The sequence below is a fragment of the Notolepis coatsorum genome (assembly GCF_963971535.1).
Source record: "Notolepis coatsorum genome assembly, chromosome: 4".
Taxonomy (NCBI): Eukaryota; Metazoa; Chordata; class Actinopteri; order Aulopiformes; family Paralepididae; genus Notolepis; species Notolepis coatsorum.
In genome coordinates, this window is record NC_140168.1 from 144,449,455 (window position 1) to 144,521,543 (window position 72,089).

Consider the following 72,089-nt stretch of genomic DNA (forward strand, 5'->3'; position numbering starts at 1 on the left):
TTCCTAGAGGCGGGCTCGAGTGATGATCCTCACGGGGGTAAATCCCAAACGATAGTGGAATCCACGGTACTATTCTCCAGCGGCACGGTTCCAAAGCAATATAATCCAACCAGAAAGGGTTCTGCATTCGCCGGTGTAGATTCTCCTGTGCACTGTACTTCACATTAAACTAGGTTGAACTTGACGTTACTTCACTAAACTCTGACACTTTTACTATCCTATTCGCACATGTTCTAAGTGCTCTATTTAGACGCAAGGTTGCTCACTTCACTTGGTCGTTGACTCGTGGTGAAGGCTTTACTAGTAATGAACGAACTGCTGCTGTTTTCACCTGCGCCGTATTTATACGTAAGTGACAATCTAGTGCCAACCTGGTCACTTTGGTCCTGAATCACTGCACTGCCAAAGACATGTTGTAACATGCCCCAAACTCGCCCACTGCACCTGTCTGAGTACGAGACTGCCTGGAGCCTGGGGGGGGGGGGTGTCCAATAGGAGAGCGCATATTACTCTGGTTTGTACACAGGTAAAGGGATATTCCGTGTATATATACAAATAATATACAAGGGATATCAAACGATATACAAATATTATACAAGGGATATCAAGCAATAAATATATATATTCGGTTTAATCTGACCCTTTGTAACAGCCGCCTCCTAATTAGTCCGCACCTAATTAGTTAAAGCAAAGACAGATTAATAGTCCTGTCAACTACTCAATGTCTGTTGTGGGGAGTAGGGCAATCTACAAAGTCAGTGGGTCATGATCGTCATCAAGGGAGTCAGGGAGCCTTGGCAACTCTATCAGCCTCGCCACGGGTCGGGTATAGGTCCGTCCCTGGACAATAACTTCTGCCGCTCTGACCTTTCCGTCGGCACCAGTGATCACTTTGCTTACGCGGCCGGCCGGCCACGCAGCTCGGGGTAGTGACTGGTCTATGATCATAACGATTGTGTCCACTTTTAAGTTGTCCCTGTCCTTGACCCGCTTCTGACGGGCTGGATGGGATGGTAGGGAGCTTAGGAGGAAGCGGGCCTGAGACTGGTTGATCTGTGCTTGGCTGTGTCTCCACATCCTCTGTCTGTTCCTCTTGTTTGGTCTGTACCCCATCTGAGGAGGGGCCGGTTCCGGCCGCCCCATCAAGGAGTCGCTTGGGGTGCTGGGTTCGAGGTCAGCTACGTCGCTTGGAGCGCAGCTGAGGGTGGTGGAGTTCGGAACTCCCTCTTCTTGGGCCCACGGTTCTCTCACAGGCCTCTCGTCTAATGTCAATAGCCTCTCAACGGGCTGTACGAGAGAGTGGCCTGTGTCGCTCACCTTTGTGTGCAGGCAGCGTGTAAACGTGGGTTGACTGTCAAGTCCGTAGAGGGGGCCCTGGAGCGTCCACCCCAGTCGGGTCTGAACCGCGACTGGGCATCCTTTGGGTCCGATGTGGGCCGCCTCAATTGGGAGAATGAGGTCCGCGTGGTCGGAGCCTATGAGCAGGGTCGGTGTGGCGCCGTCGATAAGCGGTATAGGTAGTTGACGTAGGTGCACGTACTTCGCCATCAGCTGTGGGATGGGGTAGGTGTACTGTGACAGGCCTATGTCGTGGCTGGTGAAGACGTTAGTGATACTATACTGCTTCTCGGGCTGCTCGACCGCTGCTATCGTGAAGGAGACATTTTCACCCTTTATGGTCTTCTGGTCTCTTCTAATGGTACGGATTGTCATTGTTCCTTTGGCACCCCGCAGGCCCAACTGGGCTGCGACGGAAGCGAGGAGGAGAGTCTTTTCAGACCCATCGTCTAGGACGGCGTAAGTGTCCAGGACCTTGTCCTCGTAACTCAGGAGCACTCTGACCACTTTGATGAGCACTCGGGGGGTCCCGCTATGCTGGTCTATGTGGAGCACTCCTGTTGGTGGGTTGCCTCGTCGGGCTATTCTTCTCTGGTGGGCCCCGCGCAGTGATGCGCGGTGAGCGGCGCCCGCCTGGGCCGCCTCACGCCACTGATCAACTTGGACGGGGTTCAGTGTCTTGTATTCGGCGCACTGTGCCAGCCAGTGTCCGCCGTCGCAGTAGGTACAGACGATCTCCCGTTCCTCTCTGGCGGGGGAGTTGTGACTCGACGGTGGTGGCGCCGACTCGGGGTAGTACGGGTGGCACTGTCGGTCCCCGTGTCTGCTGCGACAGTCGGACACCAGGGGGTGGTTTCAGGCCTGGTCTGTGGTGACACCGCCTCGGCCTGATACATCACCATGACGGGCCTACTTGGTTGTCCTGGCGGACGCTTGTTGATGTCGTGCAGGACCTCCAGGTGGGCGCCGTCGCACTTGCTGCATTTCTTCTTTAAACGGCACTCAGCTGCCATATGGCTGCGCGCGCAGCGGAAGCAGCGGCGGTTGGCTTTGATCCACTGACTCACCTCGTCAGTGGTCAGCTTCTTGAAAGTGTCACATTGATACAGCCGATGTTCCCCTTCACAGTACTGGCATTCAATCTTCCACTCCCCATTGGTCGGGGGGTTGCTGTGGTTCTCGTGCTGCGGCACTGACTCGGCCTGGTGCATAACGGTCACCGACCGGCGGTTATCATTAGATCTCCGAGGTCCATCTCTTGGGCTTGGTCCACTCCACACGAACGTATCCAGTCGTAGGCTGCTGACTTCCCTCGCGAGGAAGGCGGCCAGGTCTAGGAGGGATGGCTCGGGACCGTCGGGATCACGGTGGTCTCTCTGCCGCCGAAAGCGCTCTTGGCGGGCTGGAGGGAGCTTCTCTAGTATTCGTTCCACATTAGAGTTAGCATATAGTTCATATCTCCCTTTCTCCTTTTGGGACCCCAGCATCCCTACCAGGGATTGTACCTTGATAGAGAGGTCATCCAATGCTCTATTGTCTTTGGCTGGGGGGAGGCGGTCGATATCTCTTATTTCTTGTATCACGTAGTCCCATATGCGTCCATAACGCTGGTCGAGGGCCACTAGAGCCGCGGAGTATGGGGTACTTGAGTTGGAATATGCCAGCGCTATATTATGCGCTCTGGGCACCTTGAGGTGCTTGAGGAGGATGGCATATTTGTACGACTCATCGGGGACGTCGGACATCATAGTCTCCAAGCACATCCGTAATTCCGTGTACTGTGCTCTGTCCTTGTTCGTAAAGTCTGGGAACGTCGGTGTGCCAAGGTACGATACCATGGATGGCTGGCACATTGGTGAGCGTAGGGGAATAGGCCTCCTGGGCGAGTCTCCCTGTACGTGTTGTCGTGGGTTGGTACCTGGTGGGCACCAGAGGCCGGGCACCCAGGTGCTGTTCCTCGGTGCTGACTGTACGTCAAACTCACCCGTGAGTTGGGTCGGGGGTTTGCAGTGCAGTGACTCGGGCTGCCGTCTGGGCTGTACTGGGCCTCCTGGTCCAGAGTACGTTGCTGCTGGACGGGGCTGTACTGGGCCTCCTGGTCCAGAGTACGTTGCTGCTGGTGGGCTTGACATTCCTCCTCTTCCTCTTCCTCTTCTAGGTCCTAGAGTCTTCTAGTCAGTCTCTCTGCGACGTAGGCCGGTTCTTCCCGGTGGCTGGGTCTCGTATGGACCGGTCGGGGAGGGGGGTCGGAGACGTAGACAGGATCCTCTTGTTGGCCGGGTCCCGGGTCGCTTCGTCGGGTAGGGGAATGTGCCCTAGACCCTTGTCGTGATGATCTCCGGGAGCTCCGTGCGGAGAGAGGGGGTGTCGCCATGGCAATAAATTGTTCTATCATCTGCGCCTGCAGCCGGTCGCGCTCTGCTTCGCGCTGGGCATGGGCGGCGTCGCGCTCTGCTTCGCGCTGGGCATTGGCGGCGTCGCGCTGTGCATTGGCGGCGTCGCGCTGTGCTTCGCGCTGGGTATTGGCGGCGTCGCGCTGTGCATTGGCGGCGTCGCGCTGTGCATTGGCGCTGGCATGGGCGGCGTCGTGCTGTGCATTGGCGGCGGCGCGCTGTGCATCGGCGCTGGCATGGGCGGCGGCGCGCTGTGCATTGGCGGCGGCGCGCTGTGCATCGGCGCGGCCTCTTTCAATGTTCTCTTCCGTCTGAAGGCATCTGGTCTCCAGTCTTATGCGGTCGTCTTCACTCCTTTGTTGCGCCTGGAAGCGCTCTCGCTCGGTTGCAGAGTGTTCACGTTCACTAAGGGCTTGCGCTTGGAGTTGCGCGTGAAGGCGCTCTCGTTGGTCTGCAGATTGTTCGCGCTCGCTCGTCTGTTGAGCCTGGAGGCGCTCTCTTTCCATGGTAGAGTGTTCGCGCTCACTAAGCGTCTTTGCTTGAAGTCGATCGCGTTCGGTGGAGGCTGTCAGAGTGGCGATGAAGGCCTGCGCCAGCATCTGGTCCGCCTCGCTGGGGGATGACACTGACGGAGGTGATCGGCTTCTGACAGGGCTTGTTGGAGATCTGTTCTCCTGGCGCGCTCCGAGGTCCATCTCCTTGGCGCGCTTCTCTTCTCTTGGTTGTGTGTCGGGTTCTGTCCCCGGAGCGCTTTCTTTATCCTGGAGCTCTCCGGGGACTCTCCCGGTGACGTTGTCTGGAGGTATAGTCTGGTCATGTCCCACCTGGTCCCCCCCGTGAGCTGAGTCAGTTTGGTCTGAATCCACTGGGGTCTCTACTGGTCGGGTCGCTTGGTCGATAGGATTTGACATGCTTTGACTATCCGCTTTATCCGCATTTAACGTGTTTAAAGCTAGGTATTAGACCGACAGCGTATTCCTCCAGATAGGGAGGTGGCTGACGTTTGCGCTGCGGGCGTTCTAGCTTGGGAAAGCCGCTTGGGGAGTGTTCACCGCTGGCCATGGTTAATATCAATATTATATAAAATATTACACTGATACCCTCCGGCTCGAAGGACCAATTGTAACTGAGGGGTACAATTCCCTGACTGTATTGAGAGTATGGTATATTAAACCACTACTTAGTTATGTACTTTAATTACTGGCCATACAGTACATGAATATATATGGTGAACACCCACACAAGAATACGGCAATGACACATAAAGTTCTATTTGGAGGGTATTTATTATTATCAGAGCAAGCAACGTTAGGTTACAGATTGAGAATTATACTCGCGCTGGTAAGGCGAAGAACACACGTAAAGTAGGTCAAGAGCGTAAGTCAATGAGAATAGTAAGATGGGTCTAAACTGACGCCACCTGTGGCATAGCAATTACATAAGGCACACTAGTACCAGCTGGAGACACTGGGGGGTTCCCTCCGGGTGTAAGGCCGGCAGGGTAGAGGAATGTTCGGGTACAAAGTCTGGGTCAACGAGGAATAAAGAGGCTCCAGCTACGGGAGTCGGTACATGTACTCCCTTGATCGGCAGACAAAGCAGCAGTTGTAATCCAAGTATGCTCGACAGCATGGACGACAGCCAGCCAGCCTCTTCCTAGAGGCGGGCTCGAGTGATGATCCTCACAGGGGTAAATCCCAAACGATAGTGGAATCCACGGTACTATTCTCCAGCGGCACGGTTCCAAAGCAATATAATCCAACCAGAAAGGGTTCTGCATTCGCCGGTGTAGATTCTCCTGTGCACTGTACTTCACATTAAACTAGGTTGAACTTGACGTTACTTCACTAAACTCTGACACTTTTACTATCCTAATCGCACATGTTCTAAGTGCTCTATTTAGACGCAAGGTTGCTCACTTCACTTGGTCGTTGACTCGTGGTGAAGGCTTTACTAGTAATGAACGAACTGCTGCTGTTTTCACCTGCGCCGTATTTATACAGTGACAATCTAGTGCCAACCTGGTCACTTTGGTCCTGAATCACTGCACTGCCAAAGACATGTTGTAACATGCCCCAAACTCGCCCACTGCACCTGTCTGAGTACGAGACTGCCTGGAGCCTGGGGGGGGTGTCCAATAGGAGAGCGCATATTACTCTGGTTTGTACACAGGTAAAGGGATATTCCGTGTATATATACAAATAATATACAAGGGATATCAAAAGATATACAAATATTATACAAGGGATATCAAGCAATAAATATATATATTCGGTTTAATCTGACCCTTTGTAACAGTAAGTGTTGAACCCCCCCCCCCCCCCCCCCCCCTAAAATATGTGCCCATCGGTCTGAATTCATATAAATCCAGTAATATTGAAAAAGGATAGACTCTGGCAAAAAACTAACAGTGCTTGCTACTCACAGGACCACGTGGCCTAATGGATAAGGCGTCTGACTTCGAATCAGAAGATTGAGGGTTCAAGTCCCTTCGTGGTTGATGTTCGATTTGGCTGATTCTTGGTCAAGTCCCAAAGTTTCTGTCTGTCATTGACTCATACACCGAAGAGCCCAATCTCAGCTTCCAATAGTTTGAAAGTTAGAAAAGAAACTGCATGCATGTTTTGAGAACCATGATGTAATTTCAGTTTCCATACAGGTGAAACAGTTCCTTATGTGCATGAAAGGCATCTTTCCAAAAGCCAGGAAATAGGTGATAGTAAGTGTTGAACCCCCCCCCCCCCCCCCCCCCCCCCCAAACATGTGCCCATCGGTCCGAATTCATATAAATCCAGTAATATTGAAAAAGGATAGACTCTGGCAAAAAACAAACAGCATTTCGCTGCTGTCGGGACAAAACCTCATAACTCCAACTTTTCAGCAGATGAAAAAAACTAACACAGATTTGAGGGTGAATAGAGTTAGGAGGTTTAGACAGATGATCGGATTAATGCTTTCCCATTGTTTAAACTTTGTAAAACCCACACACACATATGGAGGATGATCTACGGAGTTGATTTATATAAAAAGAAGTATATTTAAAAAATGGAGTTATGAGGTTTTGTCCCGACAGCAGCGATTTGCTACTCACAGGACCACGTGGCCTAATGGATAAGGCGTCTGACTTTGAATCAGAAGATTGAGGGTTTGAGTCCCTTCGTGGTTGATGTTCGATTTGGCTGATTCTTGGTCATGTCCCAAAGTTTCTGTCTGTCATTGACTCATACACCGAAGAGCCCAATCTCAGCTTCCAATAGTTTGAAAGTTAGAAAAGAAACTGCATGCATGTTTTGAGAACCATGATGTAATTTCAGTTTCCATACAGGAGCAACAGTTCCTCTTCCACAGAAATTTGCATGAAAGGCATCTTTCCAAAAGCCGGGGTAATAGTTGATAGTAAGTGTTGAACCCCCCCCCCCCAAAACATGTGCCCACCGGTCTGAATTCATATAAATCCAGTAATATTAAAAAAGGATAGACTCTGGCAAAAAACAAACATCATTTGCTACTCACAGGACCACGTGGCCTAATGGATAAGGCGTCTGACTTAAAATCAGAAGATTGAGGGTTCGAGTCCCTTCGTGGTTGATGTTCGATTTGGCTGATTCTTGGTCAAGTCCCAAAGTTTCTGTCTGTCATTGACTCATACACCAAAGGGCCCAATCTCAGCCTCCAATAGTTTGAAAGTTAGAAAAGAAACTCCATGCATGCTTTGAGAACTATGATGTAATTTCAGTTTCCATACAGGGGCAACAGTTCCTCTTCCACAGAAATGTGCATGAAAGGCATCTTTCCAAAAGCCAGGAAATAGGTGATAGTAAGTGTTGAAACCCCCCCCCCCCCCCCCCCCCCCCAAACCATGTGCCCATCGGTCCGAATTCATATAAATCCGGTAATATTGAAAAAGGATAGACTCTGGCAAAAAAAAAACAGCATTTGCTACTCACAGGACCACATGGCCTAATGGATAAGGCGTCTGACTTCAAATCAGAAGATTGAGGGTTCGAGTCCCTTTGTGGTTGATGTTAGATTTGGCTGATTCTTGGTCAAGTCCCAAAGTTTCTGTCTGTCATTGACTCATACACAGAGCCCAATCTCAGCCTCCAATAGTTTGAAAGTTAGAAAAGAAACTGCATGCATGTCTTGAGAACCATGATGTAATTTAAGTTTCCATACAGGAGCAACAGTTCCTCTTCCACAGAAATGTGCATGAAAAGCATCTTTCTAAAAGCCGGGAAATAGGTGATAGTAAGTGTTGAACCCCCCCCCTAAAACATGTGCCCATCGGTCTGAATTCATATAAATCCAGTAATATTGAAAAAGGATAGACTCTGGCAAAAAACTAACAGCGTTTGCTACTCACAGGACCACGTGGCCTAATGGATAAGGCGTCTGACTTTGAATCAGAAGATTGAGGGTTCGAGTCCCTTCGTGGTTGATGTTCGATTTGGCTGATTCTTGGTCAAGTCCCAAAGCTTCTGTCTGTCATTGACTCATACACCGAAGAGCCGAATCTCAGCTTCCAATAGTTTGAAAGTTAGAAAAGAAAACCATGATGTAATTTCAGTTTCCATACAGGAGCAACAGTTCCTCTTCCACAGAAATGTGCATGAAAAGCATCTTTCTAAAAGCCGGGAAATAGGTGATAGTAAGTGTTGAACCCCCCCCCTAAAACATGTGCCCATCGGTCTCAATTCATATAAATCCAGTAATATTGAAAAAGGATAGACTCTGGCAAAAAACTAACAGCGTTTGCTACTCACAGGACCACGTGGCCTAATGGATAAGGCGTCTGACTTTGAATCAGAAGATTGAGGGTTCGAGTCCCTTCGTGGTTGATGTTCGATTTGGCTGATTCTTGGTCAAGTCCCAAAGCTTCTGTCTGTCATTGACTCATACACCGAAGAGCCGAATCTCAGCTTCCAATAGTTTGAAAGTTAGAAAAGAAAACCATGATGTAATTTCAGTTTCCATACAGGAGCAACAGTTCCTCTTCTACAGAAATGTGCATGAAAGGCATCTTTCCAAAAGCCGGGGTAATAGTTGATAGTAAGTGTTGAACCCCCCCCCCCCCCCCCAAAACATGTGCCCACCGGTCTCAATTCATATAAATCCAGTAATATTGAAAAAGGATAGACTCAGGCAAAAAACAAACAGCATTTGCTACTCACACGACCACATGGCCTAATGGATTAGGTGTCTGACTTAGAATCAGAAGATTGAGGGTTCGAGTCCCTTTGTGGTTGATGTTCGATTTGGCTGATTCTTGGTCAAGTCCCAAAGTTTCTGTCTGTCATTGACTCATACACCGAAGAGCCCAATCTCAGCTTCCAATAGTTTGAAAGTTAGAAAAGAAACTGCATGCATGTTTTGAGAACCATGATGTAATTTCAGTTTCCATACAGGTGAAACAGTTCCTTATGTGCATGAAAGGCATCTTTCCAAAAGCCAGGAAATAGGTGATAGTAAGTGTTGAACCCCCCCCCCCCCCAAACATGTGCCCATCGGTCCGAATTCATATAAATCCGGTAATATTGAAAAAGGATAGACTCTGGCAAAAAACGAACAGCATTTGCTACTCACAGGATCATGTGGCCTATTGGATAAGGCGACTGACTTTGAATCAGAAGATTGAGGGTTCGAGTCCCTTTGTGGTTGATGTTCGATTTGGCTGATTCTTGGTCATGTCTCAAAGTTCTGTATCGTTAGTGGCTTAGCTTGGCATCACTACTGCACTATCTCGCGTACGTGCACGCGTACTGAATAAACCACAAATGTACCTCTAATACCAGTATTAGTCTGACCACACCCCTCATCAGCTTACCTTCATAAGCAGGTGTGTGGTCACCTGCTCTCCTCCTTCTCGCTTTCACCACAAGGAAGAAGTGCCTCGGTAGATCCCCACACTTGACACCATGATGGAAGAAATTGGATTAGGAACAGCTTTGGGAAACAAGGATACGTTGACATCATATCTTTATTTTCTCTCTCACTATTTTCGAGAAAATACGGCGATATTGTCTTCGTACTGGAGTGTCTGGAAGATGATGATCATTCTAAAAACCCTCCACCGGTTTTTCGTATTGGGAGCACGCCGCTGCATGCTTCTCAACTGCAGTTCCTTGCTGTGTTTGTTGGGGTGAAACCTGTCAGGCCACAGCTGAACTGTCGGACATGCCGCTGTTGTGAGGAGCGGTGCGTTCCAGGTTGGGTGAGTAGTGTTTGCTGGCGGGCTCCACTTGTCTGTTAGTGCTATGGGGGCTACTTGACAAAGTTTATGGAAACCGGCCCCAGACTAGGGTCCTTTGTTCAGCCACCTAGGCGACAGAAGGCCTTGGTCTGGCGACCATTATAGTTTTAACTAGTGGGCCGCGACCATTGACACTGGTGATCCCTGTGTGTTCTGGACGAGTGGATTCTCTCTGTCACCGTGTTAAGACCCCATCTTTCATATCCAAATGAGAGTATTCCTTCACGAGGGGATATGTGCATGTAATGTGCGATAGCGGCAGATTCATGTTCAATGTCGGCTACACAGGCCAGTTGGTACTGTGCTGATCCGTCGGATGTGGTAATGTCACAGTTGTGAAGCGGTGTTGGCATCTTGTTCCTCTTTTCTCTTAAAAAGTGAGGGGAGGTTCAGAACGGCGGCCTGTCTGGGTGAGTGTTATGTCATTGTTTACATGTTCATAGCTTACGGTTAGCCGGTCAGTGGCCTGGCGCGGGGTAGCTTAGCTTCTCGCGCGCCGCCGGGAGCTCGCTTCTGATCGCGTGCGTCGTTAGATCGGCGTCTCGCGAGCGGAAGCAATAGCACCCGAACGGTTGGAGCAGCCGTTAGCTTGATGCTATTCTGTTGAACGTGCTTTGATTTTAACATGTTTTACACTCTTGACCACGACGTCATCCTTGACAGGGGATGTTCGTCGACCCTGCCCTGAGCCTGGACGGGGATTGCGTCAACAAAGAGGACTGTAGCAACTGGTTGGAGCGGCGACGCTGCCCGGATCGAACAACACAGGACGGCTGTGTTCTACGGTGTCTTGTGACTGCACTTCGCTGATCTGCGTTCCGGGTAGGTACGGGGTTGGCCAGACCTCATAACACGTCTTCTGGTTTTACTTTGCTAAGTGTATTGTGAATAACGTTTTTTTCCCCAAAACGTGTGTTGTTGCAATGCATTTGGGATACGTTGCGGGTTATGTGTGAGCTGTTTTTGTCACTAGCAGTTAGCTTCTCCGTGCAGATCGTGATGTATTGATCTGGTTGTTGTGTGAGAAACATCATGGTGTTTATGTGTACCGTGTACTCACTACTAAGGCAACTAACCTATGAAGCTATGCTTGGTGACAAGTGAGTAAAAGAATGTTCTTTCTCAGACTGTAATGACAATGAACAGTGTGTTCACACATTAACAGGTTTTCCTGTTTTAACTGGCCGTATTGAGGGTAAAATAGGAGGATTGTGTTTTCCCCCCCGGTTCCCTGGGGACTTTATCACCTCCTATCAGACATGTTGTGTATTAATTGTGTCTTTTGTGTGGTAGGGATACGATGTAACTCTTAGCTTAATTGCTGAGGTTGTGCTAAATCTGCTGGAGAAACTTATTTCCTAAAGGGAAATTGGTTTGGTTGCTGTCATGTGTGCTTAGCAAGGCCTGTGGTCGATACTAATCAAGAATGATGTATTCTCTCATTGTGAAAAAAACGGCGTTCCTCTGTTGAGTGTTTTTGCCATTTTTTGTAGGTGATGATGGGTTGTGTGTGTCATGTGACCTACAACTGGGTTGTACTGGCCACAGAAGCACATGTGTATGTTGGACCGGGGTTCTTAGAGCCCTCTCTATTCTGTGTTTTTCCTTAGTAAAAATCAGATAGCAGGTTAGCTCATGCGCTGTGTGGAGCTGTGAAACGCTTCATAGAGCTGACTATGACTGTGTCATATTCTCTTTTTGTCGTTACGTCGTATCATGGGTGTGGGGTCGTAAAGGGGTGAACTGGTAACCTTTCCTCTCCCCATTGTTCTGTCGGTCAGGGGTACACCCCCTGTCCTTCAAGGTTCCCGTCACGTGGCGGTTCGGCACGTTACGGGGGGGGGGGGGGGGGGGGGGGGGGGGAGGGAGTTCCTGGTCCCACGGCCTGGTATATTGGGCGTGTGCACCGTAGGAATTCCCCCGCCATAGAGTACGTCACCGTGCGCGTCTCTGTTGGTAGGACTTCCGTGTGCTGTTCGGGTCCATGTGATGGATCTGTTTTCAGGGGGGGTGGTCAGGGCTCCTCCTCACCAAGCGCCTATTCAGGCCTTCTGTGAGTTCGGACTCCTTCTTCCATGTGAGGAAGCCTCCATCAGAGTACAGAGCCTTCCTCCTCAGATTGTCAAAGTGAGTGGACCCTCTAGAAGGGTCCTTTTCTATTGTATGTATATTCGATTCAATTCGTTTATTGAGTGTGTATGGGTTCGGTGCCTCTTCCCCGGAGGCCCTAAAACCAGTTTTTTACATGGCTCAAGGTGCAATATATTCTTTTCAATCTGTACAGCTCGCGTGGGAAGTCTCTCTGGGGATCCCTGTCTCTTTCCTATGGGAGGGTGGTGGGATGTAAAAATGTGAACATTTTTTACCCCGGCTGTGTAGACTGGGATACATACTGTTGATGCTTCCTTCTTTCTATTCCAGAAGTGTTGGAGTTAGGGAGTGTCACACCCCTCTTGTCGTTCCCCTGGGCGCCTTGGGGATTCAATGACAGGTCTAAATAGCCTGTTCATTGATGGGGGTGTGTCCCGACGCACGTATAGTGCTAGCTCGCTGTAAACAGGCGATTGACTGGCACGCCTTGGTTGCTTGTGGTTGAAACAGCGTTTTTATAAAGCAACTGAGATGGGGGTTTTTCCTCTTCCGACGACCACATCCCATGACCTGGGTGGGTTGTCGACGGATTCTCGTTCATGTCTGGGGGATGATGACGGGATGGATCTGAACATATGTGGTGGGGTCTCACGCCCTTGGGGTGGGCCACCAGGCGCGGTTCGTCCGGACGTCTGGGTGGCGCCTTCTTTTCATGTTAAGATCGGCACGCATATCTGCCCTTCTCCTGGAGTAGGCATGTCGGCGTGGTTAGGGCACGGGACTGGTTCTGGTCACGCTGGTCCAGATCAGTTGAACCCGTTGTCCGCCGGGGATGCAGATCTGCTGTTCTGGTACCCTGAGGGACTTGGGCTTTTTTCAGGGGGAAAAATGCCAGGTCGGTCTGGGTGTCACAGGGTTAAGCGCTATGGAGACCCTGGTTGGGTATGTTTTTACTCAGCACTGTCGTCATGGCTTACAGCCATGCCATTCTGTACGCGCTCGATCTCGTCGGATCTCGGCCGCTACACAGGTTGGTCCTGGTTAGTACTTGGTTGGGAGACCGCCGGGGAATACCAGGTACGGTGTGCTTAGGGGCTGGTTCTCCATTATTTTTCGCTCCTCTCTCACGCATGGCGAGGAGGGGCCTGTGGGGGTGGTTTTTTGACCTCCTCTGGTGACCCTGTGCTTCCCGTACCGCCAGGCCCGGTCCGAAGTGATGTTTGCGACCCGTAGGCCTGGGTTAACCCTTTTTGGAAACTGAAACACTTGTACTGCGGTATAGCCGGTGTATACCCGCAGGTGTGTTTTGGAGTTTTTTCTTGAGGGGTTATAGGAACAACCACCGCATTGGGTAACACCGGGGTGGTTGATTCCCTGGTGTGTTGGAGCAGTGTCAACTCCCGGGTTCACCGTTTGAGGGTGCCCCTGCATGTTCATGACGTCTGCCAATCGTGTCAGCCTTCTCTGCCTCGACCCCTCTGGGTGGGGGTTGTTAAATGGAGGCTTGGTCATGCAACACCGCCAGCTTACGCTCCTTCCGCCGGGGCGGCTGTGTTCAGCTGTCCCCTCTGGCGCCTGTCTCGTCCGCAGTCTCCAGGCTAGGGTTAACAGCCTGTTGCCTGGTTTTTCCCCGGTGCGCTGCCTGCTTCCGTTGGTTAACCTTTTTTGTGTGCTTACGGCCATGCTGACTGCCTGTTCTGCAGGGTCAGTGTGCCAGGCGGTGTACTATTGGGGGGACGGGGCCCGCTCGGCTTACGGCCATACCGACCTGAACACGCCCGATCTCGTCCGATCTCGGAAGCTGGGCAGGTTCTGGCCTGGTTGGTTCCGCCTCCAGGTGCAGTAACTGAGGGGCCTTTGTCCGAATACGCTGGCGATGTGGGGGGCGGGGCACTACGTGCCCACCTGGTGGGGTCTTGATGCTGGCATCATGGACTTCTCCGGGCCCCCATTCTAGGGAGTCCAGTCCTTTTGGTGGGTCTGGGTCTTCCTTCGTGCTCCGCTGCTACGGCCTTGCCACGGGGTTGGGTTTGCCCTTGACCCCGTGATTCTGGGGGCAGTAACGAGGTTGTTCCTCCGTTCGTTCCCGGGTGGCATGCGGGTTGTGCGTGTGTGTAGTCGTGGGGTCAAGCCACGGTCTGCTCACCCTGTGCGTTGAGTTGCTTGAGTGCCTCTTCGCACGGTCGGGTCCGTCGCCCTCCCGTGACGTCCCTAATAGGGGGGCTACCCTCCATTAGGGGGGGTCGGGGGGGCTCGGCCCTCCCTGTTCTGATGGTTTTGGGGGGCTGTCAGCGGGGTGTATTTGTCAGCCAAGTGGCTCCGCTTGGCCTCCCTTGTGCAGTAGTGATGCCAAGCTAAGCCACTAACGATACAGAACGTTAGGTTATGACTATAACCAAGTTCTGTTAGTTAGGGGCGATGCTTGGCATCAGACGACCGCTGCAGCCCTTGTCCTCACCTTGTGGTGAAAGCTTGGGAAGGAGGAGAGCAGGTGACCACACACCTGCTTATGAAGGTAAGCTGATGAGGGGTGTGGTCAGACTAATACTGGTATTAGAGGTACATTTGTGGTTTATTCAGTACGCGTGCACGTACGCGAGATAGTGCAGTAGTGATGCCAAGCATCGCCCCTAACTAACAGAACTTGGTTATAGTCATAACCTAACGTTCCTGTCTGTCATTGACTCATACACGGAAGAGCCCAATCTCAGCTTCCAATAGTTTGAAAGTTAGAAAAGAAACTGCATGCATGTTTTGAGAACCATGATGTAATTTCAGTTTCCATACAGGAGCAACAGTTCCTCTTCCACAGAAATGTGCATGAAAGGCATCTTTCCAAAAGCCGGGGGTAATAGTTGATAGTAAGTGTTGAACCCCCCCCCAAAACATGTGCCCACCGGTCTGAATTCATATAAATCCAGTAATATTAAAATAGGATAGACTCTGGCAAAAAAAAAAAAAGCATTTTGTACTCACAGGACCACATTGCCTAATGGATAAGGCGTCTGACTTCGAATCAGAAGATTGAGGGTTCGAGTCCTTTCGTGGTTGATGTTAGATTTGGCTGATTCTTGGTCAAGTCCCAAAGCTTCTGTCTGTCATTGACTCATACACCGAAGAGCCGAATCTCAGCTTCCAATAGTTTGAAAGTTAGAAAAGAAACTGCATGCATATTTTGAGAACCACGATGTAATTTCAGTTTCCATACAGGAGCAACAGTTCCTCTTCTACAGAAATGTGCATGAAAGGCATCTTTTCAAAAGCCGGGGTAATAGTTGATAGTAAGTGTTGAACCCCCCCCCCCCCCCAAAACATGTGCCCACCGGTCTGAATTCATATAAATCCAGTAATATTGAAAAAGGATAGACTCTGGCAAAAAACAAACAGCATTTGCTACTCACAGGACCACGTGGCCTAATGGATAAGGCGTCTGACTTCGAATCAGAAGATTGAGGGTTTGAGTCCCTTCGTGGTTGATGTTCGATTTGGCTTATTCTTGGTCATGTCCCAAAGTTTATGTCTGTTGTGACGACCCCCACTCTACCTGCTAAATGGAGAGTCTGACTCACCAGGAAGCATGGTGGAGTGGGTGGCTCGTTAACTGTATGAGACTCACCTGTGCAGAGCAGAGCTGCCTGCACCTCAATATATGTGTCTCTGTCTAATTCCCTCTCTGTCTGCTTTCTCCACTCCCAGGCACAGGTTGTACCAACACCCAAGCTGCATCCTTTAACATATTGTAACACTGATACTTACACCAAACACACACCACAGCATATCTACTCACTCATCCACACACTGCACTCACCACTGATTCTAATACAAAACATTCCAGTGTTCATGTGCTTATGTTTTTGTGTGGTTAGATAGGTTTAAATAAATCATTCTTTGTTAAATTGTTATCACGTGTGGACTCCCTATTTGTCATAAATTACCTGTTTGTGACAAATTGGGGGCTCAGTCCGTTTGTAGGGCCTGTTTGTAGGAGTTGGTGCATTTGTTTGTATTTGGCCTAGTGTGGTTGAATTTTGGTTGGATTCATGCTAGCATTTGGTATTTGTAGTTTGATTAGCATTTGGTATTGTGTATTTGGCTGGCATTTGTATTTAGGTTCCTATGGGGACAATTTGTTTGGGCTCTGTCTTGAGTACAGGAGGGCTATTTTGAAAGGTAATTAGGCTGCTTAATTTGGCTAGTGTCTGTGACCTGTAGGTTTGCAGCTAGTATTTGTAGCCTGTTGGCTAGTGTTTGTTTGTAGCCTAATTATTTGTATGCCAGTGTTGGGGAGTTAGCACGTGATTTGTTCTTGGGGGTGTTTGTTGTGTGGGATTTGGGAGAGAGTAGCAGTTTGTTTGTGCAGATTTCTTGTAGTAGAGATTTGTTATTTTGTTTTATTGTTTTGTTTTGGTTACAGTTTGTTTGTTTGTTATTGCTTGTGTTGTGGCTTTGGGGTTTGATGCCTTAATAATACAGTCTGTGTGTTTTGGGAACCAAAAATCCCCGGGTAGGCGAAGAGGGCAGGTTTCCAATAGGGGGACTTGTCTTGGTATTTTCTTTTTTAGGCGACCGCAAAAACGTAGGCAGAGACAGGCACTGGCATTAGCGCTTTTGTCCTCTCGGGAGCACGTCTCTGGCTCAGAGGAGTGGCTGTATAACAGGTACTTTTTCTGCCCAGAGAGTTCTAGTGCATCAGTACCCCCTACAAGTAGTGGCACGAAGATTGAGGTTTTGAGGTAGTTAGTTAGTTAGTTAGGACCTGTAGTTAGTCAGGGTGGGGAGGTTCATTGGATCAGACTGTCTTATTATTGGTGTTCACGCTTCATGGTCCCGACATAGGTTTGGTTTGTTTGTAGCCACTGGTACAGTACATTATGGCCTCTGTTGTGGAGGAATTTGCGCAGTCACCATCAGTAGAACTGATTGATCAGTGTACTAACGAGCAGTTGTTAGCGATTGCTGAGAATTATGATATTGAGATACCTGTTAGACTGTCAAAGGTGGCAGTCAAGGCCACTTTAAAGGCAGAGTTGGTGGAGAAAGGTGTTCTCAAGCCAGCTGGGGTACCGCTTCTCAGTTTTGAGCAGCAGAAGGAACTTCTGCTACTGCAGGCAGAGGTCAATACAAAGGTGCAGCTTGGTAAGCACAGACAGGAGTTGGCTTTGGAGGAACTTAAGCAAAAGACTGAGCTTGCCAAAGTAGAGGTGCAAGCTCAGGTGCAGAATAGAAAGCTAGATTTGGTCGGGGAAGGAAAGTGGCTCGGTTCTGATGTTACTGATGGTACTGGGGATCCGTCTCAGGGGGGTAAATTTGACGTTTTACGTGAACTGCGTTTGCTTCCTCAGTTTAATGAAAAGGACCCAGATGTTTTTTTTTCATTGTTTGAACGTTTGGCAGATGCAAGGCACTGGAGTAGTGAGGATAGTTGTATGATGTTACAGTGTGTTCTCACTGGTAGAGCCCAGGAAGCGTACTCTGCATTGAGTCCCACGGACTGTAAGGTTTATGTGCGGGTGAAATCGGCAGTGCTTAAGGTGTACGAACTTGTACCTGAGGCGTACAGACAGCGGTTCCGTACATGGAAGAAGAGGGACAAACAGTCTCATCTTGAATTTTCACGGGATTTAAGTACCCAGTTTACCCGTTGGTGTGTAGCGTCTGGTGTCGATACCTTTGACCAACTCTCTGATCTGCTGGTGTTAGAACAGTTTAAAAACTTCCTGTAAATGTGGCAACTTACATTACACAGCAGGGTGCGGTGACGCCGGGGGAGGCTGCAGCATTGGCAGATGAGTATGTGTTGATTCACAAGGGTAACTTCGGTGGTTTAGCTATAGAAAAGGCTCATAGCAGAGAGACTTTTTCTCCTCGTCCAAAGTTTGGATCGGAGAGGAGGGGTGATTGTGACACACGGTATAGACAGCCACCTGCATCTGACACACGGTATAGACAGCCACCTGCGTCTGACACATGGTATAGACAGCCACCGGCGTCTGTCAAAACATGTAACTACTGTAAATGTTCTGGACATTGGAAGGATGAGTGCCCACTTCTTGGCTCGAGGGGTGGGTTTAAAGCGCAAGTAAAACCTGCTCTGCTGGCCAATTCCCTCACCCAAAGGATGGTGTCACCATCGGTACCGTCTGCTAAGACCATAGGACAGACGTGCCTGGAAGAGTATGGTGCGTTTCTTTCTGATGGTTTTGTGTCTTTACAGGGCAGTGACGTTAGGGTGCCGGTCAAGATACTGCGGGACAATGGCTCAATCGATTCGTTTGTGCGTGAGTCGGTGTTGCCTTTTTCAATTGATTCTGACACAGGGGATGTTATCTTGATTCGAGGGATGGGGATGTCTGTGTTCCCTGTTCCTGTGCATAACATTTCTCTTGTTTCAGGTTTGGGGAATGGTGATGTGCAGATAGGTGTGCGTGCTGAGTTGCCTGTTGATGGAGTGGACATCATTTTGGGTAACAATCTGGCCGGGGTACGAGTGTGGGCCGATGGGCCTCTCCCTAATGTAGTCACCCAAAAGTCACCTAGTCCAACTTTGTTAGACACTTCATCTGATGTCATTGTGTATCCAGCCTGTGCGGTTACGCGTGCCATGACAGCGGCGGGTGACACACCGGGTGTTACCCAGGCGACAGGTGTTGAATCGGTTCATGTGGGTTTGATTCTGCCTGAGCAACTCCAGTCCATGTCGAAGGCTGATTTGGTTGCAGAACAGGTTAATGATCCAGCTTTACGAGAACTGTTTGAGAAGGCAGTGCCGTTTGAAGACATAGGTAGCTCGGCGCAGGGATACTGTCTTCATGGCGGTTTATTGTTTCGGAAGTGGATACCGCATGGGGATGCTTTCGTGGGTGACCCCATTTTTCAGTTTGTGGTACCATGCAAATTTCGTCCGTTGGTGTTGCAGACCTGTCATGACAATGTGGCAGGGCATCAGGGAGTGAGGAAAACGTATGACCGTGCGCTGAGACACTGTTTTTGGCCCCGTTTAAAACGTGATATATCCGCATATATCAAAACGTGTCACACGTGTCAGTTAACTGGGAAACCGAGTCAGACCATCACACCGGCCCCGCTCTCTCCTATTCCTGCTGTTGATCAGCCATTTGAACATTTGATTATTGACTGTGTTGGGCCATTGCCGCGTTCCAAACAGGGACATTTGTATTTGCTTACGGTAATGTGTCAGGTGACCAGATACCCGGCAGCGTTTCCGCTTAGGTCAATAACGACAAAGTCTGTTGTTAAGGCGCTGACGCAGTTAATTTCTGTGTTCGGGGTACCCAGGATCATTCAGAGTGATCAAGGTTCCAATTTCACCTCACACATGTTTGCGGCAGTTCTCCGGCAACTGCACATCAGGCACAACAAAGTGTCAGCGTATCATGCCCAGTCTCAGGGAGCGTTAGAGCGTTTTCATCAGACGTTGAAGTCGTTGCTGCGCTCCTATTGTGTGGAGTTAGGGGGTGACTGGGAGGAGGGCCTACCCTGGCTTCTATTGGCCTCCAGGGAGGTAGTCCAGGAGAGCACGGGGTTTAGCCCTAATGACCTGGTTTTTGGTCACAAAGTCCGTGGTCCCATGGCTGTGTTGAAAGACAGCTGGGACATGACAGAACCCCCTCGGAAATTGGTTGATTATGTCAATGGTTTCAGACGCAGGTTGTTTTTGTCTGTTGGGTGTGCGAAGGAGAAGTTGGGGAGGTCTCAGGGAAAGATGAAGTCCCTTTATGATCGTCGCACTGAGCTTAGGCAGTTTAAGGCTGGCGATCAAGTTTTGCTTTTACAGCCGGTAGTAACATCTCCCTTTCAGGCAAAGTTCACGGGCCCTTACACTGTTGTGCGGCGGGTGTCTGACCTGAATTATGTTATTGCCAAAGGCAGGAGGGCAAATAGGGTGTGTCATGTGAACCTTTTAAAACCCTACTACTCTGGCCGTGCTGAAGGGGGGGTGAATGATGGGGAGAATAATGGGGAGACTGAGAAGGTTTCTCTTTGTACCACTACAGTGGACAGGTCCACCTCTCCAGTAGCCGGCCCTGAGGAAGGAGTAAACCCGGATGTGGTGTTGCAGGGGCGGTTGAAAAATTCAGAGTCATTGGGGAGGTTGGATGTGATTTTGGCAGATTTGGATGACTCGAAGCGTGTTGAGTTAATAGCTCTGATTAACCGTTTTTCTGCTTTATTTTCAGATGTACTCTCACGCACACATCTAATTGAACATGATGTGGATGTGGGAGAGGCAGCCCCAATAAAGCAGCGCTTCTATCGTGTCTCACCCGAGAAACGCAAGCATTTGGACAATGAGGTTCAGTATATGTTGGACAACCAAATTGCCGAATCATGTTCGTCAAGTTGGGCGTCGCCTTGCCTGTTGGTCGGTAAACCCGACGGAAGCTATAGACCATGTACTGACTTTTGTAAAGTGAATAACATTACCAAACCAGATGTCTTTCCTCTTCCCCGTATGGAAGACTGTGTAGATCAGGTGGGATCGGCTACTTACGTGAGTAAGTTTGACCTTTTAAAAGGTTATTGGCAAGTCCCGCTGTCTAAGCGTGGCCAGGAGGTTTGCGCTTTTATCACTCCCTCTGGGTTGTACAAATATTTAGTCATGCCGTTTGGTCTTCGAAACGCCCCCGCTACTTTCCAGCGCCTTATGAACAAAGTAGTGGCTGGTCTGGATGGGTGCGCCGTCTACCTGGATGATGTGGTGATCTACAGCGACACATGGTCTGAACACCTTCAGCGTATCCGGGCACTGTTCAAAAAATTGGTCTGGGCACGGTTGACTATTAACTTGGCCAAATGTGAATTTGCAAGAGCCACTGTCACCTATTTAGGAAAGGTGGTCGGTCAGGGCAGCGTACGCATGGTTCAGGATAAAGTTGTGGCTATTGTAAATTATCCCCCTCCAGCGACAAAAAAGGATTTGATGCGTTTTCTGGGTTTAGTGGGCTATTATCTGAGTTTTTGTCGCAACTTCTCATCCGTAGTAGAGCCGTTGACTAACTTGTTGAGGAAGGACTCCAAGTATGTCTGGTCAGGCAGATGTCAAGTGGCATTTGAAAATGTGAAGGCCCTATTGTGCTCTGAACCTGTGTTAACTGCTCCACGTTTAAATGACTCCTTTTCATTACAGGTGGATGCCTCCAACGTGGGGGCAGGGGCAGTCCTCCTGCAGGCGGATGTGCATGGGGTGGATAAATTTAAGACCTACCAACTTAACTACTCAGTTATCGAGAAGGAGGCGTTATCACTGATTTGGGCACTCCAACATTTTGACGTGTATCTGGGGTCAGGGGTGACTTCCCTGGTGGCATACACGGATCATAATCCTTTGACCTTTTTAAAGTCCCTCCAAAATCCCAACCAGAGGTTGATGAGGTGGGCTTTGTTTTTACAGCCCTATTCTTTGGACATTCGTCACATTAAAGGGTCTCAGAATGTGATTGCGGACGCATTGTCCCGCATACCCTAAGTTGGTCCCATGAGGATACCTTGTTTTGCCTCTCTCTATCTGTTCCCCAATCCCTACTGTCTCCTGCTCTCTTAAATAGCTTCTTAGGGCCCTATGTTGCTGAGAGCGGAGGCAGGATGGTGAGGGGAATGGGTGAAGGGTAAAACAATGTTTATTTTTTATTTGAATATAGGGGACAAAATATTGTGTTACTTGAGTTTATGTATGGATTTAGTTTGGTTAGTCACTTGTATATAAAAATGTAATTTGTTAATAGGGAAGAACCCTTTTCTTTAGGGGGAGGGTGTGACGACCCCCACTTTACCTGCTAAATGGAGAGTCTGACTCACCAGGAAGCATGGTGGAGTGGGTGGCTCGTTAACTGTATGAGACTCACCTGTGCAGAGCAGAGCTGCCTGCACCTCAATATATGTGTCTCTGTCTAATTCCCTCTCTGTCTGCTTTCTCCACTCCCAGGCACAGGTTGTACCAACACCCAAGCTGCATCCTTTAACATATTGTAACACTGATACTTACACCAAACACACACCACAGCATATCTACTCACTCATCCACACACTGCACTCACCACTGATTCTAATACAAAACATTCCAGTGTTCATGTGCTTATGTTTTTGTGTGGTTAGATACAGTAGGTTTAAATAAATCATTCTTTGTTAAATTGTTATCACGTGTGGACTCCCTATTTGTAATAAATTACCTGTTTGTGACACTGTCATTGACCCATACACCGAAGAGCCCAATCTCAGCTTCCAATAGTTTGAAAGTTAGAAAAGAAACTGCATGCATGTTTTGAGAACCATGATGTAATTTCAGTTTCCATACAGGTGAAACAGTTCCTTATGTGCATGAAAGGCATCTTTCCAAAAGGCAGGAAATAGGTGATAGTAAGTGTTGAAACCCCCCCCAAACATGTGCCCATCGGTCCGAATTCATATAAATCCGGTAATATTGAAAAAGGATAGACTCTGGCAAAAAAAAACAGCATTTGCTACTCACAGGACCACATGGCCTAATGGATAAGGCGTCTTACTTCGAATCAGAAGGTTAAGGGTTCGAGTCCCTTTGTGGTTGATGTTAGATTTGGCTGATTCTTGGTCAAGTCCCAAAGTTTCTGTCTGTCATTGACTCATACACCAAAGAGCCCAATCTCAGCCTCCAATAGTTTGAAAGTTAGAAAAGAAACTGCATGCATGTCTTGAGAACCATGATGTAATTTAAGTTGCCATACAGGAGCAACAGTTCCTCTTCCACAGAAATGTGCATGAAAGGCATCTTTCCAAAAGCCGGGGTAATAGTTGATAGTAAGTGTTGAACCCCCCCCCAGGGGTTCAACAGCGTTTGCTACTCACAGGACCACGTGGCCTAATGGATAAGGCGTCTGACTTCGAATCTGAAGATTGAGGGTTAGAGTCCTTTCGTGGTTGATGTTAGATTTGGCTGATTCTTGGTCAAGTCCCAAAGTTTCTGTCTGTCATTGACTCATACACCAAAGAGCCCAATCTCAGCCTCCAATAGTTTGAAAGTTAGAAAAGAAACTGCATGCATGTTTTGAGAACCATGATGTAATTTCAGTTTCCATACAGGTGCAACAGTTCCTTATGTGCATAAAAGGCATCTTTCCAAAAGCCAGGAAATAGGTGATAGTAAGTGTTGAACCCCCCCCCTAAAACATGTGCCCATCGGTGTGAATTCATATAAATCCAGTAATATTGAAAAAGGATAGACTCTGGCAAAAAACTAACAGCAATTGCTACTCACAGGACCACGTGGCCTAATGGATAAGGCGTCTGACTTCGAATCAGAAGATTGAGGGTTGGAGTCCCTTCGTGGTTGATGTTCGATTTGGCTCATTCTTGGTCAAGTCCCAAAGCTTCTGTCTGTCATTGACTCATACACCGAAGAGCCCAATCTCAGCTTCCAATAGTTTGAAAGTTAGAAAAGAAACTGCATGCATGTTTTGAGAACCATGATGTAATTTCAGTTTCCATACAGGAGCAACAGTTCCTCTTCCACAGAAATGTGCATGAAAGGCATCTTTCCAAAAGCCGGGGTAATAGTTGATAGTAAGTGTTGAACCCCCCCCCAAAACATGTGCCCACCGGTCTGAATTCATATAAATCCAGTAATATTGAAAAAGGATAGACTCTGGCAAAAAACAAACAGCATTTGCTACTCACAGGACCACATGGCCTAATGCATAAGGCGTCTGACTTCGAATCAGAAGATTGAGGGTTCGAGTCCTTTCGTGGTTTATGTTTGATTTGGCTGATTCTTGGTCAAGTCCCAAAGTTTCTGTCTGTCCAATCTCAGCCTCCAATAGTTTGAAAGTTAGAAAAGAAACTGCATGCATGTTTTGAGAACCATGATGTAATTTCAGTTTCCATACAGGTGCAACAGTTCCTTATGTGCATAAAAGGCATCTTTCCAAAAGCCAGGAAATAGGTGATAGTAAGTGTTGAACCCCCCCCCTAAAACATGTGCCCATCGGTGTGAATTCATATAAATCCAGTAATATTGAAAAAGGATAGACTCTGGCAAAAAACTAACAGCAATTGCTACTCACAGGACCACGTGGCCTAATGGATAAGGCGTCTGACTTCGAATCAGAAGATTGAGGGTTCGAGTCCCTTCGTGGTTGATGTTCGATTTGGCTGATTCTTGGTCATGTCCCAAAGTTTCTGTCTGTCATTGACTCATACACCGAAGAGCCCAATCTCAGCTTCCAATAGTTTGAAAGTTAGAAAAGAAACTGCATGCATGTTTTGAGAACCATGATGTAATTTCAGTTTCCATACAGGAGCAACAGTTCCTCTTCCACAGAAATGTGCATGAAAGGCATCTTTCCAAAAGCCGGGGTAATAGTTGATAGTAAGTGTTGAACCCCGCCCCCCCCCCCCCCCAAAACATGTGCCCACCGGTCTGAATTCATATAAATCCAGTAATATTAAAAAAGGATAGACTCTGGCAAAAAACAAACATCATTTGCTACTCACAGGACCACGTGGCCTAATGGATAAGGCGTCTGACTTCAAATCAGAAGATTGAGCGTTTGAGTCCCTTCGTGGTTGATTGTTCGATTTGGCTGATTCTTGGTCATGTCCCAAAGTTTCTGTCTGTCATTGACTCATACACCGAAGAGCCCAATCTCAGCTTCCAATAGTTTGAAAGTTAGAAAAGAAACTGCATGCATGTTTTGAGAACCATGATGTAATTTCAGTTTCCATACAGGAGCAACAGTTCCTCTTCCACAGAAATGTGCATGAAAGGCATCTTTCCAAAACCCGGGGTAATAGTTGATAGTAAGTGTTGAACCCCCCCCCCCCCCCCCAAACATGTGCCCATCGGTCCGAATTCATATAAATCCAGTCATATTGAAAAAGGATAGACTCTGGCAAAAAACAAACAGCATTTGCTAAGCACAGGACCACGTGGCCTAATGGATAAGCCGTCTGACTTCGAATCAGAAGATTGAGGGTTCGAGTCCCTTCGTGGTTGATGTTCGATTTGGCTGATTCTTGGTCATGTCCCAAAGTTTCTGTCTGTCATTGATTCATACACCGAAGAGCCCAATCTCAGCTTCCAATAGTTTGAAAGTTAGAAAAGAAACTGCATGCATGTTTTGAGAACCATGATGTAATTTCAGTTTCCATACAGGAGAAACAGTTCCTGTAACTGAGGGGTACAATTCCCTGACTGTATTGAGAGTATGGTATATTAAACCACTACTTAGTTATGTACTTTAATTACTGGCCATACAGTACATGAATATATATGGTGAACACCCACACAAGAATACGGCAATGACACATAAAGTTCTATTTGGAGGGTATTTATTATTTTCAGAGCAAGCAACGTTAGGTTACAGATTGAGAATTATACTCGCGCTTGTAAGGCGAAGAACACACGTAAAGTAGGTCAAGAGCGTAAGTCAATGAGAATAGTAAGATGGGTCTAAACTGACGCCACCTGTGGCATAGCAATTACATAAGGCACACTAGTACCAGCTGGAGACACTGGGGGGTTCCCTCCGGGTGTAAGGCCGGCAGGGTAGAGGAATGTTCGGGTACAAAGTCTGGGTCAACGCGGAATAACGAGGCTCCAGCTACGGGAGTCGGTACATGTACTCCCTTGATCGGCAGACAAAGCAGCAGTTGTAATCCAAGTATGCTCGACAGCATGGACGACAGCCAGCCAGCCTCTTCCTAGAGGCGGGCTCGAGTGATGATCCTCACGGGGGTAAATCCCAAACGATAGTGGAATCCACGGTACTATTCTCCAGCGGCACGGTTCCAAAGCAATATAATCCAACCAGAAAGGGTTTTGCATTCGCCGGTGTAGATTCTCCTGTGCACTGTACTTCACATTAAACTAGGTTGAACTTGACGTTACTTCACTAAATTCTGACACTTTTACTATCCTATTCGCACATGTTCTAAGTGCTCTATTTAGACGCAAGGTTGCTCACTTCACTTGGTCGTTGACTCGTGGTGAAGGCTTTACTAGTAATGAACGAACTGCTGCTGTTTTCACCTGCGCCGTATTTATACGTAAGTGACAATCTAGAGCCAACCTGGTCACTTTGGTCCTGAATCACTGCACTGCCAAAGACATGTTGTAACATGCCCCAAACTCGCCCACTGCACCTGTCTGAGTACGAGACTGCCTGGAGCCTGGGGGGGGGTGTCCAATAGGAGAGCGCATATTACTCTGGTTTGTACACGGGTAAAGGGATATTCCGTGTATATATACAAATAATATACAAGGGATATCAAACGATATACAAATATTATACAAGGGATATCAAACAATAAATATATATATTCGGTTTAATCTGACCCTTTGTAACAGTTCCTCTTCCACAGAAATGTGCATGAAAGGCATCTTTCCAAAGGCCGGGGTAATAGTTGATAGTAAGTGTTGAACCCCCCCCCAAAACATGTGCCCACCGGTCTGAATTCATATAAATCCAGTAATATTGAAAAAGGATAGACTCTGGCAAAAAAACAAACAGCATTTGCTAGTCACAGGACCACGTGGCCTAATGGATAAGGTGTCTGACTTCAAACCAGAAGATTGAGCGGTCGAGTCCCTTTGTGGTTGATGTTCGATTTGGCTGATTCTTGGTCAAGTCCTAAAGTTTCTGTCTGTCATTGACTCATACACCAAAGAGCCCAATCTCAGCCTCCAATAGTTTGAAAGTTAGAAAATAAACTGCATGCATGTTTTGAGAACCATGATGTAATTTCAGTTTCCATACAGGTGAAACAGTTCCTTATGTGCATGAAAGGCATCTTTCCAAAAGCCAGGAAATAGGTGATAGTAAGTGTTGAACCCCCCCCCCCCCCCCCCCCCCCCCCCAAAACATGTGCCCACCGGTCTGAATTCATATAAATCCAGTAATATTGAAAAAGGATAGACTCTGGCAAAAACAAACAGTATTTGCTACTCACAGGACCATGTGGCCTAATGGATAAGGCGTCTGACTTCGAATCAGAAGATAGAGGGTTCGAGTCCCTTTGTGGTTGATGTTCGATTTGGCTGATTCTTGGTCATGTCCCAAAGTTTCTGTCTGTCATTGACTCATACACCGAAGAGCCCAATCTCAGCTTCCAATAGTTTGAAAGTTAGAAAAGAAACTGCATGCATGTTTTGAGAACCATGATGTAATTTCAGTTTCCATACAGGAGCAACAGTTCCTCTTCCACAGAAATGTGCATGAAAGGCATCTTTCCAAAAGCCGGGGTAATAGTTGATAGTAAGTGTTGAACCCCCCCCCCAAAACATGTGCCCACCGGTCTGAATTCATATAAATCCAGTAATATTGAAAAAGGATAGACTCTGGCAAAAAACAAACAGGATTTCCTAGTCACAGGACCACGTGGCCTAATGGATAAGGCGTCTGACTTTGAATCAGAAGATTGAGGGTTTGAGTCCCTTCGTGTTTGATGTTCGATCTGGCACATTTTTGGTCAAGTCCCAAAGTTTCTGTCTGTCATTGACTCATACACCGAAGAGCCCAATCTCAGCTTCCAATAGTTTGAAAGTTAGAAAAGAAACTGCATGCATGTTTTGAGAACCATGATGTAATTTCAGTTTCCATACAGGAGCAACAGTTCCTCTTCCACAGAAATGTGCATGAAAGGCATCTTTCCAAAAGCCGGGGTAATAGTTGATAGTAAGTGTTGAACCCCCCCCCCCCCCCCCCCCCCCCCCCAAACATGTGCCCACCGGTCTGAATTCATATAAATCCAGTAATATTGAAAAAGGATAGACTCTGGCAAAAAAAAACAGCATTTGCTACTCACAGGACCACATGGCCTAATGGATAAGGCGTCTGACTTCGAATCAGAAGATTGAGGGTTTGAGTCCTTTCGTGGTTGATGTTTGATTTGGCTGATTCTTGGTCAAGTCCCAAAGTTTCTGTCTGTCCAATCTCAGCCTCCAATAGTTTGAAAGTTAGAAAAGAAACTGCATGCATGTTTTGAGAACCATGATGTAATTTCAGTTTCCATACAGGTGCAACAGTTCCTTATGTGCATAAAAGGCATCTTTCCAAAAGCCAGGAAATAGGTTATAGTAAGTGTTGAACCCCCCCCCCCCCCCCTAAAACATGTGCCCATCGGTCTGAATTCATATAAATCCAGTAATATTCAAAAAGGATAGACTCTGGCAAAAAACGAACAGCATTTGCTACTCACAGGACCACGTGGCCTAATGGATAAGGCGTCTGACTTCGAATCAGAAGATTGAGGGTTCGAGTCCCTTCGTGGTTGATGTTCGATTTGGCTGATTCTTGGTCAAGTCCCAAAGCTTCTGTCTGTCATTGACTCATACACCGAAGAGCTGAATCTCAGCTTCCAATAGTTTGAAAGTTAGAAAAGAAACTGCATGCATATTTCGAGAACCATGATGTAATTTCAGTTTCCATACAGGAGCAACAGTTCCTCTTCCACAGAAATTTGCATGAAAGGCATCTTTCCAAAAGCCGGGGTAATAGTTGATAGTAAGTGTTGAACCCCCCCCCCCCCCCCCAAAACATGTGCCCACCGGTCTGAATTCATATAAATCCAGTAATATTGAAAAAGGATAGACTCTGGCAAAAAACAAACAGCATTTGCTACTCACAGGACCATGTGGTTTAATGGATAAGGCGTCTGACTTCGAATCAGAAGATTGAGGGTTCGAGTCCCTTCGTGGTTGATTGTTCGATTTGGCTGATTCTTGGTCATGTCCCAAAGTTTCTGTCTGTCATTGACTCATACACCGAAGAGCCCAATCTCAGCTTCCAATTGTTTGAAAGTTAGAAATGAAACTTCATGCATGTTTTGAGAACCATGATGTAATTTCAGTTTCCATACAGGAGCAACAGTTCCTCTTACACAGAAATGTGCATGAAAGGCATCTTTCCAAAACCCGGGGTAATAGTTGATAGTAAGTGTTGAACCCCCCCCCCAAAACATTTGCCCACCGGTCTGAATTCATATAAATCCAGTAATATTGAAAAAGGATAGACTCTGGCAAAAAACAAACAGCATTTGCTACTCACAGGACCACATGGCCTAATCGATTAGGTGTCTGACTTCGAATCAGAAGATTGAGGGTTTGAATCCCTTTGTGGTTGATGTTCGATTTGGCTGATTCTTGGTCAAGTCCCAAAGTTTCTGTCTGTCATTGACTCATACACCGAAGAGCCCAATCTCAGCTTCCAATAGTTTGAAAGTTAGAAAAGAAACTGCATGCATGTTTTGAGAACCATGATGTAATTTCAGTTTCCATACAGGTGAAACAGTTCCTTATGTGCATGAAAGGCATCTTTCCAAAAGCCAGGAAATAGGTGATAGTAAGTGTTGAACCCCCCCCCCCCCCCCCCCCCCCCCAAACATGTGCCCATCGGTCCGAATTCATATAAATCCAGTAATATTGAAAAAGGATAGGCTCTGGCAATAAAACAAACAGCATTTGCTAGTCACAGGACCACGTGGCCTAATGGATAAGGTGTCTGACTTCAAACCAGAAGATTGAGCGTTCGAGTCCCTTCGTGGTTGATGTTCGATTTGGCTGATTCTTGGTCAAGTCCCAAAGCTTCTGTCTGTCATTGACTCATACACCGAAGAGCCGAATCTCAGCTTCCAATAGTTTGAAAGTTAGAAAAGAAACTGCATGCATATTTCGAGAACCATGATGTAATTTCAGTTTCCATACAGGAGCAACAGTTCCTCTTCCACAGAAATGTGCATGAAAGGCATCTTTCCAAAAGCCGGGGTAATAGTTGATAGTAAGTGTTGAACCCCCCCCAAAACATGTGCCCACCGGTCTGAATTCATATAAATCCATTAATATTGAAAAAGGATAGACTTTGGCAAAAAACAAACAGCATTTGCTACTCACAGGACCACGTGGCCTAATGGATTAGGTGTCTGACTTCGAATCAGAAGATTCAGGGTTTGAGTCCCTTTGTGGTTGATATTCTATTTGGCTGATTCTTGGTCAAGTCCCAAAGTTTCTGTCTGTCATTGACTCATACACCGAAGAGCCCAATCTCAGCTTCCAATAGTTTGAAAGTTAGAAAAGAAACTGCATGCATGTTTTGAGAACCATGATGTAATTTCAGTTTCCATACAGGTGAAACAGTTCCTTATGTGCATGAAAGGCATCTTTCCAAAAGCCAGGAAATAGGTGATAGTAAGTGTTGAACCCCCCCCCCCCCCCCAAACATGTGCCCATCGGTCCGAATTCATATAAATCCGGTAATATTGAAAAAGGATAGACTCTGGCAAAAAAACAAACAGAATTTGCTACTCACAGGACCAAGTGGCCTAATGGATAAGGCGTCTGACTTCGAATCAGAAGATTGAGGGTTCGAGTCCCTTCGTGGTTGATGTTCAATTTGGCTGATTCTTGGTCAAGTCCCAACATTTCTGTCTGTCATTGACTCATACACCAAAGAGCCCAATCTCAGCCTCCAATAGTTTGAAAGTTAGAAAAGAAACTGCATGCATGTTTTGAGAACCATGATGTAATTTCAGTTTCCATACAGGGGCAACAGTTCCTCTTCCACAGAAATGTGCATGAAAGGCATCTTTCCAAAAGCCGGGGTAATAGTTGATAGTAAGTGTTGAACCCCCCCCCAAAACATGTGCCCACCGGTCTGAATTCATATAAATCCAGTAATATTGAAAAAGGATAGACTCTGGCAAAAAACAAACAGCATTTGCTAATCACAGGACCACGTGGCCTAATGGATAAGCCGTCTGACTTCGAATCAGAAGATTGAGGGTTCGAGTCCCTTCGTGGTTGATGTTCGATTTGGCTGATTCTTGGTCATGTCCCAAAGTTTCTGTCTGTCATTGATTCATACACCGAAGAGCCCAATCTCAGCTTCCAATAGTTTGAAAGTTAGAAAAGAAACTGCATGCATGTTTTGAGAACCATGATGTAATTTCAGTTTCCATACAGGAGCAACAGTTCCTCTTCCACAGAAATGTGCATGAAAGGCATCTTTCCAAAAGCCGGGGTAATAGTTGATAGTAAGTGTTGAACCCCCCCCCCAAAACATGTGCCCACCGGTCTGAATTCATATAAATCCAGTAATATTGAAAAAGGATAGACTCTGGCAAAAAACAAACAGCATTTGCTACTCACAGGACCACGTGGCCTAATGGATTAGGTGTCTGACTTCGAATCAGAAGATTCAGGGTTTGAGTCCCTTTGTGGTTGATATTCTATTTGGCTGATTCTTGGTCATGTCCCAAAGTTTCTGTCTGTCATTGACTCATACACCGAAGAGCCCATTCTCAGCTTCCAATAGTTTGAAAGTTAGAAAATAAACTGCATGCATGTTTTGAGAACCATGATGTAATTTCAGTTTCCATGCAGGTGAAACAGTTCCTTATGTGCATGAAAGGCATCTTTCCAAAAGCCAGGAAATAGGTGATAGTAAGTGTTGAAACTCCCCCCCCCCCCCCAAAACATGTGCCGACCGGTCTGAATTCATATAAATCCAGTAATATTGAAAAAGGATAGACTCTGGCAAAAACAAACAGCATTTGCTACTCACAGGACCATGTGGCCTAATGGATAAGGCGTCTGACTTCAAACCAGAAGATTGAGTGTTGGAGTCCCTTCGTGGTTGATGTTCAATTTGGCTGATTCTTGGTCAAGTCCTAAAGTTTCTGTCTGTCATTGACTCATACACCAAAGAGCCCAATCTCAGCCTCCAATAGTTTGAAAGTTAGAAAAGAAACTGCATGCATGTTTTGAGAACCATGATGTAATTTCAGTTTCCATACAGGTGAAACAGTTCCTTATGTGAATGAAAGGCATCTTTCCAAAAGGCAGGAAATAGGTGATAGTAAGTGTTGAACCCCCCCCCCCCCAAAACATGTGCCCACCGGTCTGAATTCATATAAATCCAGTAATATTGAAAAAGGATAGACTCTGGCAAAAACAAACAGCATTTGCTACTCACAGGACCATGTGGCCTAGTGGATAAGGTGTCTGACTTCAAACCAGAAGATTGAGTGTTGGAGTCCCTTTGTGGTTGATGTTCAATTTGGCTGATTCTTGGTCAAGTCCTAAAGTTTCTGTCTGTCATTGGCTCATACACCAAAGAGCCCAATCTCAGCCTCTAATAGTTTGAAAGTTAGAAAAGAAACTGCATGCATGTTTTGAGAACCATGATGTAATTTCAGTTTCCATACAGGTGAAACAGTTCCTTATGTGCATGAAAGGCATCTTTCCAAAAGGCAGGAAATAGGTGATAGTAAGTGTTGAACCCCCCCCCCCAAAACATGTGCCCACCGGTCTGAATTCATATAAATCCAGTAATATTGAAAAAGGATAGACTCTGGCAAAAACAAACAGCATTTGCTACTCACAGGACCATGTGGCCTAGTGGATAAGGTGTCTGACTTATAATCAGAAGATTGAGGGTTCGAGTCCCTTTGTGGTTGATGTTCGATTTGGCTGATTCTTGGTCATGTCCCAAAGTTTCTGTCTGTCATTGACTCATACACCGAAGAGCCCAATCTCAGCTTCCAATAGTTTGAAAGTTAGAAAAGAAACTGCATGCATGTTTTGAGAACCATGATGTAATTTCAGTTTCCATACAGGAGCAACAGTTCCTCTTCCACAGAAATGTGCATGAAAGGCATCTTTCCAAAAGCCGGGGTAATAGTTGATAGTAAGTGTTGAACCCCCCCCCCCCCCAAACATGTGCCCATCGGTCCGAATTCATATAAATCCGGTAATATTGAAAAAGGATAGACTCTGGCAAAAAAAAAAAAAACCATTTGTTACTCACAGGACCAAGTGGCCTAATGGATAAGGCATCTGACTTTGAATCAGAGGATTGAGGGTTCGAGTCCCTTCGTGGTTGATGTACGATTTGGCTGATTCTTGGTCAAGTCCCAACGTTTGTGTCTGTCATTGACTCATACACCAAAGAGCCCAATCTCAGCCTCCAATAGTTTGAAAGTTAGAAAAGAAACTGCATGCATGTTTTGAGAACCATGATGTAATTTCAGTTTCCATACAGGGGCAACAGTTCCTCTTCCACAGAAATGTGCATGAAAGGCATCTTTCCAAAAGCCGGGGTAATAGTTGATAGTAAGTGTTGAACCCCCCCCCCCCCCCCCCCCCCCCCCCCCCCCCCAAAACATATGCCCACCGGTCTGAATTCATATAAATCCAGTAATATTGAAAAAGGATAGACTCTGGCAAAAAACAAACAGGATTTCCTAGTCACAGGACCACGTGGCCTAATGGATAAGGCGTCTGACTTCGAATCAGAAGATTGAGCGTTTGAGTCCCTTCGTGTTTGATGTTCGATTTGGCAGATTTTTGGTCAAGTCCCAAAGTTTCTGTCTGTCATTGACTCATACACCGAAGAGCCCAATCTCAGCTTCCAATAGTTTGAAAGTTAGAAAAGAAACTGCATGCATGTTTTGAGAACCATGATGTCATTTCAGTTTCCATACAGGAGCAACAGTTCCTCTTCCACAGAAATGTGCATGAAAAGCATCTTTCCAAAAGCCGGGGTAATAGTTGATAGTAAGTGTTGAACCCCCCCCCCCCCCCCCCCCCCCAAAACATGTGCCCACCGGTCTGAATTCATATAAATCCAGTAATATTGAAAAAGGATAGACTCTGGCAAAAAACAAACAGCATTTGCTACTCACAGGACCACGTGGCCTAATGGATTAGGTGTCTGACTTCGAATCAGAAGATTCAGGGTTTGAGTCCCTTTGTGGTTGATATTCTATTTGGCTGATTCTTGGTCAAGTCCCAAAGTTTCTGTCTGTCATTGACTCATACACCGAAGAGCCCATTCTCAGCTTCCAATAGTTTGAAAGTTAGAAAAGAAACTGCATGCATGTTTTGAGAACCATGATGTAATTTCAGTTTCCATACAGGTGAAACAGTTCCTTATGTGCATGAAAGGCATCTTTCCAAAAGCCAGGAAATAGGTGATAGTAAGTGTTGAAACCCCCCCCCCAAACATGTGCCCATCGGTCCGAATTCATATAAATCCGGTAATATTGAAAAAGGATAGACTCTGGCAAAAAAAATAAAAAGCATTTGTTACTCACAGGACCAAGTGGCCTAATGGATAAGGCATCTGACTTTGAATCAGAAGATTGAGGGTTCGAGTCCCTTCGCGGTTGATGTTCGATTTGGCTGATTCTTGGTCAAGTCCCAACGTTTGTGTCTGTCATTGACTCATACACCAAAGAGTCCAATCTCAGCCTCCAATAGTTTGAAAGTTAGAAAAGAAACTGCATGGATGTTTTGAGAACCATGATGTAATTTCAGTTTCCATACAGGTGAAACAGTTCCTTATGTGCATGAAAGGCATCTTTCCAAAAGGCAGGAAATAGGTGATAGTAAGTGTTGAACCCCCCCCCCCCCCAAAACATGTGCCCACCGGTCTGAATTCATATAAATCCAGTAATATTGAAAAAGGATAGACTCTGGCAAAAACAAACAGCATTTGCTACTCACAGGACCATGTGGCCTAGTGGATAAGGTGTCTGACTTCTAATCAGAAGATTGAGGGTTCGAGTCCCTTTGTGGTTGATGTTCGATTTGGCTGATTCTTGGTCATGTCCCAAAGTTTCTGTCTGTCATTGACTCATACACCGAAGAGCCCAATCTCAGCTTCCAATAGTTTGAAAGTTAGAAAAGAAACTCCATGCATGTTTTGAGAACCATGATGTAATTTCAGTTTCCATACAGGAGCAACAGTTCCTCTTCCACAGAAATGTGCATGAAAGGCATCTTTCCAAAAGCCGGGGTAATAGTTGATAGTAAGTGTTGAACCCCCCCCAAACATGTGCCCATCGGTCCGAATTCATATAAATCCGGTAATATTGAAAAAGGATAGACTCTGGCAAAAAAAAAAAAAGCATTTGTTACTCACAGGACCAAGTGGCCTAATGGATAAGGCATCTGACTTTGAATCAGAAGATTGAGGGTTCGAGTCCCTTCGCGGTTGATGTTCGATTTGGCTGATTCTTGGTCAAGTCCCAACGTTTGTGTCTGTCATTGACTCATACACCAAAGAGCCCAATCTCAGCCTCCAATAGTTAGAAAGTTAGAAAAGAAACTGCATGCATGTTTTGAGAACCATGATGTAATTTCAGTTTCCATACAGGAGCAACAGTTCCTCTTCCACAGAAATGTGCATGAAAGGCATCTTTCCAAAAGCCGGTGTAATAGTTGATAGTAAGTGTTGAACCCCCCCCCAAAACATGTGCCCACCGGTCTGAATTCATATAAATCCAGTAATATTGAAAAAGGATAGACTCTGGCAAAAAACAAACAGCATTTGCTACGCACAGGACCACGTGGCCTAATGGATTAGGTGTCTGACTTCGAATCAGAAGATTCAGGGTTTGAGTCCCTTTGTGGTTGATATTCTATTTGGCTGATTCTTGGTCAAGTCCCAAAGTTTCTGTCTGTCATTGACTCATACACCGAAGAGCCCATTCTCAGCTTCCAATAGTTTGAAAGTTAGAAAAGAAACTGCATGCATGTTTTGAGAACCATGATGTAATTTCAGTTTCCATACAGGTGAAACAGTTCCTTATGTGCATGAAAGGCATCTTTCCAAAAGCCGGGAAATAGGTGATAGTAAGTGTTGAAACCCCCCCCCCCCCCAAAACATGTGCCCACCGGTCTGAATTCATATAAATCCAGTAATATTGAAAAATGTAGACACTGGCAAAAAAACAAACAGCATTTGCTACTCACAAGACCACGTGGCCTAATGGATAAGGCGTCTGACTTCAAATCAGAAGATTGAGGGTTTGAGTCCCTTCATGATTGATGTTCGATTTGGCTGATTCTTGGTCAAGTCCCAAAGTTTCTGTCTGTCATTGACTCATACACCAATGAGCCCAATCTCAGCCTCCAATAGTTTGAAAGTTAGAAAAGAAACTGCATGCATGTTTTGAGAACCATGATGTAATTTCAGTTTCCATACAGGTGAAACAGTTCCTTATGTGCATGAAAGGCATCTTTCCAAAAGCCAGGAAATAGGTGATAGTAAGTGTTGAACCCCCCCCAAAACATGTGCCCACCGGTCTGAATTCATATAAATCTAGTAATATTGAAAAAGGATAGACTCTGGCAAAAACAAACAGCATTTGCTACTCACAGGACCTCGTGGCCTAATGGATAAGGCGACTGACTTCGAATCAGAAGATTGAGAGTTCGAGTCCCTTCGTGGTTGATGTTCGATTTGGCTGATTCTTGGTCAAGTCCCAACGTTTCTGTCTGGCATTGACTCATACACCAAAGAGCCCAATCTCAGCCTCCAATAGTTTGAAAGTTAGAAAGTAAACTGCATGCATGTTTTGAGAACCATGATGTAATTTCAGTTTCCATACAGGGGCAACAGTTCCTCTTCCACAGACATGTGCATGAAAGGCATCTTTCCAAAAGCCGGGGTAATAGTTGATAGTAAGTGTTGAACCCCCCCCCAAAACATGTGCCCACCGGTCTGAATTCATATAAATCCAGAAATATTGAAAAAGGATAGACTCTGGCAAAAAACAAACAGGATTTCTTAGTCACAGGACCACGTGGCCTAATGGATAAGGCGTCTGACTTCGAACCAGAAGATTGAGGGTACGAGTCCTTTCGTGGTTGATGTTCGGTTTGGCTGTTTCTTGGTCAAGTCCCAAAGTTTCTGTCTGTCATTGACTCATACACCAAAGAGCCCAATCTCAGCCTCCAATAGTTTGAAAGTTAGAAAAGAAACTGCATGCATGTTTTGAGAACCATGATGTAATTTCAGTTTCCATACAGGTGAAACAGTTCCTTATGTGCATGAAAGGCATCTTTCCAAAAGCCAGGAAATAGGTGATAGTAAGTATTGAACCCCCCCCCCCCCCCCCCGCCCCCCAAAACATGTGCCCACCGGTCTGAATTCATATAAATCCAGTAATATTGAAAAAGGATAGACTCTGGCAAAAACAAACAGCATTTGCTACTCACAGGACCACGTGGCCTAATGGATAAGGTGTCTGACTTCGATTCAGGGTTCGAGTCCCTTTGTGGTTGATGTTCGATTTGGCTGATTCTTGGTCATGTCCCAAAGTTTCTGTCTGTCATTGACTCATACACCGAAGAGCCCAATCTCAGCTTCCAATAGTTTGAAAGTTAGAAAAGAAACTGCATGCATGTTTTGAGAACCATGATGTAATTTCAGTTTCCATACAGGAGCAACAGTTCCTCTTCCAAAGAAATGTGCATGAAAGGCATCTTTCCAAAAGCCGGGGTAATAGTTGATAGTAAGTGTTGAACCCCCCCCCCAAAACATGTGCCCACCGGTCTGAATTCATATAAATCCAGTAATATTGAAAAAGGATAGACTCTGGCAAAAAACAAACAGCATTTGCTACTCACAGGACCACGTGGCCTAATGGATAAGTCGTCTGACTTTGAATCAGAAGATTGAGGGTTCGAGTCCCTTCGTGGTTGATGTTCAATTTGGCTGATTCTTGGTCATGTCCCAAAGTTTCTGTCTGTCATTGACTCATACACCGAAGAGCCCATTCTCAGCTTCCAATAGTTTGAAAGTTAGAAAAGAAACTGCATGCATGTTTTGAGAACCATGATGTAATTTCAGTTTCCATACAGGTGAAACAGTTCCTTATGTGCATGAAAGGCATCTTTCCAAAAGCCGGGAAATAGGTGATAGTAAGTGTTGAAACCCCCCCCCCCCCCCCCAAAACATGTGCCCACCGGTCTGAATTCATATAAATCCAGTAATATTGAAAAATGTAGACTCTGGCAAAAAACAAACAGCATTTGCTACTCACAGGACCACGTGGCCTAATGGATAAGGCGTCTGACTTCAAATCAGAAGATTGAGGGTTTGAGTCCCTTCATGATTGATGTTCGATTTGGCTGATTCTTGGTCAAGTCCCAAAGTTTCTGTCTGTCATTGACTCATACACCAATGAGCCCAATCTCAGCCTCCAATAGTTTGAAAGTTAGAAAAGAAACTGCATGCATGTTTTGAGAACCATGATGTAATTTCAGTTTCCATACAGGTGAAACAGTTCCTTATGTGCATGAAAGGCATCTTTCCAAAAGCCAGGAAATAGGTGATAGTAAGTGTTGAACCCCCCCCAAAACATGTGCCCACCGGTCTGAATTCATATAAATCTAGTAATATTGAAAAAGGATAGACTCTGGCAAAAACAAACAGCATTTGCTACTCACAGGACCTCGTGGCCTAATGGATAAGGCGACTGACTTCGAATCAGAAGATTGAGAGTTCGAGTCCCTTCGTGGTTGATGTTCGATTTGGCTGATTCTTGGTCAAGTCCCAACGTTTCTGTCTGGCATTGACTCATACACCAAAGAGCCCAATCTCAGCCTCCAATAGTTTGAAAGTTAGAAAGTAAACTGCATGCATGTTTTGAGAACCATGATGTAATTTCAGTTTCCATACAGGGGCAACAGTTCCTCTTCCACAGACATGTGCATGAAAGGCATCTTTCCAAAAGCCGGGGTAATAGTTGATAGTAAGTGTTGAACCCCCCCCCAAAACATGTGCCCACCGGTCTGAATTCATATAAATCCAGTAATATTGAAAAAGCATAGACTCTGGCAAAAAACAAACAGGATTTCTTAGTCACAGGACCACGTGGCCTAATGGATAAGGCGTCTGACTTCGAATCAGAAGATTGAGGGTTCGAGTCCCTTCGTGTTTGATGTTCGATTTGGCAGATTTTTGGTCAAGTCCCAAAGTTTCTGTCTGTCATTGACTCATACACCGAAGAGCCCAATCTCAGCTTCCAATAGTTTGAAAGTTAGAAAAGAAACTGCATGCATGTTTTGAGAACCATGATGTAATTTCAGTTTCCATACAGGAGCAACAGTTCCTCTTCCACAGAAATGTGCATGAAAGGCATCTTTCCAAAAGCCGGGGTAATAGTTGATAGTAAGTGTTGAACCCCCCCCCCAAAACATGTGCCCACCGGTCTGAATTCATATAAATCCAGTAATATTGAAAAAGGATAGACTCTGGCAAAAAACAAACAGCATTTGCTAGTCACAGGACCACGTGGCCTAATGGATAAGGCGTCTGACTTCGAACCAGAAGATTGAGGGTACGAGTCCTTTCGTGGTTGATGTTCGGTTTGGCTGTTTCTTGGTCAAGTCCCAAAGTTTCTGTCTGTCATTGACTCATACACCAAAGAGCCCAATCTCAGCCTCCAATAGTTTGAAAGTTAGAAAAGAAACTGCATGCATGTTTTGAGAACCATGATGTAATTTCAGTTTCCATACAGGTGAAACAGTTCCTTATGTGCATGAAAGGCATCTTTCCAAAAGCCAGGAAATAGGTGATAGTAAGTATTGAACCCCCCCCCGCCCCCCAAAACATGTGCCCACCGGTCTGAATTCATATAAATCCAGTAATATTGAAAAAGGATAGACTCTGGCAAAAACAAACAGCATTTGCTACTCACAGGACCACGTGGCCTAATGGATAAGGTGTCTGACTTCGATTCAGGGTTCGAGTCCCTTTGTGGTTGATGTTCGATTTGGCTGATTCTTGGTCATGTCCCAAAGTTTCTGTCTGTCATTGACTCATACACCGAAGAGCCCAATCTCAGCTTCCAATAGTTTGAAAGTTAGAAAAGAAACTGCATGCATGTTTTGAGAATCATGATGTAATTTCAGTTTCCATACAGGAGCAACAGTTCCTCTTCCACAGAAATGTGCATGAAAGGCATCTTTCCAAAAGCCGGGGTAATAGTTGATAGTAAGTGTTGAACCCCCCCCCCAAAACATGTGCCCACCGGTCTGAATTCATATAAATCCAGTAATATTGAAAAAGGATAGACTCTGGCAAAAAACAAACAGCATTTGCTACTCACAGGACCACGTGGCCTAATGGATAAGTCGTCTGACTTTGAATCAGAAGATTGAGGGTTCGAGTCCCTTCGTGGTTGATGTTCAATTTGGCTGATTCTTGGTCATGTCCCAAAGTTTCTGTCTGTCATTGACTCATACACCGAAGAGCCCAATCTCAGCTTCCAATAGTTTGAAAGTTAGAAAAGAAACTGCATGCATGTTTTGAGAACCATGATGTAATTTCAGTTTCCATACAGGTGAAACAGTTCCTTATGTGCATGAAAGGGATCTTTCCAAAAGCCAGGAAATAGGTGATAGTAAGTGTTGAAACCCCCCCCCCCCCCCCCCAAACATGTGCCCATCGGTCCGAATTCATATAAATCCAGTAATATTGAAAAAGGATAGACTCTGGCAAAAAACAAACAGCATTTGCTACTCACAGGACCACGTGGCCTAATGGATAAGCCGTCTGACTTCGAATCAGAAGATTGAGGGTTCGAGTCCCTTCGTGGTTGATGTTCGATTTGGCTGATTCTTTGTCAAGTCCCAACGTTTCTGTCTGGCATTGACTCATACACCAAAGAGCCCAATCTCAGCCTCCAATAGTTTGAAAGTTAGAAAATAAACTGCATGCATGTTTTGAGAACCATGATGTAATTTCAGTTTCCATACAGGGGCAACAGTTCCTCTTCCACAGACATGTGCATGAAAGGCATCTTTCCAAAAGCCGGGGTAATAGTTGATAGTAAGTGTTGAACCCCCCCCCAAAACATGTGCCCACCGGTCTGAATTCATATAAATCCAGAAATATTGAAAAAGGATAGACTCTGGCAAAAAACAAACAGGATTTCTTAGTCACAGGACCACGTGGCCTAATGGATAAGGCGTCTGACTTCGAATCAGAAGATTGAGGGTTCGAGTCCCTTCGTGTTTGATGTTCGATTTGGCAGATTTTTGGTCAAGTCCCAAAGTTTCTGTCTGTCATTGACTCATACACCGAAGAGCCCAATCTCAGCTTCCAATAGTTTGAAAGTTAGAAAAGAAACTGCATGCATGTTTTGAGAACCATGATGTAATTTCAGTTTCCATACAGGAGCAACAGTTCCTCTTCCACAGAAATGTGCATGAAAGGCATCTTTCCAAAAGCCGGGGTAATAGTTGATAGTAAGTGTTGAACCCCCCCCCAAAACATGTGCCCACCGGTCTGAATTCATATAAATCCAGTAATATTGAAAAAGGATAGACTCTGGCAAAAAACAAACAGCATTTGCTAGTCACAGGACCACGTGGCCTAATGGATAAGGCGTCTGACTTCGAACCAGAAGATTGAGGGTACGAGTCCTTTCGTGGTTGATGTTCGGTTTGGCTGTTTCTTGGTCAAGTCCCAAAGTTTCTGTCTGTCATTGACTCATACACCAAAGAGCCCAATCTCAGCCTCCAATAGTTTGAAAGTTAGAAAAGAAACTGCATGCATGTTTTGAGAACCATGATGTAATTTCAGTTTCCATACAGGTGAAACAGTTCCTTATGTGCATGAAAGGCATCTTTCCAAAAGCCAGGAAATAGGTGATAGTAAGTATTGAACCCCCCCCCCCCCCCCCCCCGCCCCCCAAAACATGTGCCCACCGGTCTGAATTCATATAAATCCAGTAATATTGAAAAAGGATAGACTCTGGCAAAAACAAACAGCATTTGCTACTCACAGGACCACGTGGCCTAATGGATAAGGTGTCTGACTTCGATTCAGGGTTCGAGTCCCTTTGTGGTTGATGTTCGATTTGGCTGATTCTTGGTCATGTCCCAAAGTTTCTGTCTGTCATTGACTCATACACCGAAGAGCCCAATCTCAGCTTCCAATAGTTTGAAAGTTAGAAAAGAAACTGCATGCATGTTTTGAGAACCATGATGTAATTTCAGTTTCCATACAGGAGCAACAGTTCCTCTTCCACAGAAATGTGCATGAAAGGCATCTTTCCAAAAGCCGGGGTAATAGTTGATAGTAAGTGTTGAACCCCCCCCCCAAAACATGTGCCCACCGGTCTGAATTCATATAAATCCAGTAATATTGAAAAAGGATAGACTCTGGCAAAAAACAAACAGCATTTGCTACTCACAGGACCACGTGGCCTAATGGATAAGTCGTCTGACTTTGAATCAGAAGATTGAGGGTTCGAGTCCCTTCGTGGTTGATGTTCAATTTGGCTGATTCTTGGTCATGTCCCAAAGTTTCTGTCTGTCATTGACTCATACACCGAAGAGCCCAATCTCAGCTTCCAATAGTTTGAAAGTTAGAAAAGAAACTGCATGCATGTTTTGAGAACCATGATGTAATTTCAGTTTCCATACAGGTGAAACAGTTCCTTATGTGCATGAAAGGGATCTTTCCAAAAGCCAGGAAATAGGTGATAGTAAGTGTTGAAACCCCCCCCCCCCCCAAACATGTGCCCATCGGTCCGAATTCATATAAATCCAGTAATATTGAAAAAGGATAGACTGTGGCAAAAAACAAACAGCATTTGCTACTCACAGGACCACGTGGCCTAATGGATAAGCCGTCTGACTTCGAATCAGAAGATTGAGGGTTCGAGTCCCTTCGTGGTTGATGTTCGATTTGGCTGATTCTTGGTCAAGTCCCAACGTTTCTGTCTGGCATTGACTCATACACCAAAGAGCCCAATCTCAGCCTCCAATAGTTTGAAAGTTAGAAAATAAACTGCATGCATGTTTTGAGAACCATGATGTAATTTCAGTTTCCATACAGGGGCAACAGTTCCTCTTCCACAGACATGTGCATGAAAGGCATCTTTCCAAAAGCCGGGGTAATAGTTGATAGTAAGTGTTGAACCCCCCCCCAAAACATGTGCCCACCGGTCTGAATTCATATAAATCCAGAAATATTGAAAAAGGATAGACTCTGGCAAAAAACAAACAGGATTACTTAGTCACAGGACCACGTGGCCTAATGGATAAGGCGTCTGACTTCGAATCAGAAGATTGAGGGTTCGAGTCCCTTCGTGTTTGATGTTCGATTTGGCAGATTTTTGGTCAAGTCCCAAAGTTTCTGTCTGTCATTGACTCATACACCGAAGAGCCCAATCTCAGCTTCCAATAGTTTGAAAGTTAGAAAAGAAACTGCATGCATGTTTTGAGAACCATGATGTAATTTCAGTTTCCATACAGGTGAAACAGTTCCTTATGTGCATGAAAGGCATCTTTCCAAAAGCCAGGAAATAGGTGATAGTAAGTATTGAACCCCCCCCCCCCCCCCCCGCCCCCCAAAACATGTGCCCACCGGTCTGAATTCATATAAATCCAGTAATATTGAAAAAGGATAGACTCTGGCAAAAACAAACAGCATTTGCTACTCACAGGACCGCGTGGCCTAATGGATAAGGTGTCTGACTTCGATTCAGGGTTCGAGTCCCTTTGTGGTTGATGTTCGATTTGGCTGATTCTTGGTCATGTCCCAAAGTTTCTGTCTGTCATTGACTCATACACCGAAGAGCCCAATCTCAGCTTCCAATAGTTTGAAAGTTAGAAAAGAAACTGCATGCATGTTTTGAGAACCATGATGTAATTTCAGTTTCCATACAGGAGCAACAGTTCCTCTTCCACAGAAATGTGCATGAAAGGCATCTTTCCAAAAGCCGGGGTAATAGTTGATAGTAAGTGTTGAACCCCCCCCCAAAACATGTGCCCACCGGTCTGAATTCATATAAATCCAGTAATATTGAAAAAGGATAGACTCTGGCAAAAAACAAACAGCATTTGCTACTCACAGGACCACGTGGCCTAATGGATAAGTCGTCTGACTTTGAATCAGAAGATTGAGGGTTCGAGTCCCTTCGTGGTTGATGTTCAATTTGGCTGATTCTTGGTCATGTCCCAAAGTTTCTGTCTGTCATTGACTCATACACCGAAGAGCCCAATCTCAGCTTCCAATAGTTTGAAAGTTAGAAAAGAAACTGCATGCATGTTTTGAGAACCATGATGTAATTTCAGTTTCCATACAGGTGAAACAGTTCCTTATGTGCATGAAAGGGATCTTTCCATAAGCCAGGAAATAGGTGATAGTAAGTGTTGAAACCCCCCCCCCCCCCCCAAACATGTGCCCATCGGTCTGAATTCATATAAATCCAGTAATATTGAAAAAGGATAGACTCTGGCAAAAAACAAACAGCATTTGCTACTCACAGGACCACGTGGCCTAATGGATTAGGTGTCTGACTTTGAATCAGAAGATTGTGGGTTTGAGTCCCTTTGTGGTTGATGTTTGATTTGGCTGATTCTTGGTCAAGTCCCAACGTTTCTGTCTGTCATTGACTCATACACCAAAGAGCCCAATCTCAGCTTCCAATAGTTTGAAAGTTAGAAAAGAAACTGCATGCATGTTTTGAGAACCATGATGTAATTTCAGTTTCCATACAGGTGAAACAGTTCCTTATGTGCATGAAAGGCATCTTTCCAAAAGCCAGGAAATAGGTGGTAGTAAGTGTTGAAACCCCCCCCCCCAAACATGTGCCCATCGGTCCGAATTCATATAAATCCTGTAATATTGAAAAAGGATACTCTGGCAAAAAAACAAACAGCATTTGCTAGTCACAGGACCACGTGGCCTAATGGATAAGGCGTCTGACTTTGAACCAGAAGATTGAGGGTACGAGTCCTTTCGTGGTTGATGTTTGGTTTGGCTGATTCTTGGTCAAGTCCCAAAGTTTCTGTCTGTCATTGACTCATACACCAAAGAGCCCAATCTCAGCCCCCAATAGTTTGAAAGTTAGAAAAGAAACTGCATGCATGTTTTGAGAACCATGATGTAATTTCAGTTTCCATACAGGTGAAACAGTTCCTTATGTGCATGAAAGGCATCTTTCCAAAAGCCAGGAAATAGGTGATAGTAAGTGTTGAACCCCCCCCCCCCCCCCCCCCCCCCGCCGCCCAAAACATGTGCCCACCGGTCTGAATTCATATAAATCCAGTAATATTGAAAAAGGATAGACTCTGGCAAAAACAAACAGCATTTGCTACTCACAGGACCACATGGCCTAATGGATAAGGTGTCTGACTTCGATTCAGGGTTTGAGTCCCTTTGTGGTTGATGTTCGATTTGGCTGATTCTTGGTCATGTCCCAAAGTTTCTGTCTGTCATTGACTCATACACCGAAGAGCCCAATCTCAGCTTCCAATAGTTTGAAAGTTAGAAAAGAAACTGCATGCATGTTTTGAGAACCATGATGTAATTTCAGTTTCCATACAGGAGCAACAGTTCCTCTTCCACAGAAATGTGCATGAAAGGCATCTTTCCAAAAGCCGGGGTAATAGTTGATAGTAAGTGTTGAACCCCCCCCCCAAAACATGTGCCCACCGGTCTGAATTCATATAAATCCAGTAATATTGAAAAAGGATAGACTCTGGCAAAAAACAAACAGCATTTGCTACTCACAGGACCACGTGGCCTAATGGATAAGGCGTCTGACTTTGAATCAGAAGATTGAGGGTTTGAATCCCTTCGTGGTTGATGTTCGAATTGGCTGATTCTTGGTCATGTCCCAAAGTATCTGTCTGTCATTGACTCATACACCGAAGAGCCCAATCTCAGCTTCCAATAGTTTGAAAGTTAGAAAAGAAACTGCATGCATGTTTTGAGAACCATGATGTAATTTCAGTTTCCATACAGGAGCAACAGTTCCTCTTCCACAGAAATGTGCATGAAAGGCATCTTTCCAAAAGCCGGGGTAATAGTTGATAGTAAGTGTTGAACCCCCCCCCCCAAAACATGTGCCCACCGGTCTGAATTCATATAAATCCAGTAATATTGAAAAAGGATAGACTCTGGCAAAAAACAAACAGCATTTGCTACTCACAGGACCACGTGGCCTAATGGATTAGGTGTCTGACTTTGAATCAGAAGATTGTGGGTTTGAGTCCCTTTGTGGTTGATGTTTGATTTGGCTGGTTCTTGGTCAAGTCCCAACGTTTCTGTCTGTCATTGACTCATACACCAAAGAGCCCAATCTCAGCTTCCAATAGTTTGAAAGTTAGAAAAGAAACTGCATGCATGTTTTGAGAACCATGATGTAATTTCAGTTTCCATACAGGTGAAACAGTTCCTTATGTGCATGAAAGGCATCTTTCCAAAAGCCAGGAAATAGGTGGTAGTAAGTGTTGAAACCCCCCCCCCCAAACATGTGCCCATCGGTCCGAATTCATATAAATCCGGTAATATTGAAAAAGGATAGACTCTGGCAAAAAAACAAACAGCATTTGCTAGTCACAGGACCACGTGGCCTAATGGATAAGGCGTCTGACTTCGAACCAGAAGATTGAGGGTACGAGTCCTTTCGTGGTTGATGTTTGGTTTGGCTGATTCTTGGTCAAGTCCCAAAGTTTCTGTCTGTCATTGACTCATACACCAAAGAGCCCAATCTCAGCCTCCAATAGTTTGAAAGTTAGAAAAGAAACTGCATGCATGTTTTGAGAACCATGATGTAATTTCAGTTTCCATACAGGTGAAACAGTTCCTTATGTGCATGAAAGGCATCTTTCCAAAAGCCAGGAAATAGGTGATAGTAAGTGTTGAACCCCCCGCCGCCCAAAACATGTGCCCACCGGTCTGAATTCATATAAATCCAGTAATATTGAAAAAGGATAGACTCTGGCAAAAACAAACAGCATTTGCTACTCACAGGACCACGTGGCCTAATGGATAAGGTGTCTGACTTCGATTCAGGGTTCGAGTCCCTTTGTGGTTGATGTTCGATTTGGCTGATTCTTGGTCATGTCCCAAAGTTTCTGTCTGTCATTGACTCATACACCGAAGAGCCCAATCTCAGCTTCCAATAGTTTGAAAGTTAGAAAAGAAACTGCATGCATGTTTTGAGAACCATGATGTAATTTCAGTTTCCATACAGGAGCAACAGTTCCTCTTCCACAGAAATGTGCATGAAAGGCATCTTTCCAAAAGCCGGGGTAATAGTTGATAGTAAGTGTTGAACCCCCCCCCAAAACATGTGCCCACCGGTCTGAATTCATATAAATCCAGTAATATTGAAAAAGGATAGACTCTGGCAAAAAACAAACAGCATTTGCTACTCACAGGACCACGTGGCCTAATGGATTAGGTGTCTGACTTTGAATCAGAAGATTGTGGCTTTGAGTCCCTTTGTGGTTGATGTTTGATTTGGCTGGTTCTTGGTCAAGTCCCAACGTTTCTGTCTGTCATTGACTCATACACCAAAGAGCCCAATCTCAGCTTCCAATAGTTTGAAAGTTAGAAAAGAAACTGCATGCATGTTTTGAGAACCATGATGTAATTTCAGTTTCCATACAGGTGAAACAGTTCCTTATGTGCATGAAAGGCATCTTTCCAAAAGCCAGGAAATAGGTGGTAGTAAGTGTTGAAACCCCCCCCCCCCAAACATGTGCCCATCGGTCCGAATTCATATAAATCCGGTAATATTGAAAAAGGATAGACTCTGGCAAAAAAACAAACAGCATTTGCTAGTCACAGGACCACGTGGCCTAATGGATAAGGCGTCTGACTTCGAACCAGAAGATTGAGGGTACGAGTCCTTTCGTGGTTGATGTTTGGTTTGGCTGATTCTTGGTCAAGTCCCAAAGTTTCTGTCTGTCATTGACTCATACACCAAAGAGCCCAATCTCAGCCTCCAATAGTTTGAAAGTTAGAAAAGAAACTGCATGCATGTTTTGAGAACCATGATGTAATTTCAGTTTCCATACAGGTGAAACAGTTCCTTATGTGCATGAAAGGCATCTTTCCAAAAGCCAGGAAATAGGTGATAGTAAGTGTTGAACCCCCCGCCGCCCAAAACATGTGCCCACCGGTCTGAATTCATATAAATCCAGTAATATTGAAAAAGGATAGACTCTGGCAAAAACAAACAGCATTTGCTACTCACAGGACCACGTGGCCTAATGGATAAGGTGTCTGACTTCGATTCAGGGTTCGAGTCCCTTTGTGGTTGATGTTCGATTTGGCTGATTCTTGGTCATGTCCCAAAGTTTCTGTCTGTCATTGACTCATACACCGAAGAGCCCAATCTCAGCTTCCAATAGTTTGAAAGTTAGAAAAGAAACTGCATGCATGTTTTGAGAACCATGATGTAATTTCAGTTTCCATACAGGAGCAACAGTTCCTCTTCCACAGAAATGTGCATGAAAGGCATCTTTCCAAAAGCCGGGGTAATAGTTGATAGTAAGTGTTGAACCCCCCCCCCAAAACATGTGCCCACCGGTCTGAATTCATATAAATCCAGTAATATTGAAAAAGGATAGACTCTGGCAAAAAACAAACAGCATTTGCTACTCACAGGACCACGTGGCCTAATGGATTAGGTGTCTGACTTTGAATCAGAAGATTGTGGGTTTGAGTCCCTTTGTGGTTGATGTTTGATTTGGCTGGTTCTTGGTCAAGTCCCAACGTTTCTGTCTGTCATTGACTCATACACCAAAGAGCCCAATCTCAGCTTCCAATAGTTTGAAAGTTAGAAAAGAAACTGCATGCATGTTTTGAGAACCATGATGTAATTTCAGTTTCCATACAGGTGAAACAGTTCCTTATGTGCATGAAAGGCATCTTTCCAAAAGCCAGGAAATAGGTGGTAGTAAGTGTTGAAACCCCCCCCCCCCCAAACATGTGCCCATCGGTCCGAATTCATATAAATCCGGTAATATTGAAAAAGGATAGACTCTGGCAAAAAAACAAACAGCATTTGCTAGTCACAGGACCACGTGGCCTAATGGATAAGGCGTCTGACTTCGAACCAGAAGATTGAGGGTACGAGTCCTTTCGTGGTTGATGTTTGGTTTGGCTGATTCTTGGTCAAGTCCCAAAGTTTCTGTCTGTCATTGACTCATACACCAAAGAGCCCAATCTCAGCCTCCAATAGTTTGAAAGTTAGAAAAGAAACTGCATGCATGTTTTGAGAACCATGATGTAATTTCAGTTTCCATACAGGTGAAACAGTTCCTTATGTGCATGAAAGGCATCTTTCCAAAAGCCAGGAAATAGGTGATAGTAAGTGTTGAACCCCCCGCCGCCCAAAACATGTGCCCACCGGTCTGAATTCATATAAATCCAGTAATATTGAAAAAGGATAGACTCTGGCAAAAACAAACAGCATTTGCTACTCACAGGACCACGTGGCCTAATGGATAAGGTGTCTGACTTCGATTCAGGGTTCGAGTCCCTTTGTGGTTGATGTTCGATTTGGCTGATTCTTGGTCATGTCCCAAAGTTTCTGTCTGTCATTGACTCATACACCGAAGAGCCCAATCTCAGCTTCCAATAGTTTGAAAGTTAGAAAAGAAACTGCATGCATGTTTTGAGAACCATGATGTAATTTCAGTTTCCATACAGGAGCAACAGTTCCTCTTCCACAGAAATGTGCATGAAAGGCATCTTTCCAAAAGCCGGGGTAATAGTTGATAGTAAGTGTTGAACCCCCCCCCCAAAACATGTGCCCACCGGTCTGAATTCATATAAATCCAGTAATATTGAAAAAGGATAGACTCTGGCAAAAAACAAACAGCATTTGCTACTCACAGGACCACGTGGCCTAATGGATAAGTCGTCTGACTTTGAATCAGAAGATTGAGGGTTCGAGTCCCTTCGTGGTTGATGTTCAATTTGGCTGATTCTTGGTCACGTCCCAAAGTTTCTGTCTGTCATTGACTCATACACCGAAGAGCCCAATCTCAGCTTCCAATAGTTTGAAAGTTAGAAAAGAAACTGCATGCATGTTTTGAGAACCATGATGTAATTTCAGTTTCCATACAGGAGCAACAGTTCCTCTTCCACAGAAATGTGCATGAAAGGCATCTTTCCAAAAGCCGGGGTAATAGTTGATAGTAAGTGTTGAACCCCCCCCCCAAAACATGTGCCCACCGGTCTGAATTCATATAAATCCAGTAATATTGAAAAAGGATAGACTCTGGCAAAAAACAAACAGCATTTGCTACTCACAGGACCACCTGGCCTAATGGATAAGTCGTCTGACTTTGAATCAGAAGATTGAGGGTTCGAGTCCCTTCGTGGTTGATGTTCAATTTGGCTGATTCTTGGTCATGTCCCAAAGTTTCTGTCTGTCATTGACTCATACACCGAAGAGCCCAATCTCAGCTTCCAATAGTTTGAAAGTTAGAAAAGAAACTGCATGCATGTTTTGAGAACCATGATGTAATTTAAGTTTCCATACAGGAGCAACAGTTCCTCTTCCACAGAAATGTGCATGAAAGGCATCTTTCCAAAAGCCGGGGTAATAGTTGATAGTAACTGTTGAACCCCCCCCCCAAAACATGTGCCCACCGGTCTGAATTCATATAAATCCAGTAATATTGAAAAAGGATAGACTCTGGCAAAAAACAAACAGCATTTGCTACTCACAGGACCACGTGGCCTAATGGATAAGGCGTCTAACTTTGAATCAGAAGATTGAGGGTTCGAGTCCCTTCGTGGTTGATGTTCGAATTGGCTGATTCTTGGTCATGTCCCAAAGTTTCTGTCTGTCATTGACTCATACACCGAAGAGCCCAATCTCAGCTTCCAATAGTTTGAAAGTTAGAAAAGAAACTGCATGCATGTTTTGAGAATCATGATGTAATTTCAGTTTCCATACAGGTGAAACAGTTCCTTATGTGCATGAAAGGCATCTTTCCAAAAGCCAGGAAATAGGTGATAGTAAGTGTTGAAACCCCCCCCTCCCCCCAAACATGTGCCCATCGTTCCGAATTCATATAAATCCAATAATATTGAAAAAGGATAGACTCTGGCAAAAAACAAACAGCATTTGCTACTCACAGGACCACGTGGCCTAATGGATAAGCCGTCTGACTTCAAATCAGAAGATTGAGGGTTCGAGTCCCTTCGTGGTTGATGTTCGATTTGGCTGATTCTGGGTCATGTCCCAAAGTTTCTGTCTCGCATTGACTCATACACCGAAGAGCCCAATCTCAGCTTCCAATAGTTTGAAAGTTAGAAAAGAAACTGCATGCATGTTTTGAGAACCATGATGTAATTTCAGTTTCCATACAGGAGCAACAGTTCCTCTTCCACAGAAATGTGCATGAAAGGCATCTTTCCAAAAGTCGGGGTAATAGTTGATAGTAAGTGTTGAACGCCCCCCCCCCCCCAAAACATGTGCCCACCGGTCTGAATTCATATAAATCCAGTAATATTGAAAAAGGATAGACTCTGGCAAAAAACAAACAGCATTTGCTACTCACAGGACCACGTGGCATAATGGATACGGCATCTGACTTCGAATCAGAAGATTGAGGGTTCGAGTCCCTTCATGGTTGATGTTCGATTTGGCTAATTCTTGGTCAACTCCCAACGTTTCTGTCTGTCATTGACTCATACACCAAAGAGCCCAATCTCAGCCTCCAATAGTTTGAAAGTTAGAAAATAAACTGCATGCGTGTCTTGAGAACCATGATGTAATTTCACTTTCCATACAGGTGAAACAGTTCCTCTTCCACAGAAATGTGCATGAAAGGCATCTTTCCAAAAGCCGGGAAATAGGTGATAGTAAGTGTTGACCCCCCCCCCCCCCCCCCAAACATGTGCCCATTGGTCTGAATTCATATAATTCCGATAATATTGAAAAAGGATAGACTCTGGCAAAAAACAAACAGCATTTGCTACTCACAGGACCACGTGGCCTAATGGATAAGGCGTCTGACTTCGAATCATAAGATTGAGGGTTCGAGTCCCTTCATGGTTGATGTTCGATTTGGCTGATTCTTGGTCAAGTACAAAAGTTTCTGTCTGTCATTGACTCATACACCAAAGAGCCCAATCTCAGCCTCCAATAGTCTGAAAGTTAGAAAAGAAACTGTATGCATGTTTTGAGAACCATGATGTAATTTCAGTTTCCATACAGGAGCAACAGTTCCTCTTCCACAGAAATGTCCATGAAAGGCATCTTTCCAAAAGCCGGGAAATAGGTGATAGTAAGTGTTGAAACCCCCCCCAAAACATGTGCCCATCGGTCTGAATTAATATAAATCCAGTAATATTGAAAAAGGATAGACTCTGGCAAAAAACAAGTAGCAGATGCTACTCACAGGACCACGTGGCATAATGGATACGGCATCTGACTTCGAATCAGAAGATTGAGGGTTCGAGTCCCTTCATGGTTGATGTTCGCTTTGGCTAATTCTTGGTCAACTCCCAACGTTTCTGTCTGTCATTGACTCATACACCAAAGAGCCCAATCTCAGCCTCCAATAGTTTGAAAGTTAGAAAATAAACTGCATGAGTGTCTTGAGAACCATGATGTAATTTCAGTTTCCATACAGGTGAAACAGTTCCTCTTCCACAGAAATGTGCATGAAAGGCATCTTTCCAAAAGCCGGGAAATAGGTGATAGTAAGTGTTGACCCCCCCCCCCCCCCCCCCCCCCCCCCCAAACATGTGCCCATTGGTCTGAATTCATATAATTCCGATAATATTGAAAAAGGATAGACTCTGGCAAAAAACAAACAGCATTTGCTACTCACAGGACCACGTGGCCTAATGGATAAGGCGTCTGACTTCGAATCAGAAGATTGAGGGTTCGAGTCCCTTCATGGTTGATGTTCGATTTGGCTGATTCTTGGTCAACTCCCAACGTTTCTGTCTGTCATTGACTCATACACCAAAGAGCCCAATCTCAGCCTCCAATAGTTTGAAAGTTAGAAAATAAACTCCATGAGTGTCTTGAGAACCATGATGTAATTTCAGTTTCCATACAGGTGAAACAGTTCCTCTTCCACAGAAATGTGCATGAAAGGCATCTTTCCAAAAGCCGGGAAATAGGTGATAGTAAGTGTTGAACCCCCCCCCAAACATGTGCCCATTGGACTGAATTCATATAAATCCGGTAATATTGGAAAAGGATAGACTCTGGCAAAAAACAAACAGCATTTGCTACTCACAGGACCACGTGGCCTAATGGATAAGGCGTCTGACTTCGAATCAGAAGATTGAGGGTTCGAGTCCTTTCGTGGTTGATGTTTGATTTGGCTGATTCTTGGTCAAGTACAAAAGTTTCTGTCTGTCATTGACTCATACACCAAAGAGCCCAATCTCAGCCTCCAATAGTCTGAAAGTTAGAAAAGAAACTGTATGCATGTTTTGAGAACCATGATGTAATTTCAGTTTCCATACAGGAGCAACAGTTCCTCTTCCACAGCAATTCGCATGAAAGGCATCTTTCCAAAAGCCGGCAAATAGGTGATAGTAAGTGTTGACCCCCCCCCCAAAAAACATGTGCCCATCGGTCTGAATTCATATAAATCCAGTAATATTGAAAAAAGAATAGACTCTGCTAAAAACCAAACAGCATTTCCTACTCACAGGACCATGTGGCCTAATTGATAAGGTGTCTGACTTAGAATCAGAAGATAGAGGGTTTGAGTCCCTTCGTGGTTGATGTTTGATTTGGCTGATTCTTGGTCAAGTCCCAAAGTTTCTGTCTGTAATTGACTCATACACCGAAGAGCCCAATCTCAGCCTCCAATAGTTTGAAAGTTAGAAAATAAACTCCATGAGTGTCTTGAGAACCATGATATAATTTCAGTTTCCATACAGGTGAAAGAGTTCCTCTTCCACAGAAATGTGCATGAAAGGCATCTTTCCAAAAGCCGGGAAATAGGTGATAGTAAGTGTTGAACCCCCCCCCCAAACATGTGCCCATTGGTCTGAATTCATATAAATCCGGTAATATTGAAAAAGGATAGACTCTGGCAAAAAACAAACAGCATTTGCTACTCACAGGACCACGTGGCCTAATGGATAAGGTGTCTGACTTCGAATCAGAAGATTGAGGGTTCGAGTCCCTTTGTGGTTGATGTTTGATTTGGCTGATTCTTGGTCAAGTACAAAAGTTTCTGTCTGTCATTGACTCATACACCAAAGAGCCCAATCTCAGCCTCCAATAGTCTGAAAGTTAGAAAAGAAACTGTATGCATGTTTTGAGAACCATGATGTAATTTCAGTTTCCATACAGGAGCAACAGTTCCTCTTCCACAGCAATTCGCATGAAAGGCATCTTTCCAAAAGCCGGCAAATAGGTGATAGTAAGTGTTGACCCCCCCCCCCCCAAAACATGTGCCCATCGGTCTGAATTCATATAAATCCAGTAATATTGAAAAAAGAATAGACTCTGCTAAAAACCAAACAGCATTTCCTACTCACAGGACCATGTGGCCTAATTGATAAGGTGTCTGACTTAGAATCAGAAGATTGAGGGTTTGAGTCCCTTCGTGGTTGATGTTTGATTTGGCTGATTCTTGGTCAAGTCCCAACGTTTCTGCCTGCCATTGACTCATACACCAAAGAGCCCAATCTAAGCTTCCAATAGTTTGAAAGTTAGAAAAGAAACTCCATGCATGTTTTGAGAACCATGATGTAATTTCAGTTTCCATACAGGAGCAACAGTTCCTCTTCCACAGAAATGTGCATGAAAGGCATCTTTCCAATAGCCAGGAAATAGGTGATAGTAAGTGTTGAAACCCCCCCCCCCCCCAAACATGTGCCCATCGGTCTGAATGAATATAAATCCAGTAATATTGAAAAAGGATAGACTCTGGCAAAAAACAACAGCAGTTTGAATTCACTATCTCTTAAATTATACAGATCTTTCAATTCATTAAAAGGTATCGTCTCTCCATCCTTCACAATCTGTCCTAGTTGATGTATTCCTTTACCCTGCCATGAAGTATTTACTAGTGTGCTGCCCCCAGCCATTAACAGGGGGTTAGACCATATGGGGCATGAAGGTAGAGAGATCCCTTTGAAGGCTAGCCGTTTCTGTAGGGTTTTGATTATCTCACATGAAAATCTTATTATCGGGTTATCCATTTTAAAGTTAGGTTTGGGGTGAAACCATAATGATACCAAGGATACCGTCTTACTAAGTTCTGATAAAATATTCTCCTCAATCCATTTCCAACTGCCTATTTCTGTCTTGCATATGTAACCCCATGACAGGGGGAATCTGGCATTATAAGAGAGATAGTATGAGTAAACATCCGGAATACTAAGTCCACCGCTATTTCTTGGTCTCATCAATTTCTTGTAGCTGATTCTAGGTGTCTTCTCCCTCCATAAGAAACCTGTAAATAGCTTATTCATCTCTTTAAACCAATACGAGGGGAATTTGAGTGGAACAGCTGATATTAGAAATGATATTCTAGGTAAAATATTCATTTTTATTATCTCTGCTCTACCCCATAATGAAATGGGTAACACTGTCCATCTCTTAATATCCTCCCTAATTGTCTTCAAGAGGTGTGGACCATTAGAATCAAAAATCGTGTCTATAGGTGTCCGGATGTTTATTCCGAGGTATCTCATACCTTGTGATCTCCACTGTAAGGGGGCAGAACCAATATGTGAAGGATGGGTCAGGTTATTCAGAGGAATAGCTTCACTCTTATTAAAGTTCACCTTATATCCTGAAAACTCCCCAAATGCTTTAATCAGCTTCATCACCTGTGGGATTGATTGACAGGGTTGTGTTAGTGTTAATAGTACATCATCTGCATACAGATTAGCTTTAAAGTCATGCCCCCCCAATATTGATGCCCGTGATTTTCTCCTCTGCTCGTATGGCACATGCCAGCGGTTCGAGGGCGAGGATGAAGAGTGATGGAGAAACCGGACAACCCTGTCGGGTGGACCTGAATCGCTGAAACGGTTGAGATATAATGCCATTTGTTTTAATTGAAGCTAGTGGTTTGTTGTAGAGCGCCATCACCCAATGTATGACCGTGGGTCCAAAACCGAATCTGGTAAGAACATAAAACAGATAGTGCCATTCTATTCTGTCGAAAGCTTTCTCAGCATCCAAAGATAAAGCTACCGCTGGTTGTTGTAGGTTGCCCGCTTTTGACATGACATGAAATAGTCTCCTCATATTATTAGAAACGTGGCGGCCTTTAATAAACCCTACTTGATCAAGGTGGATCAGTGAAGGCATGACTGTCTCTATGCGCATGGCCAGGATCTTAGCAAATAGCTTATAATCGCTGTTCAATAAACTTAAGGGACGATAATTACCCATTTGTGAGTGATCTTTATCAGGTTTAGGTAACAAAGAGATAGTAGCCTGGCACATACTCTGAGGCATGGATTGATGAACTATTATGTCATTGAATACTAGTGTAAGCAGTGGGATTAGCCTGTGTTGAAACTGTTTGTAAAACTCTAAGGTGTATCCATCATTCCCTGGTGCTTTCCCTGTTGAAAGGAGGTTCATGGCAGATATTATTTCTGATTCTCTGATAGGACCCTCTAAATGCTCCCTTTCTACCTCTTGTAATGTGGGTAAGGATATGTCCTTAAAAAATATATCCATGTCTTCCTGTTTTTTAGACCCTTCTGACTGATAGAGTTTAATATAAAAATCACTGAAAGCTTTATTAATTTCTGTTTGTTCATAAATAACTGCACCTGTACTATCACATATAAATGGTATTGATTGGCGATTTTTTAATTGTTTTAATCTTAGTGCTAGCATCTTACCGGCTTTATCTCCTGATTCAAAATATTTCCTACTGAGTCTGAAAAGAGCAAACGCTGTCTCCTCATGTATAATTGATTGCAACTCTGTCTTAAGAATCAACATAGTATTTTTCAGTTGTATATTTCCAGGGTTAAGCATGTGTTGTGTTTCTACGGCCTTAAGTTCTAATATTAAGTTGTTTTTCTTCATTATCATTTTCTTCTTTCTGGCTGTAGAATAGCTAATAATCCACCCTCTGCAAGTTCCTTTGAATGCTTCCCACACCATTTGTATTGAAGGGACAGATTTTAGATTAATATTTATAAATTCAGTTATTCTCTCATTTATCAAAGATACAAACTCTTGATCTTTTAGCAAATAGTTGTTAAATCTCCATTGTTTACTTTTGTGATTGTTTACAGAGAGAGCTAAGCGCACTGACATGGGGGCATGATCTGAGATTATAATATTATGGATGTTGCACTCTATCACATTCTCAACTGTACATTGTGAAAAAAGAAAGTAATCAATCCTTGAGTACGAATTATGAGCGTGTGAATAGAAAGTATATTCTCGGGCAAGAGAGTTTACTACCCGCCATATGTCTGTCAAAGCCAGAGATACCTGCAACTCATTGAGCGCTGCTGACAATGCACCATCTGATATGAGTGGGTGGCCCGATCTATCCACTGCCGGGTCACTAACTAGGTTGAGATCACCTCCTAAATAAATCTGGTCTACCGCAAAATTAGATAATGCCACACTCAATTTGGATAGAAATTCGGCCTGACCAATATTGGGTGCATAGACATTTACTAACGTGCATTTAGTATTTTGTAAAAAACCTGATAGAATGATAAACCTGCCATCCTTGTCAATAATTTTTTGAGATAGTCTAAACGTCAGTCGTTTTGCTATTAAAATACTGACGCCCCTAGATGCCCCGGTAAATGGTGCTGAGTAGGCCTGGCCTACCCATCTCTGTCTCAACTTAATAGAGTCCTCATCCTTCAAATGTGTCTCCTGCAACATCGCAACATCACAGTCCAGGGATTTCAAATGACTAATGACTTTATATCTCTTTGTTTTATTTGAAACCCCGTTTACATTCCAACTAATCATGTTAATTGTGGCCATCAAAAATTATACTGCGCTTTAGCTCGTTGAAAAGGTTGGATAAAAAGGGAAATACTGAATATATGTTGAAGTTATCAATGGTCTGCACCAACAAGGGGAAATACACACAAAACACATAACAAACCATACAAGAAGTGCCAATAAAAGGGCACACACATAATATAAGGGAGATAGAACCTGTGTCCATCCCCTGTCCGTGAACAAACTGATTACACAGTTATCCGCATGCAGTGATCAGACCATGTCCTTAATTAAATGCATGATCCGTGCATCCGAAATTATTACTATAGGGGCAGTGCAATACATAACCTCAGAAAACAAAATAATATATATATATACTTACATACCTACATACATACATATACACATATATATATATATATATATACATACATACACACAAACCAAAAAAAAATATTATTATAATAATAAACAGTATAATGAAAGAGGCTGCCCTTAATGTTCATTGCATACCTTGCACGGGATCTTGCTCATCACCCACACTAAATAACTCAGTTGTCATGTCTACTGTCAACTGTCAACTGTCAGTGAGTGGTGGGCATGTCATACCTCTATGCTCTGTCCATTAGCCAAAAATATTAGGAAGCTTGATCTTCAATCCTTTCGCTGCATCCGTGGGGTTATTATAGATGGATGTTTCGCCGTCGATGGTGACTATCAGCCTCGCAGGGTACAGTATACCATTACGGACATCCGCGTCCCACAATTTCTTCTTGATGTCGGTATAACCGGCGCGCTGCTTTTTAATTTCCACTGGTAGATCCTGGAATGCGTGAAGCGGCCTTCCTCCCCATGTCAGCTTCTTTTTCTTCCCCGCGGCTCTCAAGATGTCCTGCCTGTCGTTCCATCTCAGCAGCCGTATAATGTACGGACGAGGAGGTGCCGATGGGTCTGGTCTGGGTCTGAGAGTCCGATGGTGCCTTTCTACCTCTGGTACCTGGTCAGTGTCCTTTAAATCCAGGATGTATCTCAGAATGCCATTAATCATATTATTCGAGTCACCGGCTTCCTCTCCCTCTTTCAGGCCGACCAATACGATGTTATTTCTCTTGCTCTGCGCTTCCATGTAGGTTAATTTGGTTTTCAAGTAGTCCACGTCTCCCGTCAGGTCTTTCAAAGTTTTGCCGTCTACGGCCATCTGGTCTTCTACCGCTCCGATACGGTTCTCCGCGTTGGATATTCTTTGCAGAATAGCCCGTGTGTCCTTCTTTACTCCGTTGATCAATTCACTGAGCTCATCAAACCTTAGCTTGAATGAATCTTTGATGATAGATACCTCCGCAATTAGGTGCGACGCCCAAGCAGGGGTGTCTTTGTCTGACATAATTTGTTTGGCAGAACGCCAATCGATTTCACGTTTCTTAGACAACAGTCTTGTCTCTGCACGGTTGCCAGGACGTGTCATTCACACATCTAGTGTATTAAAACCTTTTCCTGAAGTTGCGCGGATTTCTCTTTCTTTAGAGGTGAAATAATAACTTAATTGGTCTGTCACTTATGAGAGCGAACTACCGTGCCATACCACCGTAGTCACGTGACGAATGGAAGAACTTGACGTGACTCAGGTGCAACTATTCAATTCTAATCCAGTAATATTGAAAAAGGATAGACTGGCAAAAAAGCAACAGCATCTGCTAGTCTGACTTCGAATCAGAAGATTGAGGGTACGAGTCCCTTTGTGGTTGATGTTCGATTTGGCTGATTCTTGGTCAAGCCCCAAAGTTTCTGTCTGTCATTGACTCATACACCGAAGAGCCCAATCTCAGCTTCCAATAGTTTGAAAGTTAGAAAAGAAATTGCATGCATGTTTTGAGAACCATGATGTAATTTCAGTTTCCATACAGGAGCAACAGTTCCTCTTCCACAGAAATGTGCATGAAAGGCATCTTTCCAAAAGCCGGGAAATAGTTGATAGTAAGTGTTGAATCCCCCCCCCACCCAAAACATGTGCCCACCGGTCTGAATTCATATAAATCCACTAATATTGAAAAAGGATAGACTCTGGCAAAAAACAAACAGCATTTGCTAATCACAGGACCACATGGCCTAATGGATAAGGCGTCTGACTTCGAATCAGAAGATAGAGTGTTCGAGTCCCTTCGTGGTTGATGTTCGATTTGGCTGATTCTTGGTCAAGTCCCAAAGTTTCTGTCTGTCATTGACTCATACACCGAAGAGCCCAATCTCAGCTTCCAATAGTTTGAAAGTTAGAAAAGAAACTGCATGCATGTTTTGAGAACCATGATGTAATTTCAGTTTCCATACAGGAGCAACAGTTCCTCTTCCACAGAAATGTGCATGAAAGGCATCTTTCCAAAAGCCGGGAAATAGTTGATAGTAAGTGTTGAATCCCCCCCCCCCCCCCCCAAAACATGTGCCCACCGGTCTGAATTCATATAAATCCACTAATATTGAAAAAGGATAGACTCTGGGAAAAAAACAAACAGCATTTGCTAATCACAGGACCACATGGCCTAATGGATAAGGCGTCTGACTTCGAATCAGAAGATAGAGCGTTCGAGTCCCTTCGTGGTTGATGTTCGATTTGGCTGATTCTTGGTCAAGTCCCAAAGTTTCTGTCTGTCATTGACTCATACACCAAAGAGCCCAATCTCAGCTTCCAATAGTTTGAACGTTAGAAAAGAAACTGCATGCATGTTTTGAGAACCATGATGTAATTTCAGTTTCCATACAGGTGAAACAGTTCCTTATGTGCATGAAAGGCATCTTTCCAAAAGCCAGGAAATAGGTGATAGTAAGTGTTGAAACCCCCCCCCCAAACATGTGCCCATCGGTCCGAATTCATATAAATCTGGTAATATTGAAAAAGGATAGACTCTGGCAAAAAACAAATAGCAGTTGCTACCCACAGGACCATGTGGCATAATGGATAAGGCATCTGACTTTGAATCAGAAGATTGAGGGTTCGAGTCTCTTCGTGGTAGATGTTTGATTTGGCTGATTCTTGGTCAAGTCCCAAAGTTTCTGTCTGTCATTGACTCATACACCAAAGAGCCCAATCTCAGCCTCCAATAGTTTGAAAGTTAGATAATAAATTGCATGAGTGTCTTGAGAACCATGATGTAAGCATCCTGACTGGCAACATCACCTCCTGGTTTGGGAATAGCACTGCACAAGACCGTAGCAGACTACAAAGAGTGACACCGAAAGAGTTTAGCCGAACGCACAAATGAAGGGGGGCTTCCCACCCTCCAGAACATTTACAACAAGCGGTGCAGGGGGAAGGCTAAGAGAATCATCAAGGACTCCAGCCACCCGAACAACTGCCTCTTTGAACTGCTGTGGTCAGGCAAGCGATACCGGAGTCTTAAGGCGAGCACAGAAAGACTCAGAAGAAGCTTCTATCCCCAGGCCATCAGGGCCCTGTTTCATGTACGTGGTTCAACTAAGTCGATCAACATGTCCATTATCCAGCTTCAGTTAACCCGATGTTCAAAGCCGGGATTTTCCTGTTTCACAAAGGAGGATTCAGTCTCGTTAACTCAAGCCAGACTTGAGAGTCAGGCTCAAGTCAGGCTAGATGCGCGCTCCCGTTTTAGGTGGAAAGCCAGCACGTATCGATGGCAGAGACCCTGATTCTCAACGGCATTGATTGATTAATTGATTTAAGACTTTATTGACAGATTGCAATAGGCTCAATCGCCTCGCCGAATGAATGAATGAATGAATGAAAACTTTATTTAACAGATTGCAGAATGGGTACAATACAGTACGGCTCAATACATACAATTGTTAAGGGGATGCAGACCTGAGAAAGACGTTTGTCTTGTTTCCATCAGGGTCCCCCGACAAGTTAAATGCGTTATCTATAGGCTAATTCTAAGTCCCTCATTACCTCAATCAATCAGATTATATTTCTTTAAACTTGCCTGCTGGATTGAATAATCAAATGAGATCTTGCTAGCGAAAATAACTAGTTAACTGTTATACAGAATTACGAGACGGCTTTCTTGCCCATTGATTGATGTATAGTCAATGTTTAACTTATCTCCAATGTGGTCCAACGGGTTGTTCTTTTGACTTCCACACGGACGACCCGGGTTCAAGACCGGGGTCCTTCTTTTTGCAATATAGGAATAATTCAATTTGGTGCACGTTGAGAGCTATATAAAGAATGACATCCTCAATGCATGTAGATTTATAATATTTTAACTTAAAACCAGGCTACTTTGGCGTATAATCATTAATATTATATTCAAAAAAATCATATTGAAAACACCGGGATTTGAACCCCGGTCGCTGGATTGGGAGGCATGAGCACTACCGCTGGGCCACTGGGCCAGATGGGATATATTCATTGTTTATACATTAATGAACGAGAGACCCGTGTTTAGAATATCCTTTGTTTTGAATGAAGTTTATCTCTTTATCCTCATTCATTAATGTGACGTCAACGGCTCATTCAATTTCTCAAATCCGTCAAACAGCGCATCTCATCAGACATCTTAATCCCAGTTACAATTAAAATAACCACATCATGTGTACATCGCACGAGCGAGCGCCACCGTCGCCACGGTATATATAACGTGCATTATTTAGGACAAAGTGAATTTAATATCAGCATTTTGGGTCTATTTTACATTTCAAAAGCCCCCTCTGGAAGAATGGAGCACAAAAACGTAATTCAGAATGGTATAATGCAGATCGTAGACTGTGGGAATAGTTTCAGGAAACGGGCTGTCACTTCTTTGCGGGGGCGTGGCGATAGTTCAGGCTAACTTGAACTTGAACTCTGCTTTCGACCAGGCTCAAACTTTTGGATATGTTGTCATGGTGATTTGGAAAATCCAGGTACATGAAATCGGAAAGTCCGGCTAACCCAGTTATCCAGCTAAAGTTATCCGGCTAACTCAGTTATCCAGGTACAAGAAACAGGGCCCAGGCTGCTCAACGAACAATAAACACTATGCAACAACCATCAAATGCACACAGCACACACATCCACACGCACACACTCACTTTAAACAAACAACTCACTGCAGCACCCACTTTACACACTTTAGAACACCTAAACACACTTTACACTTTATATTTATTGGTAAAGGATTTGCACTACAACTCGTACACCTTACTGTAAATTGTACCTAAAGTGTACCTCATCCCATTTCTGCTCTGCACTATATAAGTATTGTATATTAGTACATTGCATAGTATATATTGTATATTGTATGGTAACTCAGTTACTTCTATTCTGCATCGAACATTGTACATATGTCTATACTGAACACTGTGACCTCTATTTTTAGTTCTATTTTACATGCTATACTATTTTATTTCATACTTATATTGTCTAGCACAGTCTCTGGAGCGTAACAGTAAGAAGCATTTTGTTGTGAAGGATCAGATTAAACCGAATATATATATTTATTTATATATATATATTTAATTGTATTTGTATATCGTTTGATATCCCCTGTATATTCCTTGTACAATATGCATTGAATATCCCTTTAGTCTACTAAACAGCCCATAATAGTTTCATTCTACCATTGGACGAGAACCTGGCGCCAGGTTGCCATACCCCTAGGTCCAAGTTCAATCGTGCCGCCTAACATGTCGTGGCAAGCCCCGGTTCTGCGCAGGAATATGTCGGGCGAAATACGAATGGTACTATTTGTTCATAGCGCATATATATATGGCGCAAGTAAAGTAGAACTTTCTTTTAGTCCAGTTCTTTACCCTCCAACAGAGTGACAGACGCAAAAGCCTCCCCACGACGCACGTGTGGTGTAGTAAGGCCTACTTGGCCCAGAATAGGCATTGAGATATCGTGTAGATTAATAGTTGAATAGTCATAGTTTGGCACTATACCGTCGAGTTGGACGTATTCTATTAAGCTAATAATAGTCTATTTATGTATGGTGCATCGTTCGGTTAGAGTTCTAAAGTTATCAGTACCCCCATCGTTCCTGACGTTATCTGGACGCTTAACCAGGCTGAGCAGACCCCTAGTGGTGCTTGCATCCGAGGAGCTCCGGGCCAAGAGCGACTGGACCTGTATATTGGATTACTCTACCCGGACGACGGCGAGCCTTCCACGGCTTGGATTATGCTTTGGGTGCTTTGATTATTCCATGGATAAAGGCCAACACTGCGGAGTGTTGGAACTACCCCCCGGAGAGGACTCCAGGTGAGACGGCGCTCTACACCAGTGAGGTCGCCTCACGTCTCTCCGTTGTGGACCGGCAGCTACCGTCCACAGAGGGTCCAGCTGTATTCGTCTGCGGACCGAGGTTCTGTGGGCACCGTGTTCAAGACTTTGAATTCTCCCAAGACACCGTCGGCCAGATGGGATACCGCCAGCGGCTTCTCTAACCCCCCCCTCCTACTGTCTTACAACCAGCGGGACCCCCCCCCCCCCCTTAGTGTATCCAGCTATAATCATTTAAGTACCATCGCTATCGTTTCCTAAATATTCCAGGTTGTATACTTACTCCCTGCGTAACCAGAGATTGGACATTCAATGTTGATTTACCTACGAATACTCATTTGCCATAAAAGTGCATATTTCATATTTCAAATCATAAATGTAATTAAGTGAACGTTGTATATACCCTTTGCTATATTAAACCTTCGATTTGGTACATTTGTGTGGATTCGTTTCATCAGGTGGGAAAGTGTTCATCATACTTATATCATGTACTGGATGGCCAGAAGTTAAAGTACAAGAGGTAGTGGTATTAAATATCATATCTAACAATACAGTCAGGGAATTGTACCCCTCAGTTACAATTGGTCCTTCGAGCCGGAGGGTAACTAGTGTAATATTAATATAGTGTTATTAATATCGAAATGGCCTATGATGAACACTCCACGAAACGATCCTCCTAACCTAGAACGCCCGCGGCGCAGACGACAGACACCTCAGTACTTAGAGGCTTACACTGTCAGTCAACTACCTAGCCTTCGACAAACGGTAAACGCGGTAAAAGTAGAAAGTAAAATTATGTCTGACCTTAACAACCAGGTTTCCCCGACCACAGAGGCCCTAGTAGGTCCTAATGTAACTGACCAAGCTCACGGTGGGGACCAGGAGGGAATTGACATGCCTTTACCCCCCGCCACTACCCAAGAAGTAGTCCCCGACCAGCCCCGGGAGGAAGACAACCCTACAGAGAGAGAACTCTGCACGGAAGAAGAGGAGGAGAGCGCCGAGGAAATAGAGCTCCAGGACTCCCCAACGAGTACCCCCAGGAGCGGCTCACGCAGGAGCGGCTCACCTCCACAACCGCCTTCCCCCAGCGAAGCGGAGAGGATGCTACAACAGGCGTTCCTCGTCAGCCTGACAGCCTCTACCGAACGCGATCGACTTCAGGGTGAACGCGACCGTCTCCAAGCACAGGCGCTCAGCGAGCACGAACATTTTACTATTAAAAGAGAATGCCTCCAAGCGCAGCGACGGAGCGAAGAAGAGCGCATACGTCGTGAGATGAGACGCCTTCAGACGGAAATTAATATGGTAAGAGACCGGGCCGCAGCAGAGCGCGCCGCCGCCGCAGCAGAGCGCGCCGCCACCGAAGCCCAGCGCGCCGCTGACGGTGCCCAAAGACAAGCAGAGCGTGCCGCCGCCAAAGCCCAGCGCGCCGCTGACTATGCCCAAAGAGAAGCAGAGCGCAACATCGATCTCATCCAGCGCCAAGCCGAGCGCGACAGACTACAAGCCGAGCGCGACAAGTTAATGGCGCAGCTAAGGAAGCGGCTGATCCCCAGGGCAACCCCCTCTCCCTCCGCCAGGGGTTCAAGGAACTCGTCGAGACAACGGTCAAGGGCAGCGCCTCCTAAACGAGCAAGCGACCCTGAACTTGACCAACAGACAAAGCCTATACCCCCCGCAGACCCCCTTCCCAGACCGGTCCAAGCGAGACCCAGCTACAAGGAAGGAGCGGCATACACTGCGGAGAAGCAAGATAAACGACTACAGGATCTGGAAGACCTGATAGAGGAAGAAGAGGGAGAGGAGGAGAACCAAGCCCGACGACAGCACAGTACTCCACCGGACCAGGATGTCCAGTGCAGCCCAGGCTATACCCCCGCGGCGCTGCGCTACAGACCCCCGACTCTATTCACGGGTGAGCACGACGCACGACCAGCCCCGAGGAATAGCACCTGGACCAGCTGGCTATGGTACCCTGTCGGTACCAGCCCACAGAGAGGCGCAAGAGGGGACTCGCCTAGGAGGTCTCTCCCCCAACGCTCGCCGATGTATCAGCCATCCACGGCGTCATACACAGCCAGCAGCGAGACCTGGATGGCGACAATCCCAGGAGAAGCCCAAGAAATGACACTAGGACTAGTCTGGCGCTTCAAAACAGACTCGCTCCACTATAGACACAAACCCTTGGCTCCAGAGCAGGGAAGGTCGACGGCGATACCGACCACCAGACGGAGTGTGTACAGAACACTCGCCAGACAATATGACCCGTTGGGATGTATTCTACCTTACACCACCAGGGCAAAGATGATTGTACGAGCACTATGGGACAAGGACCAGGGCTGGGACGACCCAATACCCGCACACCTTGCCTCAACATGGAGAGAGTGGGAGACGGAACTCCGCTCACTCCCAGGCGTCAATATACGCCGCAGCTACTTCCCATCCACAGTGAGGCCAGAGACATGCGAGATTGATCTACACGTCTTCAGCGACGCCTCCGAAGTAGCCTACGGATCGGTGGCCTACTTGCGTGCCCAAGAGAAGGGAGGAAAGATACACACTGCTTTCATCCTGGCCCGCTCAAGAATAGCCCCACGTAAGCAACAATCTATCCCACGTCTAGAGCTCTGCGCAGCCCTCGCAGGAGCGCATCTAGCCACGTTAATCCAACGTGAACTCACCATTCCGGTGCACAGAACAATCTTGTGGTCAGACTCCACGACAGTACTCACATGGATCAAGTCTGATTCATGCAGATACAAAGTCTTCGTGGGAGTCAGAGTCACCGAGATTCAAGAGTTAACCGAAGAAGCAAGCTGGCGGTATGTGGACACCAAACACAACCCAGCTGACGTCATCACCCGGGGAATGTCTCTGGATGACCTAACCCGTCGCAACATCTACAGTGACGGACCAGAATTCCTCAAGCTCCCGGAAGGAGATTGGCCTACGCCCACCCCGCGGGAAGCAAGTAACGAGGAGGCTGAGAACAAGAAACCTATGTTCTGTGGACTGAGCACTGTCGCCTCCACAGACCCCAACATAGATGACTGCATTACCCTAGAGAGTGCGCCGCAAAGAACATTCCTGCGGCACCACCCAGAGATTCAGTCCACCACTGACATGTCAGCAGCTGACTACGAAGAAGCAGAACTTCTTCTACTACAACGAGCCCAGAGAGACTCGTTCCCCGATGAGCTAGACTGTCTACAGGGAGGAAACCCCGTCCCATCAGACAGCAGGCTGATTCACCTGGCACCAGAGAGTGACGCCCATAATCTCATCAGAGTGGGTGGTCGCCTGCGGAGAGCCCCCGATCTACCAGATGACATTAAGTACCCGATCATCTTGAACAGCCGACACAAGGTCACAGAGCTGATCATAAAGAAATACGACGAGGATGTACACCACGCAGGAGCAGAGAGAGTCTTCGCGGAGATCAGACGTCGTTATTGGATATTGCAAGGGAGAGAAGCAGTACGGCGCTTCCAGCGAACCTGTCTAGACTGCCGTAAGTGGCGCGCGCAGCCCAGCATACCACGGATGGCTGACTTACCCCCCTGTCGCCTCCGAATCGGCGACAAGCCATTCCACTCCACAGGCATGGACTGCTTTGGCCCGTTGTATATAAAGAGAGGAAGAGGCACCGAGAAGCGGTGGGGTATTGTATTCAAATGCATGACCACCAGAGCGATACATATTGAGCTCCTTCCGACCATGAGCACAGACTCATTCCTTATGGCCTTCCGAAGATTCACATCACGGAAAGGAAAACCGTCTACATTGTTGTCTGATCACGGGACCAACTTCAAAGGCGGAGAAAGAGAGCTGAGAGAGAGCTTCCAAGCTATGGGCCCAGAACTTAAGACCCACCTCGCTCCATCCCAGATTGACTTCCAGTTTAATCCCCCGAACGCACCCCACTTCGGTGGAACCTGGGAACGAGAAGTACGTTCTATAAAGACAGCCCTGTACGCCGTACTTGGAGCCCAGACTGTGGCGGAGGAAGTCCTAATGACAGTCCTCACGGAGATCGAGGGAGTATTGAACTCAAAGCCCCTCGGTTACGTCTCCAGTGATGTAGCAGATGTCGACCCAGTCACCCCCAACACACTCCTAATGGGGCGGCTGGACCCCGCGCTACCCCAGACAATGTACAGGACTGAAGAAGCGAACGGCCGAAGAATGTGGAGGTACAGCCAAGTACTAGCTGACAAGTTTTGGAGCAGCTTCCTACTTCACTACCTACCGTCTCTACAGACCCGCCAGAAGTGGGTAAAAGAGAGAGACAATTTGACAGAAGGAACAGTCGTCATGATTATTGACCAGTCACTACCCAGAGCTATGTGGCCGGCTGGCCGCGTAAGCAAAGTGATCACCGGTGCCGATGGCAAGGTCCGAGCAGCTGAAGTACTCGTCCAAGGGCGCACTTACACACGTCCCGTGGCGAGGCTCATAGAACTGCCCCGACTCCCAGATACTATCGATGATGACCATGACCCCATGACTTTGTGAGTTGACTGACCCTTACAGCGGACCTTGAGTGGTAGACAGTGCGGTTAATCTGTCTCTGCTTAGCTAATTAGGTGGGACTAATTAGGGTGCGGCTGTTGTGAAGGATCAGATTAAACCGAATATATATATTTATTTATATATATATATTTAATTGTATTTGTATATCGTTTGATATCCCCTGTATATTCCTTGTACAATATGCATTGAATATCCCTTTAGTCTACTAAACAGCCCATAATAGTTTCATTCTACCATTGGACGAGAACCTGGCGCCAGGTTGCCATACCCCTAGGTCCAAGTTAAATCGTGCCGCCTAACATGTCGTGGCAAGCCCCGGTTCCACGCAGGAATATGTCGGGCGAAATACGGCGAAATATGGCGCAAGTAAAGTAGAACTTTCTTTTAGTCCAGTTCTTTACCCTCCAACAGAGTGACAGACGCAAAAGCCTCCCCACGACGCACGTGTGGTGTAGTAAGGCCTACTTGGCTCAGAATAGGCATTGAGATATCGTGTAGATTAATAGTTGAATAGTCATAGTTTGGCACTATACCGTCGAGTTGGACGTATTCTATTAAGCTAATAATAGTCTATTTATGTATGGTGCATCGTTCGGTTAGAGTTCTAAAGTTATCAGTACCCCCATCGTTCCTGACGTTATCTGGACGCTTAACCAGGCTGAGCAGACCCCTAGTGGTGCTTGCATCCGAGGAGCTCCGGGCCAAGAGCGACTGGACCTGTATATTGGATTACTCTACCCGGACGACGGCGAGCCTTCCACGGCTTGGATTATGCTTTGGGTGCTTTGATTATTCCATGGATAAAGGCCAACACTGCGGAGTGTTGGAACTACCCCCCGGAGAGGACTCCAGGTGAGACGGCGCTCTACACCAGTGAGGTCGCCTCACGTCTCTCCGTTGTGGACCGGCAGCTACCGTCCACAGAGGGTCCAGCTATATTCGTCTGCGGACCGAGGTTCTGTGGGCACCGTGTTCAAGACTTTGAATTCTCCCAAGACACCGTCGGCCAGATGGGATACCGCCAGCGGCTTCTCTAACCCCCCCCTCCTACTGTCTTACAACCAGCGGGACCCCCCCCCCCCCCCCTTAGTGTATCCAGCTATAATCATTTAAGTACCATCGCTATCGTTTCCTAAATATTCCAGGTTGTATACTTACTCCCTGCGTAACCAGAGATTGGACATTCAATGTTGATTTACCTACGAATACTCATTTGCCATAAAAGTGCATATTTCATATTTCAAATCATAAATGTAATTAAGTGAACGTTGTATATACCCTTTGCTATATTAAACCTTCGATTTGGTACATTTGTGTGGATTCGTTTCATCAGGTGGGAAAGTGTTCATCATACTTATATCATGTACTGGATGGCCAGAAGTTAAAGTACAAGAGGTAGTGGTATTAAATATCATATCTAACAATACAGTCAGGGAATTGTACCCCTCAGTTACACATTTTGTATAAAAGTATTCTGTACTTCTGTATAACAACTATTAAAGAAACTTGAACTTAATGTCAGTGTCCATACAGGAGCAACAGTTCCTCTTCCACAGAAATGTGCATGAAAGGCATCTTTCCAAAAGCAGGGAAATAGTTGATAGTAAGTGTTGAACCCCCCCCCCCCCCCCCCCCCCCCCAAAAACATGTGCCCACCGGTCTGAATTCATATAAATCCAGTAATATTGAAAAAGGATAGACTCTGGCAAAAAAGCAACAGCATCTGCTAATCCCAGGACCACGTGGCCTAATGGATAAGGAGTCTGACTTCGAATCAGAAGATTGAGGGTACGAGTCCCTTCGTGGTTGATGTTCGATTTGGCTGATTCTTGGTCAAGCCCCAAAGTTTCTGTCTGTCATTGACTCATACACCGAAGAGCCCAATCTCAGCTTCCAATAGTTTGAAAGTTAGAAAAGAAACTGCATGCATGTTTTGAGAACCATGATGTAATTTCAGTTTCCATACAGGAGCAACAGTTCCTCTTCCGCAGAAATGTGCATGAAAGGCATCTTTCTAAAAGCCGGGAAATAGTTGATAGTAAGTGTTGAATCCCCCCCCCCCCCCCCAAAACATGTGCCCACCGGTCTGAATTCATATAAATCCACTAATATTGAAAAAGGATAGACTCTGGCAAAAAACAAACAGCATTTTCTACTCACAGGACCATGTGGCCTAATGGATAAGGCGTCTGACTTCTAATCAGAAGATTGAGGGTTCGAGTCCATTCGTGGTTGATGTTCGATTTGGCTGTTTCTTGGTCAAGTCCCAAAGTTTCTGTCTGTCATTGACTCATACACCGAAGAGCCCAATCTCAGCTTCCAATAGTTTGAAAGTTAGAAAAGAAACTGCATGCATGTTTTGAGAACCATGATGTAATTTAAGTTGCCATACAGGAGCAACAGTTCCTCTTCCACAGAAATGTGCATGAAAGGCATCTTTCTAAAAGCCAGGAAATAGGTGTTAGTAAGTGTTGAATCCCCCCCCCCCCCCCCCCAAAACATGTGCCCATCGGTCTGAATTCATATAAATCCAGTAATATTGAAAAAGGATAGACTCTGGCAAAAAACAAACAGCGTTTGCTACTCACAGGACCACGTGGCCTAATGGATAAGGCGTCTGACTTCGAATCAGAACATTGAGGGTTTGAGTCCCTTTGTGGTTGATGTTCGATTTGGCTGATTCTTGGTCAAGCCCCAAAGTTTCTGTCTGTCATTGACTCATACACCAAAGAGCCCAATCTCAGCCTCCAATAGTTTGAAAGTTAGAAAAGAAACTGCATGCATGTCTTGAGAACCATGATGTAATTTAAGTTGCCATACAGGAGCAACAGTTCCTCTTCCACAGAAATGTGCATGAAAAGCATCTTTCTAAAAGCCAGGAAATAGGTGATAGTAAGTGTTGAACCCCCCCCCCTAAAACATGTGCCCATCGGTCTGAATTCATATAAATCCAGTAATATTGAAAAAGGATAGACTCTGGCAAAAAACTAACAGCGTTTGCTACTCACAGGACCACGTAGCCTAATGGATAAGGTGTCTGACTTAGAATCAGAAGATTGAGGGTTTGAGTCCCTTCATGGTTGATGTTTGATTTGGCTGATTCTTGGTCAAGTCCCAACGTTTCTGCCTGTCATTGACTCATACACCAAAGAGCCTAATCTAAGCTTCCAATAGTTTGAAAGTTAGAAAAGAAACTCCATGCATGTTTTGAGAACCATGATGTAATTTCAGTTTCCATACAGGAGCAACAGTTCCTCTTCCACAGAAATGTGCATGAAAGGCATCTTTCCAAAAGCCAGGAAATAGGTGATAGTAAGTGTTGAAACACCCCCCCCCAAACATGTGCCCATCGGTCTGAATGAATATAAATCCAGTAATATTGAAAAAGGATAGACTCTGGCAAAAAACAAACAGCAGTTGATACTCACAGGACCATGTGGCCTAATGGATAAGACGTCTGACTTCGAATCAGAAGTTTCAGGGTTCGAGTCCCTTTGTGGTTGATGGTTGATGTTCGATTTGGCTGATTCTTGTTCAAGTCCCAAAGTTTCTGTCTGTCATTGACTCATACACCGAAGAGCCCAATCTCAGCTTCCAATAGTTTGAAAGTTAGAAAAGAAACTGCATGCATGTTTTGAGAACCATGATGTAATTTCAGTTTCCATACAGGTGAAACAGTTCCTTATGTGCATGAAAGGCATCTTTCCAAAAGCCAGGAAATAGGTGATAGTAAGTGTTGAAACCCCCCCCCCCCCCCCCCAAACATGTGCCCATC